This window comes from Myotis myotis, unplaced genomic scaffold, assembly GCF_014108235.1.
Source record: "Myotis myotis isolate mMyoMyo1 unplaced genomic scaffold, mMyoMyo1.p scaffold_m19_p_13, whole genome shotgun sequence".
NCBI lineage: Eukaryota > Metazoa > Chordata > Mammalia > Chiroptera > Vespertilionidae > Myotis > Myotis myotis.
This window is the reverse complement of record NW_023416317.1, coordinates 48,147,449-48,210,690: the sequence shown is the minus strand read 5'-3', so window position 1 is coordinate 48,210,690 and position 63,242 is coordinate 48,147,449. Positions and strand designations below refer to the sequence as shown.

The following is a 63,242-nucleotide window of genomic DNA, read 5'->3' as shown; positions in this document are numbered from 1 at the left end:
CTTTAGAGACTGGCTAGTGGACTAAAGTGTTTCAAGGGGTGTTTTAAGAGCTGCTCTTTCTGTGGTTTATCTCCATGCCAATCTTGGGAAGGATGCAAATCCTCTGGGAATCCAAAGGACCACCCAGGATCTTAAGTGCACACACACAGAGAAACCCCTGTCCCAAAGCTGGCAGGGCTGAGAGGACCTCCTATGGCCCGAGGAGCAGTGAGGGCATGTGTGGCAAATGAGGGAGAGGACCAGCAACCTGACTCTTGGCCAAAGCTCAACAGGCTACGGCCATGAGTGGCCATCCCTTCCTTTCATATTTTTTATTCTTTTAGGTAAGTCCAAAATTATCATTTCCTATTAAGACATGAAGCTTGATCTTAACTAGGGCAATGAACCCTATCCCAGGCTTTCAATGGGGGAAATAGACACCTATGTGACCTTGGGCCTTTACCCCAAGACTGGTATGGCAGACAGCAACCATCACTGGCGGTGTCCTGTCCATAGCATTCGTGTTGGACTGGAGGATGTGGCAGACAGCCCCGTCTATGAACTTTTTCCTTGGGTCCCTTTCCTGGGGGGAGCGCCTGCTTCCCCTGAACTGACTGCCTGAGCGCTCCAGCCTAATGGGCTTCATCCGGCTCATGCAGGGTGAGCAAAGGGAAGGAGCCTTGGGAGTCTCCTTAGCTGCTCCCCGGAATGTTCCTGAGTCATGTTGCATTTTCCATGGCTTAGGTCTCACAGGAGTCCCTGGTGTCTGTTCACAGAGCAGCACCATTTTTATGTCCCTGGAACACATTTTTTCCCATTGACCTGGTTTCTTATGGGCGAGTCCCATGATGCAATGACATCTGTCTCTAACACCCTTAAAGGCGGACTTTTTCATTGAGAACTGGAAATGGTACAGTGAGTTCCCACACTTGCTTTCTCTCAGGATTTCCTGTTTGATCCAGATGGTTTCCTCTAATAATTTCCCAAATGTAAAGAGAAGTCAGATGTCCTCTGATGACATTTGTTCCCTAAGTGAATCAGTGTCCTCTAGTTGTGTCCCTTTTTAAAAAAATATATTTTTATTGCCGAAACCGGTTTGGCTCAGTTGGTAGAGCGTCGGCCTGCGGACTGAAAGGTCCCAGGTTCGATTCCAGTCAAGGGCATGTACCTGGGTTGCGGGCACATCCCCAGTAGGAGATGTGCAGGAGGCAGCTGATCGATGTTTCTCTCTCATCGATGTTTCTAACTCTCTGTCCCTCTCCCTTCCTCTCTGTAAAAAATCAATAAAATATATTTAAAAAAATATATATATATTTTTATTGATTTCAAAGAGGAAGGGAGACCGAGAGAGAGATAGAAACATCAATGATGAGAGAGAATCCTTGGTCAGCTATTTCCTACACATCCCCCATCGGGGATTGAGACCACAACTCGGGCATGTGCCCTGATTGGAATCAAACCGTGACCTCCTGGTTTATAGGTCGATGCTCAACCATTGAATCACATCATCCCCGTCATCAATCTTTTTATTACAGCCTTTAAAATTAATGTCTTGTTGCTGGGTTTATCACTGTGAGGTTTCTTAGAGAGTCGCTTCATCTGATTCATTTTTGACATGGGTACAAAGAGATTATTGTGAGAGTAAATAAGACAATTCACATACAGCCAGTCACACAGAGCTTAGTACATAATAGATGCTCTATAGCTGAGGTTCTAAGAACCAAGGTGATGCCTTCTTAAAGTTCGAGTTGTAGGAGGTGCCATCTTTTGGGACCAAGTCTTCTGTCACTGTGTGTCATTTACTTTCATTTATTTTTCTAGAGAAAACATTCTTTAAACCATATCTAGGCTGTCTTCAATACCAACCATTTCCATTTGCACTCTCCCAGTTCCGTTTCCCTAAGGACTAAGATACATACTGTTGGTTCCTGCATCACGTGTCGGTGAGCACCTTGTTCTGCAGTGGAGAGCCCTAGAGAGCCGGGGCACAAAGTTCCGGGGACAGAAAGAATTCAAGTAAACCTGCTCCTTCTTTTAAACAGAAGTTATCACGCTGCCAAGGGCTGTGGAATTATGGAATGATCAGTTTTGCTTTGTTAAATAAATGCGTTTTTAAGTGCTTTCCCTAAAATAGCTTAAAAAAAAAATCTACAGTTTCTACCTTTTCTGAAGCTTAGGGGCAGTTTGAGGGAGTTTTGTCCAATTTTCTTGTAGCTAAAATGCTGAAATAAATAACATTATTAAAAGTGAACCAGAACAAAGTTAGGATTTTTTTAAAAAAACGTGTTTTTATTGATTTTTAGAGAGAGAGGAAGGGACAGAGATAGAGAGATGTAAACATTTCAATTGGCTGAGAAACCCCAGGCATGTGCCCTGACCGGGAATGGAATTGGGGACTTCTTGGTTCATGGATCAATGCTTAACTACTAGGCCATACCAGCTGGGCCAAAGTTAGGAATTCTTTTTTTTCTCATTCTTATTCTCTTCTCTCACCCAGAAGAGGCTGTTTCATTTCCCTGGATCTCATGCTCTCCACTCACTCGCAGTATAAGTGGGATGGTCTAGAGATTCATGGAGCACTTGCAAAATTCTTGAAATTTCAAACCAGGAAGGTTCCATGCGGGTGCAAAAGACAAAGAGAAGGACTATGTGCAGAAGGCCATGGCTGTGCAGCCCCAGTGAGACTGCCCTGCTTTCCTGTTGCAGCCGTAGCTGTGCCTTGGGGTTCGTTGAACATGCTTATTTGGGAATTAAAAGAACACTGAGACCACTGTGTACCACTGGCACAGATCACACGATGTACCAACTTTAAGTTCAAAATATCATCATGACTTTCAAATATTATAAAGCATGACATGAAAATGTCAACACTAATAGCAATAGTTTCAGATTATGTAGAAGAGGGATTTTTTTTCCCCCCCCCACCAGAGTATCTATCTCTCCATCCTGAACAGTAGGGCAGGCTCACACCCTCTCTCGCTGTTTCCTTGTCTAATTCCCTCTTTCCACTAACTCACAATTGTAGGCTGTGGGGATGCCAGCAGGAGTTTGATGGCTCTGTTAGTTGCTTTGGATGTTGGACTCGGGCCATCACCCAGAAATCATGGAGCAATTTCTCCCTGAAGACTCCGCTCAGAGTCTGTGAGGTCACCAGGTGCATTGTGCTCAGAGCCCGGGAGGACGGCTGTGTGAGTGGGGAGGGAACTTCCTCCACTCCTGGTTTGCACTTTGTGGACCTGGCCTCGGAAAGAACTTCATGGTTTGGTGCACTGTTTGAATGTGGCTGTTAAACAGGCTCAATAAACTGATATTAATTTCTTTCTCTGATGAATAAAGAAAAGAAAATATTGGGGGGAAAATCCTACCCAGTGAGAGAGTCATTTGTACCACAGCCCAAACTCCCAATGAAATGAGAGTATCCTAGCTTTGCTTTCATAATATTTGCCATGGTGACATCTTAGCTTTGTGGTTATAATCTCGACTTTCTACGATACTGGATATGTCAATGACACTTGCCATTTGGAATCATAGAATAGGTCGTTTATTACATTATTTGTGACATGAAAAAAAGTTTACAATCTCATCTTTAAAAATTTTTTTAATCCTCACCTGAGGATACTTTTCCATTGGTTTTTAGAGAGAGTGAAAGGGAGAGAGAGAGAGAGAGAGAGAGAGAGAGAGAGAGAGAGAGAGCCAAAGAGAGAAACATTGATGTGAGAGAGACACACCGATTGATTGCCTTCGCACATGCCCCAACCAGGGCTGGGGATCAAGCCTGCAACCTAGGTACGTGCCCTTGACCGGAATTGAACCTGGGACTCTTCAGTCCCCAGGCCAGCACTCTTTCTGCTGAGCCAAACCAGCAAGGGCTTTATAATTTAATATCAACACATTTCTACTTGAGTGTGGGAAAAGCAGTCATTCTTGTCCATTTCCTCTCCCAGCGTGCGGACAGGGCCGGCACTGTGATCTAATCATGTCTGTGATTTTCACCGGCTCCTCTGACACGGTCCCAGAGGGCCTGCTGCCAACCGCTGACTGTTCTCTATCAAAGCCGCATGTGGGTGAGCCTCTGGGAGCAGGCCCTTAACTGTATAAAAATACTCTTCTTTTGCTTCAGAAGTGGCTGATGCCCCAAAGCCCTGACCTCAACCCTTATTTTCCAGTTCACAACCCAGCTGCCAAAACAATCTCTTCTCCCGGAGCGTGAAAATCATAGAGCACCTCTCCCCTCCATGTGCCATGCAGGTGTCAAGAGCTGAGTTATACAAACTTCCAGTCACAGGATGGAATGCGCAGCATAGGGAATACAGCCAATAACATGTTAACAACTTCATACAGGGCCAGATGGTGTCTATTCTTAGCATGGTGATCACATTGGAAGGTATATAAATGCTGAATCACTATGCTTATACCTGAAACTAATATAATATATGTATATTAGTTATAGTATATTAGTTACACTTGTCACTAACATTGCATGCCAACTACAATTTTAAAAAATGAGTTGGATTATATTTTGCAGTTTAAATCTAAGCTGAGGTAACTTCTACCACACACACACATAATACAGATTTCTCTTTCCTGTTGTGTCCAACTTTTTAAAAACATTATACAAAAAGATTGCCCAAGGATGATATTGAAAAATAATGACACCCAAGTTAGAGACTCTGGCACAGTGACTGTGTATAACTCCTCACAGTCTGGTGGGTTCTATGCCACCGGAATGATGTTTGATATGATGGTTACTAGAAATTCAAAGGTAATCTGGGTAAAAGAAAAAACAAGTTGGTCTGAGAAATGGTTTCAAATCTTATGAGCAAGGCATCTTCTCTGACATTGTATAGATAGTCTATATACATCATACATATATTTCAGGGTTACAGTCTAATTAGTCAACACAGCATCTTTTAGAAAAAATAAAACCATCTAAGTATATTTCATAAGAATATGGTTTCTCTGAATTTATTTTTATTAGATTACGGATTGAGGAAATTCTGGGGTAGAGGGTCACATCTATCTTATTTGAAGTGAATTTTACCTTGGTATCAATTTCTCTTCTTTGTTTTTGATGACATTGTGTCCTTGGTGATTGAACATAGCAAGTACCCCTGAAGTGCTTGATGATTATTAATTGGATAAATATATGAATAAATTGACCAGGCAGCAAGATATGGTGGGAGGAGCATGGGCAATGGAATCAGACAGACCGGTTTCCAATTTTGCTTCTGCAACTTATTAGCCTGTTGGGTGACTTTGGGTGAGTTTCTTAAGCTCTCCAATACTCAGCTTTCTCAAGTGTTTAAAAACAGGAGATAGCCTCAGAAAAATGGCAAGAATGATCCTATCTCAAGTTACGAAGTTTAAGAGAAATGACTCAAGTGGCAGCTTCTGATAGTTCGGAAATGCTCATCTCTCCCCTCATGTCGGTCTTCTCTGCTTGGTAGAGATTTTGAGCATGTTCAGAGAGGCGAGTGAGTGAGACGCTGAAAGTGCTACATTTAAACAGAACGACTGTCTTGAAGTTGAGATTGAAGAACTTTCATTTTTTTCCCCAGAAAAGCTCTCATCCTTATTAATCTATCAATAATAGATTTTGGTGGCTTGCTCTTCTCCATTTCATACAGAGCCTGGAATATGCTGCCACTGTACCAAGGGCTGCAAATTTTTTCCTGTAAAGGACCATATAATAAATATTTTTGGCTTTGTGGAATATACAGTCTCTGTTAGAAGTGTTCAAAAGTAGCATAGACAATCTATATATATAAAAGCATAATATGCAAATTGACCAGATGGCGGAACCACCGGTCGCTATGATGCGCACTGACCAGCAGGGGGCAGCGCTCAGTGCAGGAGCTGCCCCCAACCCACAGGCCCCAATCAGGCTATCAGGGCCTGCCGGCCAACTTCTTGGTCCCTCCCCCAGGCCGGCAGGCTCCGATCGCCCGAAGGGGGATAGGGAAACCGGGGGTGGGTGGCAGCAGATGTGGGTGCGATTGCCCTGCTGGTCACCCCATGCACAGAGGGTGACTGGTGTTGGTGGCAGGGGGCAGGGTCGGCTACTGGCAGCCTGGGAAGATTGGCCCTGATCACAGGCCAGACCTAGGAGTCCTACTTGTGCATGAATTTTGTGCACCGGACCTCTAGTATATAAATGAAAGGTATGGCTGTCTTCTAATAAAACTGTATTTATACAGTCTGGCAGTGGTGAGTTTGTCTGTGAGATCCATGTAGCTTGCAGACCCCTGCTCTAGAGCAGCAACCTTTAGCTAAATATTAAAACCAGGAAATACCTGTCCACTTTCTCTCTGTTTAACCTTGAGGACAGCACCCATTTCCTAGGTGACTTCTATTCTTTGTTTAACATTAAGATGAACAGGGGGAATTTAATGCCAATGGAATCATTGGTATATTTATTTTAAATTATTATATGAGAGAATTAGAGCCCCTAATTTAGGAATTTCTTTATAGTATTCTCAGTGTCAGTGTGTCTCATACATAGGCATGAACCATACATGCATTTTGCGAATGTGCATGTGCATTTGTGTGCCTACAGGTCTTATCCTGGAGTCTTAGGACTGAATAGCATTTGCTTATTACCTCTCTCTTTTTTTTGAAGGAAAGTTTGGTATTTCAATAGAGAACCCACGTATTTTTGTACTACAGCCTAGCTTTTTCAGACTTAGGCCCAGTTCAGTTTCCTAGCTCTTCTATCTAATTATAGGCAGTATTTTATGAAATTCTGAGTACGTTTTAAAAGTAACATGTATCCTCTGATACCTGAAATCTTGCTCCGAATCTACAGTGACACTGCAAAGACTTGAGAATGTCTTGGGCTTCCCTGTTGTTACTGTTCCATACTTGAGAACTCATGAGTAGGCTCGCAAATGAATGCGGTTTTATTGCCATAATACAGAACCAATGCTCTGCATCTTGCCTCTGCAGCACTGAGTGCCATGTTTTTGGGCATCAGGATGGGCCACATGGCAATTTCAGCAGACCCTAGGATTCACTTGAAAGCAGGAGCTTGTATCCAGGAAGGTAACATGTTTTGATGCATCCTGACATCATGTCTGCATCCATCTGACACACAGTTATCGGAACTAGAGTGAGAAGGTAGATTACACGCATTAAGGACACTCACAGGAAATCCTATATTTTATCCTAGGCAGAGGTTTTGACTTCTTCCTTTTGGAGACCTTTCACTAGTGTGGACTCGGGTTGCACGTGGTGGTGAGTCTTTCATGCCAGACTGAGGCATTTGGGCTGACTTCAAGGTAGATAAGAATCACTGGCTGGATGGCATGTGCCAGTGACTGGGTTAGGTGTCAGCACTGGGGAGAGATCAGATTGGCCATGCAGTCATTTCAGACACCCTACTTTCCTATTTTTCTGGGGGTAGGGAGGGCAGAATGGTTGAGATTTGAATCATGGCTTGGCTGTTTCCTCATTGTGAGGAGTGGGTGCTGGAGTCAGGGCTGCGTGGAAAGAGATGGCAGCCAAGAGAAAGCAAGGACATTGCAGTAGCTGGAGCCCTGAGTATCCATGCGAGAATGGCAGAAGGGGAGGGTGAACAGGTAGACAAGACCAGAAGTTGAAGGGCCTTGAAGATCATTCTAGCCTGACCAGTGTGGCTCAGTGGTTAAATGTTGACCCATGAACCAAGAGGGCACATGCTTGGGTTTTGGGCTCAATCCCCAGTGGGGGTGTGCAGGAGGTAGCCGATCGATGTTTCTCTTTTATTGAGGTTTCTATCTCTCTATTCCTTTCCCTTCCTCTTTCTCTAAAATAAATAAAAATTTTAAAAAAGATCATTCTAAGGGGTTTAGATTTTAACTCTCAGGGGACATAGAGCCACTGGCAGGTTTTCTGTGGGAAAATTATGTAATCAGAGAGAGTAATATTGAGCATGATTTCTTTGTCTCCAGTAAGGCTGATGATGTGGGAGTAAGAATGGAAAGGATGTAAGAATGTGGGGGAGGAAATGCTTGGGATGGTCAAGATGGGATGTCATGAGAGTATGAACAAGGCAGTGACGGGGAGATGGGTGGAGGACGGGGAGAGAGCAGTGGACTTGGTGAATGGAAGTGGAATTGACAGTATGTCAAGGTCTCTCTCTCTTTGTTGTTAATCCTCATCTGGAAATTTTCATTGATTTTTAGAGAGAGTGTAAGAGAGAAAGAGACAGAGAAAGAGAAACCTTGATGTGAGAGAGACGCATGGATTGGTTGCCTCCGCACACACCCCGACCAGGGCCAGGGATGGAGCCTGCATCCGAGGTACATGCCCTTACCCGGAATCGAACCCGTGACCCATTGTCTGCAGGCCGACACTCTTCACTGAGCCAAACTGGCTAGGACTCAATGTTTCTCTTAATATGAACAGAGCAGCAGGTTGAAGTTTAGGTCTGCTGCATGTTTCCCCACATCTTTCTGGGAGAGGCAGCTGACCTGGGTTATTGACAGGAGCTCACAAGGGCAAACCAACCCACAGGAGTACATTCCAACCCTCTCTTCACATTATGTCCAATAACATACCACTGGCCAAAGTCAGTGAGTTTAAAATCAAGGTTAGGGAAGTGTGCTTCATGAACTATAAAAGGTGATTGTCTAATTCTACTGAGGGATAGAGTGAAGAGTTTAAAGTAATAATCCAACCTACCACAGACATGATGTATGAAATCCAGGACCAAAGAAGGAGGTGGAGAGGGACAAAGGAATATATCTATTAAGAGCATTTGCATCTTTAAGGAGCCCACTTGAAACTCTGACACTACACTTCCAATTCTATTAGCCAGGGACATTTCATATAGCCGGTCCTGGCTGCAAGGGAGGCTGGGAAATCTATTCTTTATTCTAGGTTGCAGTGTGCTTGGCTGAAAATCAGGGTCTGTTACTAGGTCAGAAAGAGAGAATAGGTATTGAGTAAGCAATTAGCAATTTCTTCCAGTGCTCACCCAGATGCATCGTGTTTATCCCTCACCGTTGTGCGGTAACCTGATGATTTGAGTCAAGGTATTCATTGTAATTGTTTAAAGTATAAATGATGACCTAGCCAATCATTAAACACTGCCGGACTGCTGCCTCTGCACAAAATCAGATTTCTCCTTCACAAAAGTTTAACTATTTCCTAGAGCTCAGTTTCTTTGTTTTCGTTACTCCTAAAATTAAATGACAGGGCCAGGAACAGTGGCTGGAAAGGCTTCTATAAAGAAAGTAAGTACATGAGGGGCACTTACCCCAGAAGAAATTTCCAGACACAGTAGTCCCCTCATCCACAGGGCATATGTTCCAAGACCCCCAGTGGATGCCTGAAACTACAGATAATAAGGAACCCTACATATACTATGTCTTTTCCCAGATATAAACCTGATAAAGTTCAATTTATAAATTAGGCACAGGAAGAGATTAACAACAATAATAATAATAGAAGAATTGTAACAATATTTTGTAGTAAAAGTTATGTGAATGACTTTGGGGCCATTCTTAAGTAAAATAAGGGTTACTTGAACACAAGCACGGTGATACCACAACAGTGGGTCTGATAACCCAGCTAGCCACTAGGTGACTAATGGCTGCCTAGTGTCTGTAGACAGTGTGGCCAACGCTGGACAATGGGGTGATTTACATCCCAGGTGGGATAGAGTGGGACAACGTGCGAGTTCATCACGCTACTCAAAACACCGCACAATTTAAAGCTTACTAATTGTTTATATCTGGAAATTTTCATGTGATATTTTTAGACTGTGGTGGATAGTGGGTGAAACCATGGAAAATGAAACAAACCATGGCCTTGGCCGGTTTGGCTCAGGGGATAGAGGGTTGGCCCTTGGACTGAAGGGTCCTAGGTTTGATTTCAGTCAAGGCCATGTACCTCAGTTGCAGGCTCAATCCCTGTGCAGGAGGCAACCAATCGATGCTTCTCTATCTGTCTCTCCCTCTTCTTCCACTCTCTCTAAAAACCAATGGGAAAAGATCGTCGGGTGAGGATTAACAACAACAATAATAAAACGTGAAACCACGGGTAAAGGGGACTACTGTAGGCTCATTTATTTACTTATTTTAGGTTGGCAAACAAGACTTATTTAATTGTTTGAAGGTAAGCCAAGTTTCGCAGTGCAAAAGGTAAAAGCAATGTGGACTGTGATGTCTTCAAACTGGAGGCTCTTTCTTCAGGCTTTTCCCTCCACCTTCCCTAGTCAGGGAGGCTTTACTTAAAATAATAACACTCCCCATTCCTTGATTATTTCACTATGTCTCCCCCCTAAGCCCTCAATAACAGTTGAGGGACTTGGAGGCCAGTCATTTGTCATTTTGTTCAATGTTGGTGAACCCATCGCTGAAAATGGTCCTTGATGATCAACCTTGGGCCATGGAACAGGCTAGAAGCAGAAGTTCCTTTTCACACAGTAGCTTCATGAGGCCGGTGCAGCCGTTTTGTGTCTGAGGTAAGGAGTCTGAGAAGAGGCAATGTGTAAAAGTGGCCCTCAGGATGAAGCAACAAGGAGTGGCCTCTAGACTCCTGTGAGGTGTGAGAAAGAGAGGAGCCTGCCTCTGGGAGCCGACCTGGCACTATCAGCTCAGTCTCCGTGTCTTGCCGAATCTGAACAATTTCACAGAACACCAACGCTGGGCAAGGCCACTCTGTGAACTGATGGATGGAGGCAAAATCAAGACCAGGCTGAAATTGGAACTCCCATTTGACCCAGTAATCCCACTTCCAGGAATAGATCCCAAGAAATCAGAAACACCCATCAGAAAGGACATATGCACCCCTATGTTCATAGCAGCACAATTTACAATAGCTAGGATTTGGGGACAGCCTAAGTGCCTATCAGCAGATGAGTGGATTAGAAAACTCTGGTACATCTACATCAATCATGTCAAACTCGAGGCCTGAGGGCCACATGCCTCATTTATTTGGCCCATATTAATTAGCCTTTGAATTTGACATGCTTGATCTACACAATAGAATACTACGCTGCTGTAAAAAGAGAAAGAACTCTTACCATTCCCAACAGCATGGATGGATATGGAGAGCATTAAGCTAAGCGAAATAAGCCAGTTAGAGAAAGATAAATACCACATGATCTCACTCATTTGTGGAATATAATAAACAACATAAACTGATGAACAAAAATAGATCCAGAGACAGAGAAGCATCCAACAGACCGTCAAACCTCAGAGGGAAAGCAGGGGAGGGGAAGGGGTAAGAGATCAAACAAAGGACTTGTATGCATGCTTATAAGCATAACCAATGGACATAGACACTGGGGTGTGTGTGTGTGTGTGTGTGTGAGGGCATGTGTGGAGGCTGGGGGTGGCTGGGGAGAGGTCAATGGGGGGAAAAAGAGACATGTAATACCATATGTAATATTTTAAACAATAAATAATAATAATAAAAAGACCAGGCTGTAATCCTGCCTGTGGACTTGTGGAGAAGTGGGCATGGATTTCCCTCGCGTTCATCATCTCTCCCAGCCTGGCAGCCAGTTGAGAATATGGTGTATGGTTACCCCTCACCCCCCAACCCTGTCTGTGTGGCTACAGACCTGGGATCTACAAACATGAGGGTTGGGCACATGGTGCTGGGAAGGGGCACTGAGCAGCCAATGGTACCAGGAAGCAGGAGGCTGGAGGGATGCTTTGCAGCCTGTGTCTCTGAGGCCACGAGTGTGGACCAGGGTGTGCGCAGGTGTCTGAATCCGAGGGGCACCAAGGATGGAGGGCAGCTGCTGGACCTAAAGCCTGTGTGACAGCAGCGGCGGGGACGGGGTAGGAGGAAGGGAGTGGAGCGGGCAGTCTGGACTCTGCCGGGAGGAGCGAGGATTGCCGGGGCGCCCGGGGGCGGCTTTGGTCCGCCCGCCACCGAGAGCGTGGGCGAGGCGCACGTTCAAAGCCCGACCCCGCCTGGCTCCGCGGGGTGCGCGCCGGAAGGAGCGGAAAGGCGGGACCGGCGGGCGGGGAGAGGCGGGGCTTTGTGGGGTCCCCGGGGACGCCTCTAGGCGCTCGCTGCGGTGGGTGCGAGCGCACGTCCAAGCCGGGCCCGCCCGGTCTCCAGGGCCCCCGCGGCGCGCACCCCGGCCCGGCGCAGAGGCAGGGAGCTGGGCGGGCGCGCGGTTGCTAAGCCCGGCGCCCCCGGAGACGTTCCCGTAGTCGCGGGCGCAGCGGCGCGGGGCGGCTGCGGGAGCCCCAGAGGAGAGAGGGCGGGCGGGCTCGTGGCTGCTCCCGTCGCGCCCCGCCTCCCGCGCCCGCCGGGCCGTCGAGCCGCTGCCCCTGCGACGGCCGCCAGCCCGCTCTCCCGGAGCCCAGCGCGCACGATGCCGGCCGCAGCGCCCCCGCCGCGCCCGCCGCCCCCCGCCCGGCCCGCCCCCGGCTGCCCCGCGCGGCCTGCCCCGGGTAAGTGCCTGGCGCTCCGGCGGGGACGGGGACCCGGGCGGGGACGCCGCCTCGGTGGGGGGTGGGAGCGCTACTGTCTCCTGAACTTGAGACTCCGCTCCGTGCGGGGTGGGGAAGCGGTGCCCGACCCGCGGGGGATGCCCGGCCCGCGGGGGATGCCCGACCCGCGGGGGATGCCCGGCCCGCGGGGGTGCCGGAGTGCAATGTGCGTGTGTGCGCGCGGGCGCGTCTACACCAGCCGAAACTGGCTCGCTCGGGGATGCCGCTGTCCGGAGCTGGTTCCCCTCTCTCGCCACCCAGAGGGGCTCCCAGAGAAACGCGTGGGCATCTTGCGAGGTGAGGTGCACTTCAGGGGGAGGGCACCAAGAGGGAGCTGACATTTACCGAGCGAGCGTCTCACCCTGCCCGGTGCTTTCCCCAAGGTTGACCTCATTTCATCCACTGCACAAACCGGAGCGCGGTTTTCTCAGCTGAGAGCGCGGAGGTGCCCGGACTCCCGACTTGCCCAAGGCCGCATGGCCCGGAGCGGTGGAGCTGGGATTTGAACCCAGGGCTCCAGAGCTCGCTGACCCAGCTAAAGGCAAGGAGACTCCTTAGAACTAGGTAAAGAAACACGCAGAGGACCATCAGGAAAAAGGATAGAGGCAAAGCATTTGGGAATTAACAGAAAAAAATGAGTTGGTGAAATGTCCCATTAATTAACCACAAATATAGGAGCGCGTTTACACGGCCTTCCACGCCTGGCTCTGGGGGCGGTGTTGTGAGGTGGGCAGAGGCGGCTGGGGACACCTTTTCAGCGTACCCACCTGTTGGGAGTGGGGGGTGAGAGGTTGTGGAGGGAACTCAGTTGTTATTCATCCCCAAGTTAGTCATCCCTCTGCCTCCCCCCTCCCTGTTGGCCCCATTTCCTTTCCTTGAGGTGTCGTCCGGGATGACAGCTGTCACCTCGGAGCTGGGTCCTGCCTTCATCATTGGCTCGCGGGGAGGATACTGGCCTTCGGTGGTCCTGTGCGTGGGTGACTGTTAGGAGCTGTGAAGCTGGTCCCGTTACTGCCCGCGCAGCCGGGGCTGGTGTTGCCTGAATGATTGTGGTCACAATCAGTGGGGCATCTAGAGCAGTAGCCACGCATGGCGCTTATCCATGGGGCAACATAGCACGAAACGGGCCCCAGGAAGTTAAAAGGAAAGGGGTGTTGGGTTTGCCTGGCAGCACCACCTCAGAAAAGCACTTCAGTTCAGTATTTGGATTGCTTTGGGCGGTGCCCTCAAACGCTCCACTGGGGAAAGACGGAGGCAGGACACGACTTCTGAAAGATGCTCTGTCACCCATCCCGTTGAGGTCTGAAAGGTCGTTGGGTCAGGGTCTTCAATGGTGAGCTCAGGGAAGTGCAAGACTGGTAAGGGGTCCTGCCGAGGCTTCAGAATAACAGAGATGGTCTCAGTGTTATCATGGCCAACACTTTGGCAAAGCTTGGAGAAAGAAATATTGGACAACCTAGCTGGTTTGGCTCAATGGATAGAGCGTCGGCCTGTGGACTGAAGGGTCCCAGGTTTGATTCTGGCCAAGGGCACATGCCTGGTTTGCGGGCTCGATCCCCAGTGGGAGGCATGCAGGAGGCAGCCAGTCAATGATTCTCTCTCATCATTGATGTTTTTGTCTCTCTCTCCCTCTCCCTTCCTCTCTAAAATCAATAAAAAATATTTTTTTAAAAAAATATTGGATAGTGGACTGTGGTAGATGCTCCGTGCTATGCTGCATTTCCTCAGAGACCTTTGCCACCTTTGTGGGCATAGGTACCCTGGTCCCAACTGCCAGCCCCTCCTCTTCATTGGAGGATGACCTTGGGCTGCTGGAGTCAGCTTGTCTGGAGGAAGGAACTGAGAGCAAGGAGTGCCTGGGAATGGACATCTCCCCTGGGGGCAGCCCCTGACCAATGACTGAGAGGTGCTGGAGTATAAATAGTCCGGCTCCCTTGCCCTTGGTTGGGACACTGGAGACGTAACCTCCTTTGTCTCCAGAGACCCATGGTGGAGTTGTGTCAGCTGACCTCCATGGGTCTTTGCTGGGCTTGCTTTTCTTCTTTCTCTCACTTCTTTACTCCCCTACCAGTTTTTCCTAGTGATACTTCCTAATAAAACACTTTCATGGGGATTCTTATTCCAGGATCTGATCCTAGAGAACCAAACCAAACCAAAAAAAAAAAAAAGACCCTCTCACTTTCAACATCATTTTTCTTTCCCATGGGATCCCAGTAAAACTGTAACATTAATCTTGGGTTAGCTGTGCTGGCCCGTAGAGAGCCTTTGTACGCATTCTCACAAGGTGCCTCCTTCCGGGCAGAGGGCGCCCTGTGCCCAGGCATGGGATGAGTAGGGAGGGGTTCAGCGCCCGTGAACCCCCTCATCTTTGTGCCCAACAGAAGGGGTGGCATAGTGCTTGGGCGCTCTGCTCAGAAAAGCAAAACCAGGTTGCTACCCCACTATTCTGAGCCTCAGAGTTGCTTAGTTGTCCTAAGATCTCATTTCTTGGCTTCTCTCATCCCCCTTTTTCCCAGTTCAAGGAATCTCCCCCCTCCCCCCATGTTTTCCTAAATATTTGAATATTTTAGGCCCTTGTTTTGCTTTTTTCTGGTACAGTGTCGAGCTGGTTTAATGTCTCAGCTTCTTTCTAAAGCCACTAAGTGGGAAGAAAAGGCTGTCTTGGCCAGTGGACCCACCACACCACAGACTGCAGGGGGGTGGTACCTGGTCAGAGAGGGTGGGCAGGTCTCCACCCGCCTCGCCTTCCAGGAGGCCTCTGCCGGACATGGGCTCACTGTGTCAGGGTTTGGATGGGCTGCTGTAGGCAGAGGCTCTTGCCTGATGAGGTTTCCTTTCCTTGCATCCATGGGGCCATGATATCTGGTGTCAGTTTCCCCACCTTTTCCTTGGTGGCCTCCAGTTAGTGGCTAAATTTGGCCCATCTGGTGGTAAAGCATGTGGGGGAGTTCTTTGAAAAAGATTTTTTTTTTTTTTAGCTACCTGGTAATGTAGGTCAGAAGAGGGAAATACCAGGAGAGTGGGAGAGTGGGGAAGAAGACGGCTGTCCTGGGAGTCAGGGATGTGAGGGCTCTGGCACCCTTTTGCCCAATGAAGCACACACGTTTTTGTCTTCCACGGGTTTGAAGAAAGCCCCAGAGATCTGAGGCTTCCTGGTTTCCTGGGGCAAGTCGTTGACTTCTCTGGGAACTTCAGTGTCTTCACCTTTATTAACTTAATCATGATTGTCCAGCCAACCTCAGAGGGTTGTTTGATGATAAAAGGGAAAATCTTTCCATGGGCTCATCAACATTATCGAGCAAGCCCATAAAATCCGTACCCAGGAGAACCGGCAGTCTCTCCGGGACAGTGGTGTACGTGGAGGCCTCGTGGTGTGTGTAGTCAGCGATGGAGTAGAGAGAGCACCAGTTCAGTGGCTGTATGAAGGGATAGGGAGGTCTCCAGAGCTGCTTCGGCTGATCTCGAAGGTGGAGTGTTCACAGAACTCTGTAAATGGCAGGGTGCCATGGAATGTGTCATTTCGGGGGTTAGAGCTCTTGAGTCCATCAGAACTGCCTTCACATCTTGGCTCTGAAACTTCAAAGCTGTGTGATTCTGAGCAAGGTACTCAACCACTCTGAGCCTCTGTTTCCTCATTGATAAAATGGGCACGATCATGTTCTGAGAATTTAGTGACGTGAAAGCTCTTAGCAGATATTATTGTAAATGGAAGTATTATTTGCAAGTTACCCTTTAGGCGGAAGAGATCCTGTCTGGGTTCTTATGAATTTGGTATGCTATGTGCTACGCCACCTGAGTTGTCTGATGGCTCAATGCTCTCAGCCATTTCCTCGCTCGATATTTAGTCCGATTTGTTATTTTTCTCATTAGCCTGTGACAGTTAAAAAAATATTTCTTGCTGCCTACTACATCATCAATGCAAGAATACGTACGGTGAAATAATGTGGCAGCACTTGGTCATCACGTGGTCATTCGGATGATCCAGAATATGTTTCATTGATTTTCTATTGATGATCTTAAAAAAGGTGATCATGAAAATGAAAGCACAAAGTTAAGCGGGAAATAATTTTAGAGAACATCTGAGCCCCCTAGAATATGTGCGAGGCTCCCCCAGAATTTGAGGACAGGTGGAAGTCCACCAGACTGTTTCCTGAAGGGGAGATGACCCGCTTTGTGGGTTAGAGACATCACTTTGTCCAGGTGTGTGGGTAGGGGAGGGGAGGAAGGCCAGAGACAGATGGGTCAGGTCACATGTGATGAGGGTGGGCGCTAAGGCAATACGTAGTTAAGGTGCCATATTTGGGAGGCATATTGGAGGTGGAATCCACAGGACTGGGATATTGACCGGATGTGGGAGGTGAGGGAAGAGAAGAGGAGGTAGAGATGATGCTTAGTCACGGGGATCTGGGCAGTTGATGGTGCCGCTGACCAGGATGAAGACCACACGTGTCCACAGGAGGACCGGGAGAGCTCAAGGCCAGAGCTGTGTTCAGCCACATTCATCACCCCATCTTTCCTCACTGACTCGAGCGTTCCTAAACCAATTTCTCAGGAACTGCTGCATTTTGTGGTGTCTACTTTTGGGGGATACTTCATTAGCATTCATTGGGATGATTTGAGGTGCTTTGCTAGCCTTTCTGTTGTGTCTGTGAAGAGGGTTCTAGCGACCTTTTGCCTGATGAAGCACACACTGTTTTGTGTTCCACATGTTTGGAGAAAGTGAAAAACATTGAGAGAAGTGCGGATGGTTCTGCGTTAGAAGCCGTCATAGTATGTCACGTGAGATTGGCTGCCTGCCTTCAGTTTTGAAGAGCACCAACAAGCAACTTTCCACTCTGTGTTTTTGGACTCAGATGCTCAACATTCTCCAAGGAGACAGCAGACCTGGTGCAGGTTAAATAATCTCTGGGGAATTACATAACAGGGAACGTGGAAACTCAGCACTCTGGGGAGGTGGGGGGCAGAGAACACGAGGTCACCCAATCAGACAAACAACAATTTCACAACTGCCCTGGCTGGTGTGGCTCAGCTGGTGAGGTCTTGTCCGTGCACCGAATGATTGCTGGTTTGATTCCTGGTCAGGGCACATGCCCGGGTTGCCGGCTTGATCCCCAGTAGAGGGTGTGCAGGAGGCAGCCAAATCGATATTCCGCTTTCACATAGATGTTTCTTTCTCTCTTTCCCTCTCCCTTCCTCTCTCTACCTCTAAAAATCAATAAATAAATCTTAAAAAACGTTACAAACTGGAAACAAATCCTTGTGGTCGCTAGAGTGAAATCATGTGTTGCAGTTTGCAGCATTAAATAATTTAAACTGTAACTTGGTGTTTCCTCTTTGTGTGAATTATTAACCTAATGCACCAACTGTTGGAAGCCACGGGAGCCGGCAGTGGCTTTGACCCTGATTGCTCTCGCTCATGACAAACTTCTACTTGTCTCTTGGCCTTGGTACAGGCATCACCTTCATGGCAGAGCCCCCGCGGACCTCGAGGGAGACGTGTAGTGCCCTTGCTGCATCTCTTAGGAACTTGTGACAAACGCTTCATAAGCAGGTGCTTACCTGTCACCCCCAGAGACCACATACTACTTGCCTTTTCATCTTGGGATCCCCCCAAAGTAGCAGGGCATTTTCCCCACCAGCCATCTCCACACCCATGAGCTAGTCCAGGGCACCTGTCAAGAAGCATCGCTGGGTCTCAGGGCAGGTTGGAGGAGCAGGTTTCCCAGCAACAATAGCCGTGGTTTTAAGAGTGTCGTTGCAAGAATAGATTGCATGAAGCTGGTTGTTCAGTTTATTCCAGATGCCGAGTTGCTTTCAGATTGGCTGCAACCAGAATAACCCTCTGGAGTTTGTGCCTCTACCGCTGAGGCAGACAGTTGGTGCTCCCCAGATATCATGTGCTCCCCTTCTTTAGCAGATGCTCTCATTCCCTGTCCACAGTCCCTATTCTGACAGTTGGTTGGCCCATTCTTGGGGCAATTACTAGGATGATGAAGTTGATTTGTTACCGCAGCAGAGCTGAGCCTATGTTGACTAATACGTCTTCAGGAACTGAGCTCTGCCTCCTTGACTAAGCCTTCCCCAGCATACTCCATGCTCCAAGCAACTCTTAGTTCAAGGACCTGAACACACCAAACGGGGTGTCATTCTCAGGTAGAGCCAAGGCACTGCCATCACGTCTCTCCCACTGCTTGGCAACCTTGGAGGATCTAAGCTGGAGGGAGGCTGCTCAGTCCACATGGGACTTCATAGGAACAAGAGGCTTTACTATGGAAGCCACTGGGCTTCCTGGCATTAATGGGCTGTGGCACCTTCCTACCTGACCCACGGCCTCAGCACTGTCCCTTTGTGGGTGCCAATATGTCAGTCAGCCCATCTCACACCTGCGTCCTGTAGGACACAGAAGAACTCCTGGGATCGTTTACTTGTGTTCTCCTTTAATGTTTCTAATTTCCAGACTTCTCCTCTCTTCAGTGGTTTGATTTACGTTTGGCTGTGGCTCTTTTTGGCTTATTCTCACCCAAGGACATTTCCCATTGATTTTTAGAGAGAGTAGAAGGGAGGAGAGACAAAGAGAAACATCGATGTGAGAGAGGCACATCAATGGTTGCCTCCTGCACACGCCCTGACCAAGGCCAGGGATTGAGCCTGCAACCAAGGTATGTGCCCTTGATCAGAATCGAACCCGGGACCCTTTGGTCCTTGGGCTGCTGTTCTATCCACTGAGCCAAACCGGCTATGGCTGGCTACGGCTTTTAATTAATATGAAATTGTTTTGACATATACTTGTGAAATAAAAATCCAAATTCATTTTTATCTCTAAATTAATAACCAATTCTTTCAATCTTGAATAAAAATTATTTTTACCTTCCTGATGAGCTTGTAAGGATCTTTTATTATACATTAGATTCTCATGTCGAAAAGTATCTATTTTGGGGTTACAGTTTTCTTTTTACTTAAATTCAGCTATTCTTGTATAAGTACCAACATGCTGTAATTATAGCTCTGTAAGATATTTTACTATGTTCATTACTCATTACTCAATTCTCTTCTGTCTTCCCTCAACAATCCTGTTAGTGCATCACAGTGACAAATTACAATGGGAAAGAATTGATGTGTTCAGCCCACTAGGACTTCACATTCTGGAATGGGCAGTCATTGAATTGGATCTTCTATGTCCTCTCTCAGTTTTGTAGTTTTCCTTATGTTGATCATATACGTTTCTTGCTAACGTCATTCCTAGGAATCCTTTTTACGTTGACATTACACATGTTCTTATTTTTAAGTTGTATTTTTCCAACTGGTTATTGCTATTATGTAGGAAAGCGTAAACTATATGATTAAAAATTTTGGCTTTATAGTTTGTCCACTTGCTAATGATATTTAGAAGTAAAAACATACAAAGCTATTTCATGACGTTCCATGTACTCTGTCTTTGTAGGTGGCGCAGAATAAACAGATAGAGACATTCTAGAACTGAAATAAATCCGGGGAGAGAGAGAAAAGGATACAGGAGTTGGGCTGCGTAGGAATCAGAGGGTCCCACCCACACTGCAGGTGCAGAGCTACAGATGCCTGACAACAAACAGCTTGGGTTCGTCCTGTTTTCTCGCTGAGACATAATCGCTTACGACTTTCAGCGTTGCTTGTAGGTGTCTCTGACTGTCCTAGACATCACTGGCCCCCACATCATAGTCTTCCCTTCGCCAGCTGACACATGTTGGTAAGAACATGTTTATATTTGAGTCTGGATAATAAAAGATAATGTCAGGACGCTGGTTCTTCAGTGATACTGAAGACAGGCCTGGCAGGTCAGACTGGCTAATGGAAAACCAAATAAAAGGCACCCGCAGCCCTGCTCAGTGTCTCACCTTGAGTTCAAGTTACGATAACCCCAATCATGGACATACTGATTTAAAGAGAAAAAAGAAACAGAAAGACACCAAGTGGACTAGATGGAGATGAAGCTTCTTTTCCTTTTCTTTTTTAAAAATATATTTTTTATTGATTTCAGAGAGGAAAAGAGAGGGAGAGAGAGAGAGAGAGAAACATCAATGATGCGAGAGAATCGCTGATTGGCTGCCTCCTGCACACCCTCTGCTGGGGATTGAACCGCAGTCTGGGCATGTGCCCTGACTGAGAATGGAACCGTGACCTCCTGGTTCATGGGTCGATGCTCAACCACAGAGCCATGCGGGCTGGGCTTTTTTTTCTTTCTGGAACGGAGTCAACAGATGCAGACCTCCCAGGGCTGCAGACCCCCCCGCCCCAGCAATCTCATGAGGAGGTCACACATGTGCTGTGTGCTGGCTATTAGGACCGTGTAGTCCTTTCTTTTAATGCCATTCATATTACGTTAGAACTCAAAGGCGCTGATTGTTTTCCGTAAGAACAGCATAACTGAAGATGTCTCGTAGGTCTTAAAGATGATGATCTTTTCCAAGCATGTCCTGTGGTGTAAAAGGAAAACAGGAGTCCCCCCTCACATTAAGGGGAGATGGAGAATAAGCCAGCTCCCCTCCCCAAGAACCAGTGGGGTGACCCCTGTGGTTTCCTTGTTCTCTGCCACATTTATGAGCCCGTTGCTTTTTTCCAGTGGCTTTGTCTACAGTACAAAGCACCACAGCCGACAGCCAGGTGGCTGCCTGGGGCTCTTTATTTTAGTTGCACTTTCCTCATCACAAGTACAAAGCAGGTGTGTTTGAGAAGCTGTTTTCAGAAGGGAAAGGAGTGTTGGTGCGGAGGTGGAGAGGGCCGGGTTAGGAGACAGGCTGGTGTCTCTTTGTCCTGCCCTCAGGGTGTTCTCCCGGCCATAAACACAGTGGGCCCATGCTCAACCACAGAGCCACGCCTGCTCAGCTCCTTTAAGTAGGCTTAAGTGAGGCTGTTAATAAAGAAAAACGTATATATTTGATGGATTTTTACTCTCTTGAGAAGAGGGAATGGGGTTTTAAATGTCAGCCCATCCCAAGGGCAGGGAGAAAAGGAGAGTTTTATAGTTTTCATGCTGCCTTCAATCAGTGTCGAACATTCTCAGCGGTTTCTGGCTATCTGGAGGCTGGCACTGTGTTTTTTTTTAACCTACAATTAACTACCATTCACTAAAAATTCAAGCAGTAATAGGTCTGTTGTTTCATTACCATTCATTCATTCATTCATTCATAGATAGAGAGCAAGGGAGAGAGAGAAACATCGATGTGAGAGAGACACATAGATTGGTTGCCTCCCCCACATACCCCGACCAGGGCTGGGGTAAAACCTGTAACCCAGGTACATGCCTTCGACCAGGAATTGAAGCCTCAACCTGTCAGGACCCAGGTAGATGCTCTAACCACTGAACACACCGACCATGGCTACCGTTTTTGTTTTTTAAAAAAATATATTTCATTGATTTTTTACAGAGAGGAAGGGAGAGGGATAGAGAGTTAGAAACATCGATCAGCTGCCTCCTGCAACCCCCCACTGGGGATGTGCCCGCAACCAAGGTACATGCCCTTGGCCAGAATCGAACCTGGGACCCGTCAGTCCGCAGGCTGACGCTCTATCCACTGAGCCAAACCGGTTAGGGCCGTTTGTTTTTAATGAAACATGAGAGGAAGGATGGCTTCTACTGAAGAATTTGGGGGGGCGGGGGGAAACAAAACTCCTGAACACTGAGTGCTCGTTCTTATTTTAACATGTAAAGGCCTTTCATAATTTCGGGCAGTGGTGTGGGTCTAGGTTCCTTAGAAGCAGAACCTCAGAGTAGCATTTCTGTGCACATGATTGTGCAAGGCGGGGGGGGGGGGGGGGGGGGGAGAGGGGAAGTCTGCTGTCAGGAGAAGGGAGCGAGGGGAGCAGGGCGTGGTTGCAACCACAGGAGCTCTGGGGCATGCATTGCACCCGGGAGCTGGTCCTGCCTTCAGGTGAGGGGCTGGGCTTTTGTACCCTTCCCGGTGCCCGTCAGCCTGTCATGGATCACGGGCTGCCCTCTGAAGGCGCATTGCGTGTGTCAGTCCCTGGGTGGAGCGGCTCCCGGCAGAGGGTAATTCCTGGGATAAGTGAGCAGTGGCGGCCCCTTAACAGCCAGTATTCGTAAGCGGTGGTGGGTGGGCCGCTGCCTGGTGAGGGGCTGAGGGTGGGCACCTACAGCATCCACAGCTGTGCTGGCCTGTAGCGTGTTCCTTACTGAGGCTTTGGGGCAGGAACATGGGAAGTCCTGAGGACAGGGTTGCTTTGATCACCCAGCACGCTCTGATGATTACGCACTCAGCGGGGAGGCTGTTTGCATTAACTGGATTTCCTGGGTTCTTTCACCCAACACCTGTTTGTGGCCAGCCCACCCCAGGCCTGACGCCAGGTCTGTGTATTTGGAATCTTCCCAAGAAAAGCCCATTTATTTAGAAGAGCCCGTCCCTTCCAATTACATATTCTTGGCAAATGCTAAGAGACAGCATCGCAAGGGAGACTGCAGAAGCTTCACCACCACTCCTGGGGAAGCCAGATCTGCCACCGTGTACCCTCTCAGGGCTCCGAAGGCAGCAGTCTTTGTGAAAACTGTTATTTATAGGAGGCCCTCGGAAGGCCTGGGCTGTTTGAGGGACGATGTAAGGTTCTGCCCTCTGGCGTTGGCTTCTCAGCAGAGGGGCTGGCTCGCCTTGGTGCCCCTGTTGGCGATCTGCTTTAACCAGCAAGCATGAGTGCTTCCCACATGCAGGTCCCCTATGTCCATCATTTCGTTACGGTCTTCACAGCCACCTGGGAGCTGGGCAGGTGGGGCCGTGCAGGCCCCCTGCCAGTGAGGACATGAACACCGAGATATAGGCCAGGCCCCTCGTGGCTCTGGCACTCAAGGTGGGGGTATTGGGGCCACTGCTAGAGCTTTGGGGTGCCTGTTAGATGCCTTTTTACAGCCAGGGTCATGGTACATGACTTTCCTACTTTTAAAATATACACATATATTTTAAATTGATTTCAGAGAGGAAGGTAGAAAGATAGAAACATCAATGAGGAGAGAGAATCATTGATTGGCTGCCTCCTGTATGCCCCCTACTGGGGATCAAGTCCGCAACCCAGGCATGTGCCCTGACTGGGAATCGAACTGTGACCTCCTGGTTCATAGGTCGACACTCAACAACTCAACACTCAACCACTGAGCCATGCCGGCTGCGCTCCTACTTTTAAGTAAGAGGAAACCCAAGCCCAGTTTGAATTTCCTAAAAGAAGAAGAGTTTGCACCACAATCTGCTTTACCCCACCATCACTCTTCTTTGTTTAGAATCTTAAAACACTTTGGGGAGTTTGTTTTTTTAGATCAGTGTTTTTTTAGAACACTATGGGGACATCGGGGAAAAGCTCACTTGTTTGTTGCCAGCTGCAGGAACACTGTGTGACTTTATTTTGTCCAGTTGGGGTTCTGGCTGGCTTAGCAATTAGGGCACAGCTCAACGGAGGCTGCTTTGCTGGGGAATCGATGCCCGTGGATGGGCCTGTGTCCTGCTCCATTTCCTCTAGATGATCCTGTGAGCTTTGCTTTATTTCGTGATTCAAATGACACCCCTACACCCGTCTGAGCCATTGTTCAAGAAGATTGAGGATCTATGGAAGGACTCTTTCAGTTCTTACTAGCTAGCTGTGTAGCCTTGGGCTGATTGCTTACCCTCTCTGGTCTGCAGGTGCATTTGAAAATTGAGGGTGGTGGGCTACTGGCCCTTTCATTGCTAACTTGCAGATTTTCACTCACACAGCCTTTGTGTCTAGAACACGGATCCTCCTTAGAATTCTCCTTTGCATCCTGCTTAGATCGGATTGCTGCCCTTAATTTTATTGAAGGATATTTACAAAGGATATATTTTTCAACATAAGCAATTTTCCCCATGAATCCAATCAGTCATATAAATGACCATGTCTTGAATATTTATGGAAAGTTCTTCCTCAGTGTACCTAAGCTTCAGATAAATAGCACAGGGGAAGCTATTAGTTTATTTATTCCTCCTTGAGTCAACTTTGGTAATATGTATCTTTCATGGAATCCGTCCATTTCATTTAAGTTATCTTATTTATGAGCACAAAGTTATTCATAATATTCCCTTATTATTATTTTACATAAACAGGCTCACTGTTTTTCAAATGTGTATTCTCTCCTGAATATGAATGAAAGCTATATATCTTTTGGACACATTTCTTCTCCCATAGTTTTACTTGCTATTTAATTTTATGTTGTACGTTAAGGTTGTGTTTTATTTTAATCCTCACCGGAGGATATGTTTTTATTGATTTTAGAGAGAAAGAGGGGGGGGGGGGAGAGTGGGCGAGAGAGAAAGAGGGAAAGAAATATCGATATGAGAGAGAAAGATTGATGTGACAAACATTGATGGGTTGCCTCCTGTATACTCTGCCCCAACCAGGGGTTGAACCTGAAACGTGTGTATGGGTGCTGACCGGGAATTAAGCCAACCGGTGACCCTATGACTCCAACCAACTGAGCCCCACCCGCCAAGGCCATGAAGGTTGTCTTATCCAGAAGTCAAAATTATGAAAAACCACAGACCCTTTGCCTCCTCTGTTCTGGACAACAATAAATGGTGGAGGTGTCTGCCTGCCCCTCAGATTGGCATATGGTACATGAGGGTGAGAGGTTTCAGGGCCCAGCACGGATACATGGTTCAGAGATTCCCAAGGTCTTCACATCAGTCTAAGATCTGCCCAAACCAAGGCACGAAGATGGAGAAATGAGATAGATGGGCTCAGTCTTTCCACACAGAAGATGGAGAAGTGCTTTTTGAGTGATTTCTGCAGCCTCACCCATAGGGGTGGATGGATCGTGGAAAAAGTCAGCTAGTCCAGTGTTTGCATGTTGTTGTGACACAGGTCGGTGGAGGCAGAAAGGAAAACGTGGTGAAGTCTTGCGGGCATCAGTCAGCTGCAGACTGGCCCCAGGTGGGGGTCCTCACTGCTCTCCTTCCGAAGGGGCGTGTCCAAAGAGCCAACCTGGACAGCGCCGGGAAAAGCAAAACTTGGCCCAAGTCAGGGTTATCGTGAATCTCTGAGCTGCCACAGACAGTGGGGATTCAAAATCCAGGGCATAGGAAACAGCAGCTGGCCTGGGAGCCCTGCCCTCTTGGAATTTTACTGAGTGAGCGGTGACACCCCAGCGATGAGGTCGTGGGTGAGCTGGGAGTGTTGGGAGGAAACAGTAAACCCAGGGGTGAGACAGAAAGATAAGCTGTTCTCCCCGCCCCCGCCCTCCCTCCCCTCCCCCCACACACCCCGGGAAGCTTCGGGCAAAGGGAACCAGCATCAGGTGTCTCGAGGACAACACCAGGGCCAGGGCGGCATCTGGAGAGGCTCCCCGCAGTGGCCCACGGACTGCGGGCAAAAGGGAGCATAGAGGCTTCGTGTGCCGGAATGATCGGAAGTGGGAAGAGGGTCCGTCTGGAGGAAAGCCGGCAGGGAGAACTGTGATTGTGATTGTGTGGCCACCGGATGTCCGAGGCCTTGGCAGCCCTGGGAGCAAACGAGGCCGCGTTAATATTAATGTCCAACGTGGAGTCCCAGTGGCTGCACCTGCTCCCACGGGACCTCAGCCAGTGTCCTCGGAATCCCCAGGGCAGGATGTCACCTGTGCTCAGGTACACCACGGCTCCTGTTCTTCCTTGGTCATTCTATCACTCCTCACGGCCCCTCCCCTTGCTGTTCCCTGGCTGTCAGTGTGTCCTCAGGGCCCCACATGGCCGCACCCCCACCCCCACCCCCGGGGCCCTGGGGCCTGTGCGGCTTACTCTGTTGTACCTCATCACCTGGGTCCCAGCGCCTCTTACAGGCTTTTGAAACACTGCTCCCTCTCCTCCATCCTGAACCCTGGGCATGTGCCCTGACCGGGACCTTCTGAACCATGACCTTCTGAATCCTAGGTCGATGCTCAACCACTGAGCACATGGCCGGGCTGTATTGAGGGTTTTACTCTGAGAAGCACCATAGGAATAACAAATGAGAACACAGGTTCCTTTGTGCACATACATTGGAAGGTCACCTTCCTTGGCACCCTTCAATCTTTCCATTGAGGAAACACAAACTAGTATTGCTCCTGGAGCCCTCTCTCTCAGCACCAACTCTCTCCGACAAATACGGAGGCAGACTACGGAGCACGAGAAGAAAAGGAATAACAGATGCCCATAAATAGTGCCACTGTCAGCGGGATGGTTAAGCTCACAAATCTATGGCACGTGGGAAGATCAGTACCAGCCACCACTCGTCATCTACTCTGACACCTGTGTCTAGATGGAAATCATCGCAGAACAGATTGTATGTTATAATTAAAAAACGAAAAAAAAAAATGTTCTGGGTAAATACGCTCGGTCAAGTTGCCCATCCTGGCACAACAGGAGCCTTTGCCACAATTCAAATATTCTTCAAAAGTCACTTGTAGCTTCTTTTTCGAGGAGGCACAGGCGGCAGGTTCCTACACGTGGGACGTGGCATATGGATCCTGTGGGGTCACTTGAATAACTCCCCGCCCACCCTCATGGTCGAGCTGCTCTACACATTTGGTCCTTTTCCTGTTTCCTTTCCTGACCTGGAGGGGAATGGAAATCAAACTGCTTTTTGTCTCCTCTAGTTTATGCTGGCTGGGTACAGTTGATCAGGAAACACAGAGTCTTGGTTTATTCATTTATTCAGTTTATCTGGAAATACAAGGAGAATGAACAAAATGCTCTGAACATTAAATAATGGTTTCTTTCCTTCCTTTTTTTTTTTTTAATAATGAGAGAAAAAACCTTTTGGAGGAGAACTTTCTACATGTAGACTGAAATTGTCAACTCTTTTTTTTTTAACCCCCACAGGGCAAGAAAATCCCAATCAGAGCTTTAAATACCCACCCCGCTGTTTGTCCAGGAGCTCTGTGAGGCCAGGTGAAGCTGTGCACAGTGAGGTTCTACCTTCTCAATAGATTACTACCGATGAAGTGATCATACAATTAGATGGTGTAGACAGGATGAGTAGTTGCCAATTACTATGCCTGTGTGTTAAGTCCTCTAAGTAAATTGTATTCATTTTGTTATTTATTCTTCACAAAAGTCCTGGGAGGAGAGTGTTAGCATCCCAACTTCATAGATGAAAAGACTGAAATGTTAGTACTTTGCCCAAGTTCACACACACAGTCGGTGGCCATGCCAGGATTCAAAGCCAGATCTGTCTCAAACTGTGACATAACCTCTTCACAGACTGCCTTGCCGTGAGTGGGTTGAAAGTCAAGCTGAGAAAAGTTGAGGTGGGTGAGATTAAGGTTCTGTAAAGTTCCAGAATGTTCTCACCTCTTGGTGGTATTTCTTGGGTAGCAAACCTTGGACCTTTTTTCTCAGTTGTGGATCCTTGAAGGTCACCTCACTTTAGGGAAGCAGGAGTTGTGTTCTCAGAGTCAGGCCTTGCCTAGAATGGGCTCCTGAGGGGTGGTCCAACCTAGGGGGTCCATGGAAGGCCTACAGGAGCCACCTCAGGCCCAAAGTAGATTCTATTCCACACTCCTGGTCTCTCATAGAGGAGACAGCGATTAGACCTAAAGTATGAAGGCCCCATCATTTCAAACAGATCCTCAAAGGTCACCCTTATAAACTGTAATAGAACCAGTAACCTTTAGGAGAGTCTTGCTGAAGGTCAAAGGCTCCTTGAACCCAATCTTGACTAATACTCTGTTGTCCTTTTCCTCTGGCAGGACATCGAGGCCTATGTGACCATTCGCTAAAATATCTAAGCTCTAGATTCATGGAGCGGAAGCTGCAAGGCACGTGGCTGCCTGCTGGCCGGGGGCACGTGGAGAGACCGTGCCTGGGCCCCTGCGGCTCCCTGGTGCCCGTGCTCAGCTCTCAGCACGGCCTTCACTGCATCCACGCCGAGAACAGCGCCCTGAAGCCCAGGGTCGTGACCGTGGTGAAGCCGGGCGGGCACCCCCTGCGCAAGGTCACCCTGCTCCTCAATCGGCGCTCGGTGCAGACCTTCGAGCAGCTCTTGGCGGACGTCTCGGAGGCCTTGGGCTTCCCACGGTGGAAGAGTGATCGCGTGAGGAAACTGTTCAACCTCAAGGGCAGGGAGATCCGGAGTGTCTCTGATTTCTTCCGGGAAGGGGATGCCTTCATCGCCATGGGCAAGGAACCCTTGACGTTGAAGAACATTCAGGCGGCCATGGAAGAGCTGTACCCCAGCAAAGCCCGGGCCCTGACGCTGAGCCAGCAGAGCAGGGTCCCTTCTCCGAGGCTGAGAAGCAGGCTCTATAGCAAGGCTCTGAAAGGGGGACACCACTGTGGGGAGGCTGAGCCGGCCAAGAGCTGCGGTGAGGCTGCCGGGTCCAAGGCAGCCATCAGACGGCAGGGGAAGACCCCCATGGAGCCGGGGCTGGAGGACGGGGCGAGGGCCCAGAAGACGTGGGTGAGGGGCGCACGGGAGCCTGAGCCCGGCGGCAAGCCGCCCCGGGAAGGCCCTGTCGAGAGGCATGGCAGTGGGGAGAAGCACCTGGGCGTGGAGATCGAGAAGACCTCGGGGGAAATCATCCGGTGTGAGAAGTGCAAGAGAGAGAGGGAGCTTCGGCAGAGCCTGCAAAGGGAGAGGCTGTCCCTGGGCACCAGCGAGCTGGACCTGGGCAAGGGCCCGCGCTATGACGTGGACAAGCTGGTGAGGACCAGGAGCTGCAGGAGGTCCCCCGAGGCCCACTCTCCAGGCGGGGAGGACGGGTGGAAGGGTGACGGCCCCAGGAGCAGGCCCAGGAACCCCACTCAGGAGCTGAGACCCAGCAAGAACACGGACAAGAAAGAGGACGCAGACCCCAAAGGTAAGGAAGGTCAGCCGCAAGGAGCAGCCAAGGCTAAGGAGGATGTCACGGAAGCCCAGCCCGTCAGAGAGGAGGGGCCGCAGGATGGGAAGAAAGATGCCAGGAATAAGCATGGTGGCTGGTTCCTCAGGGAGCACCCAGCCGACCCCGAGAAGCCGCCCAGGACCCGAGGGGAGGAGCAGGAGGCAGAGAAGGAGAAAAAGCCACCTGTGTCCGGCGGGAGAAGGATGCTTCCCAGAGATGACCAACCCGCAAGGGTAGAAAAGGAGCCCAAGATGAGGGCAGAGGAAAGCAAGCCGGAGAGGCCCGGTGGCCGGAAGCGGCGGCCCGCGGGCATCATCTCGGCCAACGTGGAGAAGCAGTACGAGACCGGCCGGGTCATCGGGGACGGCAACTTCGCCATCGTGAAGGAGTGCCGGCACCGGGAGACCAGGCAGGCCTACGCCATGAAGATCATCGACAAGGCCAAACTCAAGGGTAAGGAGGACATGGTCGACAGCGAGATCTTAATTATCCAGAGCCTCTCTCACCCCAACATAGTGAAGTTGCACGAAGTGTACGAAACGGACACGGAGATCTACCTGATCATGGAGTACGTGCAGGGCGGGGACCTTTTCGATGCCATCATAGAACACGTGAAGTTCCCAGAGCGCGACGCCGCCCTCATGCTCATGGACTTGTGTAAGGCTCTCGTGCACATGCATGACAAGAACATCGTGCACCGGGACCTCAAGCCGGAAAACCTCCTGGTAAGCCTGACTCTGCTGCCTCATGGCTGTTACCCTTACGGCCAGAACAGTACCTTTATGCTCATAACCTACTTGTTCCAGTGTTCAAGACCTAGGTTGTAGTTCATAAGTTGCTGACCTAGATTGGTTTTGATGAGATTATTGAAAAAGAAACCTTCCAGTTTAAATAGAATGGAATATGTTTCCTCATCCCTGTCAGGTGGACTGATCAGGTGGACTTGTTTCTTGGGCATTTGCACGAACTCTGGCCTAGGTATCGGGGTGTCCACTGGTAGCCGTTTGCCCTGCAGGCTTCATGTCCTCTCTCCCACTGAAACCACCCCTGACTCTTTTGGAGGTAACTTCCTGCCGCGAGAGTTCAAAAGGCTCACACTGCTGGAATCTGTGTGTGGAGTGGATAAGAGGCTGGTTGGTCCTGAAGTCAGATAACTGACTTTTTAAAAAAATTCTTTACTTTTTTAAAAAAATTGAATTTATTGGGGTGACATAGGTTAGTAAAATTCTATAGGTTTCATCAGATAACCTACTTAGAATCCTGGCTTTCTTAGTTGTTTGCTCTAGGGTTAGTCCTTCCCCTCTCTGGGCCTTAGTTTCTCGTTTATAAAAGAAAAATGACACAGTAGCACCTGACTTGGAAGGTGGAAGGAGGACTGAGTGCAGGAGAGAGAGAAGCAGCCCTGACAGCTGGCCGCCGGCCTGGCTCCCCCGCTCAGCAATGTCTCTCCTACTGAAATAAACAATTCCACGGAACATCAGCATCAGCTAAGGCCACTCTGACCATGATGGGTCAAGACAGATGCAAGATCCCTTGTTAGTCATTTCCAGATGCAGATAGAAACATGATTGTCCAGACCTCAAACATGGCCACATCTCCCCCTTCTGGCAACTGGGAGTGATTGCCTCACTGCCTTGTAGTTAAGAGTCACTACAGTGCCCAGTCATAGAATCACTCCCTCTTCCTGACAGTATATGATTTAGAGCAAAATCCTGCTTTATTTTCGAACCCTTCCCCTAATCACCTAACACAGCCCAGGTGTTGCAATAAGTGTCTTGAACATCCTCTTCTTAGGTGCCTGGATCCCAGGGCTGTGTGTGCTCCCTGTTGCAGTGAGTCAGTAGGCCCAACGTGTTCCTGAACCAGAAGTGTGCTTCTGGAGGTCTTGTTAGGACAGCATACTTATCCCACTCTCTTCTTCATTGCCCTGACCACTGTCTGGTACAGCTGTATTTAATTTCCTGTTTTCTTTCTCTTACTGGGAAGAAAGTTCTAGGACAGTAGGAACTTGGTTCTACTCAGATTGTACCCTGAAACCTAGAGCAGCTCTGTCACATGGTGGATGCTCATTAAATGTTAGCGGGATGAATGAATGAACGCAGACATATCCTGCTGCCTGGGAAGTAGTGAGGATTCCATCAGTGGCAGCTGCCATCATTGTTATGACATCAGCATAACTGATGTTAAGGTGGGTATTGTGAGTCAGCACTCAAAGCCGGATTGCTGCAGGTACAGCAATCATGGATGGAGACGAGGATCTTGATGAGTCATATTATTATGATTTATTTTTTGGTCAGAGAGTTAGCCTGTTTCCTTTCATTGCCATGGCTGTAGACCCAGCCTGGAAACACCATCCCGATGCATTCACCTATCCGTAAACTGTTCCCCCCCAGGAGAATGAAGCAGTGAGTGAGTCAAGCTAATTATCTGGTGAAATGAGATCTACCTTTTTTTTCTTTTAAAATATATTTTATTGATTTTTTACAGAGAGGAAGGGAGAGAGATAGAGAGTTAGAAACATCGATGCGAGAGAAACATCGATCAGCTGCCTCCAGCACATCTCCTACTGGGGATGTGCCCGCAACCCAGGTACATGCCCTTGACCGGAATCGAACCTGGGACCCTTCAGTCCGCAGGCCGACGCTCCATCCACTGAGCCAAACCGGTTTTGGCATGAGATCTACCTTGACCAGTAAGTCAAGTAACCTTGTGTTTTCCCACATTCACAGAACTGTGGTCTGAATTACCATCAAATAACTCTTCTGTGAAAAATTTCATTTTTGTGCGAGCTGAGTGCCCTCATCCTTTCTTCACTTGCTTTTTGTCTGTCTTCTGGGTCTGAGCCCAAGTAATCTCCACGTGTGATGTGCTACCCACTGTTCATTATGGCCACTTGGAACGGCAACAAAATAGTGCTCTTTACTGCCCCTCTGATGTTTCCCCCAATTGTCTCAGCAGGAGAGGGTCTGCCTAGAGGCCTGGGCTGGTCTCATGAGCCAAACATGGTGGGCGTGTGCCTCCTAAAGCAGTAGCCCAGCTGTACAAGTTCTCCGGGATGCGGGATGAGTCATTGACCTTCCAGGGTCATTTTCTGTCGGGGACAGCCACCTGAGCTTGCATTTTCTCCACAAGGTCCTGGAACCAGGCTGTCGAGCTGGCCCGTCTCTTGGGCAATAGAGACTCTCACTTGTGTGCAGGGACTTACTTGTCAGCAGTTTTTAAAATGGAAAGTCAGCACTGGTGTAGATGGCGTGGAGAAGTTCACTTCAGGAAGTAGAAAACTGCAAGGTACACATTTAGTGTGGATAAGCTAACAGCCTCAGAGAAGTCACCTAGCAACTCTTCACGGATTTAACGGTCAGTCAGATGTGTTTTTAGTGCCCTTAAGGGCAGTGAAGTGTGTTTACGTGTTGTGTGTGTGTTGTATGTGTGTGTGTGTTCTGAGAGAGACAGAGGCAAAATTGGAGAGTAGCTATACTTTTTCATTCTAAATACAAGAGTTGTTTATGTGGAATAGATAAGTAACTCTTCTCCTCTGTGGATAATTTTGTCAGCTTGCATTTATAAAAATGAATAGACCTGTCATATTTATTCACCATTTGTCCTTTTTCTGGGTGAGTAAAGTTCAACGTATTGCTGTGTCAGGAGTCTAAATGCCATCTAATGTCAGCACTGTCTGGTTTTCAGAAACATCTGGATTGTGTTGGATTTGACTATGGGCTCATTGTCTGGGCTTAGAAAGCTGTCATCTCTCAACTTGCTGATATGATAATGATATTGAAAACTTACTGGGTCTTCTAAGGTTTAATATGAGTAAATGTTTCCAGGGTGACAGCTGTCCATCAGTTAATATTCTCTAATTTAGTCTTCTGCACTAGTGTTGAGCTTTGTATTATCAAAGCAATTGTTTCTTCCTTGAATGGATGGTTACTGTCTGTCTTAAGACCTGTATTTGCTAAGCTTAGAAAAATGATTATGTGAGAACTAACTTTTGATTACATGGCTGATCGCAATTATTGCTGCTTTTAGAGACTTTCTGAAGACACTGAGAGCTCTTAATGACGACAGCAAGCTTATTTTTGTTGTCTTAATCAACAGAAATATTTACATCTGATAACTGGGCTCTGGAATAAAAAATGTTAGGCCTGTATTACCGAGTTTATTTCTGCAGATCGCATCTCCTGACAGGATGCTAGGCCTCTTTCCCGCTTCGGGTTATTTAGACTCCTGAGATCTTGCGAAGTAAGTTTTAATTATGAGAATTTCCTGCTTGCAGAAATGTCAGCGTTAATTGCTTCCCCTGCCAGTGTGCGCTGGGCAGGGCTGGGATGTGCTGTGGGGTGTTGACCGGGCCCTGGGAGGAGGGAGGAAGCAAACAGGAGCTGGAGAGGCGATGATGGCCAGATCACCCACGCAGCGTGGGAAGTGGACAGGCCAGGTTGTTTATGGCCAACAGCCAAGATACCACATACGGCAAAGAAAGCTGAGCGAGTTGTGTGTGTGGGGGGAGCCTGAGGAGATGTCAGGCAGGAGCAAGGTCCTTGGAGAATATCTGTCCCGGAGTAAGGGCCGACAGGGGCATGTTCCTGCCTGGAAACAGGGCTGAAACAGGGCCCGTTGGCCTCCTCATCCCATCGGACGAGGCATCTCTCAGATGCTTTCCCTTCCTCCTGTCCATCATCACATACTGTAATAAACATACTGTAACATCCCCAACTTACAACAAAAACAAACCTTTGCTTTCTCCACATGCCCCTTCGGCTGCCGCCTCATTTTTATGATCCACACACGCGCACCCTTGACAGAGGTGTCTCTACTCACCGTTTGCTCTTTTCCACGTTTCATTCTCTCCTGAACTCCAGCCAGGCTCTCCTCCCCACACTGCACTGAAACCACCCTTGTCCGTCAGAAAGATGGGGCCACCGCTGACCCGCTGCTCGGGGGTCAGGAACCTCAGAGGCGCCCCTGCGTCTCTCCCCCCTCATCCTCACAGTCAGTCCATTCTCTAGTCTTATTTTTACCCTCAGTATGACCTTCTCCACACCTCACTGCACTACCCAAGCCCAAGCCCTAGCCCAAGCCACTGTCACCTCTTGCTGAGACTGGCAGTCACCTCCTCACTGGTCCTTCCTCTTCCTCCGAAGCTTCTTCCTCACGGAAGCCCGACTGGCTTTCTCCAAATGAAAATCAGAACCTGTAACTCCTCTGGTCAGAGCTGTTGTTGGCTTCCCATGGCACTCAGAATAGATGCTGAAGTTCATTTCCATGGCCTAGAGGCCCTGCATGATGTGGTCTCTGTCGTCCTCTCAAAGCCTCACTCCAACCGCTCACCCCTCACTCACTCCAGCCCTGCCCTCAGTGGCTGTTCCTCATCGGGCCAAACATGCCCCAGGACCTTTGCACTTGCTATTTCCTTCACCTGAAAAGCTCACTCCTCAGATTTTAAGATGATATTTTTTTCAAATGTTATTTTCTCAGTGAATCCTTCCTTGACTACCCTATAAAATACCACCCCCCTGCCACTGTCCAATAGAATATTCTGTGATGATGGAGTTGTCCTATATCTACGGTGCCTAGTACGGTAGCCACTAGCTCTACAAGCACTTGTTGAAATGTACCTTGAGCGTCTGACTTGAACTTTACATCTTATTTAAAAATAAATAGCAAATGCGGTTTGTGGTTAATGAATACCATACTAGACAACATAGCCTTTATCTCACTTTTTCTTTTTTATAACACTTATCACTATCTGAAATTACATGTTTTTTGAATATTATTTTTTAATAGAAAGAGGGCTTCACAAAATCAAGAAGTTTTCCTGTTTCATTTACTATGCTATTTCTAGGGCCTCGGCCAGAAATTAATGCTTGTGGAATGGATATGAGATGTTAAAAAAGACTCGCATGATATGGAGGCTCCAAAGGCATTTCATGGGCCTGATATGTGTCAGATCCCAGGGGAGACTTGGTCCTTACTTATTTTTTTCAGCCATTTTTTTATATTACAGTATTGTTTGCTGTCGAAATGTAAATTGATTTTTAGGAATATTGATATGAATTGCTTTCTATGATCAGTTTGGTCCTCATAGCCAGTTGAACAGGGAACCATGGAGGAAGAGGTCGGAGGAACCATGCACGGTCAATTAAGATTTTGGCAAAGATACCTAAGCCTTACCCACATCAAATACTTTTTTTCTTAGGGAGATGCTTGCTGTTTGGTCTGTATTCTGCTGCCCCCTTCTGTTCAGAGATGATAACGACAGGATCACCCTTAACATTGACCTACCATTGAAGGAGAGAAGGGGGGCTAATTGTTAGAAAAGTAATGACTCCTTTTGAAGCTGTGAGACCATCCAGATGTTACCTGGTGCTTATGTAAATAAAGACCACCTTGATTCAAGGCAGGGTGCCTTGGTGTGGCTGGAAAAGGGAGGGAGGCCCTAGCTGGTTTGGCTCATTGGATAGAGCATTGGCCTGTGGACTGAAGGGTCCTGGGTTCGATTCCAGTCAAGGACACATGCCTGGGTTGCAGGCTCGATTCCCAGTAGGGGGCGTGCAGGAGGCAGCCAATCAGTTCTCTCTCATCATTGATATTTCTCTCTCTCTTCCTCTCTGATATCAATAAAAAATATATTTAAAAAAGAAAAGAAAAGAAAAGAAAAGAAAAGAAAAGGGAGTGAAGAATGCAGATGGGTCAATAGTCATTACAGTTCTGTGCAAATTAATCTCGAACACCCTTAGGTGAGAGGTAACTGAAAACAGAGCCCCTGAAGGCCCTCGACCCAGAGCAGTGAGTTTAGATAGATCGGAGATTATGAGAGAGATGGAGATGTGGGGTGAGGGCAAGGTCTGGGGCTGTGGGCAGGCCCTCAACCAAACCTGGCCCAGGAGGGTGAAGGGGAGGGAGAAAGAGCACCTTTTCCCACTACCCTCCTAGGTTCTGTGACTGGGGCCCTGGAAAGTAGGCTCACAGTGGATAGATTAACAAGACGAAAACAACAGTTTATTTACCTGGGCACCATGCACGAGGGAGAATCTCGGGGGTGAGTAACTCAGAGGGGTGGTGAGAACTTGGGGCTTATCTAGCATTTTAGCAAAGAACAGTCCACATTCTCAGAAGTGACAAGACCAAGGAAAAGGGGTTTTGGCTTCTAGGGGTGGCAAACTGGGAGGTAAATGCTTGGAAACGAGTGGAAGATGAGCTGTTTTAGTGAAGTTAGTTATGTAGCTTTCTCTCCCTGCATCTCAGGGCTAATAGAACCCTTTGGTGATTTTGTTATTTCACATGTTTATTTCAGTGTATGAAGTCAGCCAAATGCTTTCAATGCTGATCGTTTGTTTGGAAATATTTGCAAATATTTGCGAGGGACATATTTTTTCAACAATCACCCGGCAAATGTGATTAATGTAGATGATCCATCTGGAAACTCGAGGCAGCGGGCTATTTTTTGTCCTTCCCTTGCAAACTCAATTTTCTAATCTAAATTATTCTAATAATTACCTCTCTGGTCTGCTTTCGGGCCATGTCTGTCTTGTACGCGCACCAAGGCGGACTCGCATTCTCGTTCTACGTCTACGCCTTCCCATTTGGCTGGGTTAATTATGGAGACATTGATGAGATTGGCCGGTGGTGACTCAGACTCAGTAATTAAGACATATCTGCTCACGGAGCTGTGAGCTCACTGGCCGGAGGCAGGGCGAGTGCAAAGAACTTACTCCTGTGTGGGGAGTGGATGCCCCACTCCCCCTGCATTTTGGGGTGTCGCTGTGCCCTGATGGGACACAGGGAGAGCCAGAGTGCTCCCTCTTGTCCTCCTGTCCCCCTTCCTGAGTGCTGGTGGGAGCTTTGCAAACCTCTGCTCAGTTTTATTAGAGATGTGAGAACATGTGCCTGCAGACAAGTGGGCAATTTCTCCTGTAGCTCCGGGGGCCCCATCGAGTCTCTCCCTTGGGTGACATCATCACCAGGCTCATCCCAGTATGTTTTCCATTGTGTGGTCGTTACCTCCTCAGGGCACGGCTGGCCTGAGCATGCAGGTTCTGTGATGAGCAGGGCGTTACCCATGCCAGCTTCTCTGAACTTCTCATTTTGCCCGAGTCAGTCCTGGCCTTCAGAGGGGAACTGTTTCGGTGGCTAAAATAATATGGTTTTACTTGACAAACACTTATATTGTGCTTCTTAGGTGCCAGGCACTGTTGATGTTACAGATGTTAGTTCACTTCATCCTCATCACCGTCCCATAAGGCCATGCGGATCCGCATTGTACAGATGAGGAAATGGAGGCACACAGAGTGCAAGTTACTTGACCAGGAAATGGCGAGCTGGAGCTTGGACCCCGACAATTGGGCTTTTGAGGCTGTGCTTGTCACTGCGCATGACACTGGATACTCCGGCAAAGAGAGTTTCCTTTGCAGGAGGTGAGGAGGCCGATCCAGAGGCCCCCAAGAGAACCAGAGGGAGGTGGATCTGAGGCAGGCCTGCAGCCGCAGGAGGCAGAGCCGGTACATTTTACCATGTGTTACAGAAAGAGCTTTCGCGGCCTGGTTGGCCTGGCTCAGTGGTTGAGCATCAACCTATGAAACCAGGAGGTCACAGTTCGATTCCCGGTCAGGGCACATGCCCAGGTTGTTTGATTCCCAGTGTGGGGCGGGCAGGAGGCAGCAGATCAATGATTCTCTCGCGTCATTGACGTTTCTATCTCTCTCTCCCTCTCCCTTCCTCTCTGAAATCAAGAAAAATATATTTAAAAAAAATTTTTTTTAAAGAGCTTTTGCTACAAATTCCTCAGGCTGTGCAGGGTCCGGGAGGGGCACCGATGGGCCTTTTACTGGCTGTAAGAGATGCTAGGTTTGCTCCTTCATTGGTTATTCCTCTTTTATTTGAAATATACTAGTATCTTTAGCTTTATTATTTTTTGCATGGCCATCTAAACACTTGCTAAGCTCACCTCCTGAGATTGATTTCTTTGATGAAATCAAAGAGCCACCTTTTCCTATCAACTAGCACGCAGATACCTCGAGGTGAAGAAGGATAGGACAGATGAACCTGGCAGTAGGAACGGGCTGACCAGAGGTCAGACAGCCAGCCAGCTGGACTCGGAAGGGAGGAGACTCGTCGGGTGGGACGTATTTTAATGAGAACATGGGAGAGCAGCCAGTTCTCTGTATTCATTTCAGAGTGAGGGTCGCTGTCTTTTCTGTTTTTTTTTTTGTTTGTTTTTTTTTTAATCACTATTTCTACCCTTTCTAAAATTTGGTGGAAGTGGCATCTAAAGGAAGAACCAGACATAATTTCTTTCACCTTCATGCAAAAATATTAACAATTAGAACCCAGATGGTCAGTTCCAATATGTAAGCATAAATCTCAGTCCCATAGCATTACTTTTTAAAAGATTTATTATGTGCAAACTAAGACAGCCATCAGACTGTTTTAGAAATAAAAGTCTTTTAATGAAAGTTTAAAAATGAAAGCCCCACATCCGGGAACCCCCCTGAGTCCCCAGCACTCTGGGACTGCTGGTCACTCTAGGGCAGGGGTGGGGAACCTTTTTTCTGCCACAGGCCATCTGGATATTTATAACATCATTCTGCTTAATATGATTCACTTCATATACATTTACGTTGCTATGAGAAAAGCTCTGAGATTTACTGAATTTCGAGTCCTGCCTGCGGTTGCCTTGGCAGGGCCAGACCTAATGATTTCTCGGGCCTCATACGACCCGCAGGCCTGGCGTTCCCCACCCTTGCTCTAGGGCTAACACTGAGCAGGGCAGATTACAGACACTGAATGGAACTCCTACTTGCTGAGAATTTTCACCCCCTCCTTTTTTTTAAACAAATGAGAAAATGGAAACTCAGATCAGTAAAGAAATTGTCCAAGACCATCCAGCTGCAAGTCTTGGAACTGGAATTCAAGCCTCCTGGTCTGTTTGATTCTTAAATCACCCCTTTCCCTTGCTCCCCCCAATTAGGGCTGGTATTTAACATCCCTCCACTCTTAGTTGGTCTACTTCTTCATTCTAATTCCTATATTTTTTCTTTTTTCCCCCCTCTGCCCGGACTTTGCATTGCCCACAGGTATTTCCTAGTCCTCACCAAAACTGTCTGTACTCCCAATATCATTGGTTCTTGTTCGAGGTCGTGCTGCCCAATAGGACTTTCTGTGGTGATGGGAATGCTTTGCACTCGAACTGTCCAATCTTGTAGCCATTAGTCACCGATGGCCGATGGCCGTTGAACACTTTCAATGCTGTTAGTGCATCTGAGAAACCAAATTTCAGTTTTTTAATTTAAACAGCCACGTGTGGCAATATGGTATAAAATCCAGCTCATTAATTTGTTACTTGAAAATGTGAGCACCCGTCACTGAGATCAAATTGGGTTCATCCGTGTTGGGCTAAACTGTAAGGGTGTGTAGGTTCATTGTTTGTTATCTTGACCTCTTCTGCTTGTTGTTGCAGGAGTTTTCCGTCTTTATTCTCATCACAATTTTGGTGGTTTGGGGATTTGGGTTTCTTACAGGTTCAGAGGAATGAGGACAAATCGACGACCTTGAAGCTGGCCGACTTCGGCCTTGCCAAGCACGTGGTGAGACCAGTGTTCACCGTGTGCGGGACCCCGACTTACGTAGCACCTGAAATTCTTTCTGAGAAAGGTAAGTGTGGGACTCTTGCTCACTTACTGATTAATGTTTCATTTTTTAATATTTCATATTTTATATTCGTTTAATATGGAACAAAGATCTTAGAGATAGTGCTAAGCTGGCATTTACGTTTTAATGGGAATATTGGAAGTTATTCTCCTTGACCAAAGCATGAGAACTCTTTCTAAATCAGGGATCACCCCTCACACCACGTGGGACTGACCACGTGTGTTACACAACCCTGAACTGATGATCTATACCCTGTCCACTGTGTGTCCCTTGGGCGTGCAACTGGACGTCATAGCCATTCAAATGAGAGTTTCCAGATGTTTCCTTCCCATGTCTTGTGCTTATTTTATGACAGACCAGTAATAAGGGGTCACCCAGGGGCCGTGGTCTGAGTCGCCCTGGAGTGTACCCCTTGTTGGTAGGAGTTGGCAGCCATGTTTGGAAGTGGCTCTCGCGTGCAGAGAGCTGAGGCCCTCTGGGGCCTGAGCCAGGATTCTCCACTGCTTATCTCATCACGTCCGATCCAGCCCGGCCTCAGCTGCGCTTGTGTCTCTGCCTCCGCTGCACAGGTTACGGGCTGGAGGTGGACATGTGGGCCGCGGGCGTGATCCTCTACATCCTGCTGTGCGGCTTCCCCCCGTTCCGCAGCCTGGAGAGGGACCAGGACGAGCTCTTCGACATCATCCAGCTGGGCCACTTCGAGTTCCTGGCCCCTTACTGGGACAACATCTCTGAGGGTGAGACTCGGGGCCTCCACGCTCGGGAAGAGGGGAGGCAGGACGGGAGCCCCTCTGGGTTCTGACTGTGAGCAGGGTCTCGGTCGGGTGTGCGAGGAGAGCGCAGCGCCCCCCGCAGCGCCTGCACAGGGCGGGCTGTCCACACGTTGCGCTTCATCCTTTAGCTCCTGCTGCATCAGTCTGCGTCCTTTGAGGACCTGAAGGCGTGATGCTGGTATTCTCGAGTGATTGGAGGAGGAGGCGCAGAGAGCCAGCCTGGGAGAACCAGAAATCTTTCCTCCTCCCTGCCTGCCCCCTGGCCCCCTAGGTGTCACCACCTCTCTCCAGAATCACTCATGATTTGGGGCAGTAAATGAAATTAGTTGTGAATTTGCACTGTTTACTACTTAGGCTTCTTCGCACATGTTCTTTAATGTTGTCAGTAGGAAGGCCTACTTATCCACATTGGAAGGAAGAATGCTCATCTTTCATTTAACACCGTGATAGTTTGGTTAACAGATGGAAAACATTGTAGACAGATGTGGCCTCTATTTGTCCCCTTGGGCTGGGCGCCATGGCTGTCAGTGGTCCTGGCCCGCGACCCTGGGGAGAAATGAACAAACACCCTGTAGAGCTGCTCCGTCCAGCAGGGTGGCCCCCAGCTGCACGGGGCTACCTCAGTGTAAATGTAAATGTGAGTGAGTTAAAAGTGAATGCGACACAAATTCAGCTCCTTAGTCGCACTAGCCACGTTTCAAACGCCCAGTGGTCCCAGCGTGGAGCACAGAGGTGGAGGGTTTCCGTGGTCGCAGAAGGTTCCGTCGGACAAAGCTGCTCCAGGGTAGCACGTGGTGCTAAGGGGGATGTTTGGGTTCAGTTCATGGATGGGGAAGAGAAATTCAGAACCACCTGCATTCGTCTCATTTTCCTCCTCCTTCTCTCCCTCCGACAGCTGCCAAAGACCTGGTGAGCCGGTTGCTGGTGGTGGACCCCAAAAAGCGCTACACGGCCCACCAAGTTCTTAAGCACCCCTGGATCGAAACTGCTGGAAAGACCAGCACAGCCAACCTGGAGAAGGAGCGCAAGGAGGCGTCCCCAGGCAGCGAGGGCCACCTCCGGAGCCAGCAGGCCCCGTGGTCTCCGCCTCCAGCCCCTGTTCAGCCCTCGGTTCTGCTCAAGGACAGAGGATAGAAGTTTAGGAGAAACACAATGCAAAGGGCGTCTTCTCTTCTTGTGATTGGAGAATCAGAGGAGGGAGAGATGCTCAGTCTATTTTAAAAGAGAAACTTGAGTCTTAACGTTAAATGTTGGAACATATTTTAGATTTGCATATTTGAAGCCTTTAATACTTGGCTTTTTTTGGGGGGAGGGGGGTGAGGAGGGGAAGACTTGTTACCAGTATGGAGTTTTTGGTAATAATGATGTGTTTTGTTTCCTCCTTGTAATCAAGTTCATGGTGTATGACATGAGTGGTGCTTTCCGGGGTCGCAGTGCCCCCTGTGAAATTAATAAGGTGAATCGTAGTCTTTCTGTGTTAATAAAACGTGCTCTGAATACTGAAGTGGGTCCTATTCTGATTCCTTCTCAGCGCTGGTGGTGGGAGCCAGGGAAGCCCGGTTTAGACACGCCTCCCAGTGCCAGTATGGCTGCATAGACACGTTGTGATGGACACTTGATGAACCGCGAGGTCTGTTTGTTTATTTCAGTCAGGAGCATGTCAGTCTTAGCTGAAAATCAGACTTGGCGCAGTCTGAAGAATGGAAAGACGAAATCGTGGATTCCTTCTTGCCCTTTTGATACCCATCTAGACAGCTTTTAAGCCAGTTATCCCCGAGCCGGAGTCACTTCTGCGTGAAGTTAGGCACTCAGGCTGCGACTGTGTTAACATTGCAGATCTCGAGGGAGCCACTTAGTGCATTAATGTGTCAGACATGCGGCCAATGGATTACGCTCCGGCTCGGAGGAGCTCAAGAGGGTTCAGGCCTGTTCCCACCTGCAGGGCAGACACAGAGGGCGCAGAGGGCCTGTTCCCGGATTATTTCAATCCAGATTTCTGTGCCAAAACGTTGGTCTTTTCAGATGACGCTGGGAGTGTGCATGAGCTGAGAGCAAAACATGATGCTATTATTTACCAAACTGACCTTCTGGGTTATATGTAACCTGGTCAGTAGGGCACAGAATCAGTCACAAAGTGCGGGTTTCTCAGCCCTCTCCTCCCTTCCCTACCAGTGTTGGAGTCCCCCTTGCAGGGGTGGGGGGGGGGTAGGTAGATCAGTCAGGAGTAAAGGTGTAGCACTAGAGAGTTTAGTAGAAGGAATTGCTCAGACAGGTGCTGGAGAATGCAGAAGCACGAAGGAGGCTCTGAAATAATTAAGAGAGATGAACTGCAGGGAACGACTTCCACTCCTAGGTGGGGAGCCGAGGGCAAAGGTTGGGGTGAGTAGACCCTAGAAACTTGGAGGAGAAACCCCTTGTCCTGGACACTCAGTGTGTTGCCAGATCCCGCCTCAAGACTGAAGGGATAAGCTGCTGGTGCTGTTGGCCGACAGCTCAGCGGTCACTGTCTACGGGGTGACCCCCCTCCCGGGGCAAGATGCATCCAGTGACTGGTCCATGTAGGGTGTGACCAGTGGGGACAATGCTGATGGGCCATTCTCCTAGTAAGCATTGGCTGAGCCCTGGGTTGAGGCAGCATCCCAGCCAACTTCTCCCTCGCCCTGTCCTGCTTCTTTCCCTTCTCTTCCAGAGGTGATGACCCTGGGACCACTCCCTAAAACACTGCCTGCTCATCTCAACCTCAGAGTTGGCTTCCCAGAAAACCGGGCCCGTGACCTTCCTTGAAACCTGGAACTGCTGGAAGGGGGTACCAGCTGGTGCTTTAACCTCAGGGGCTCGGAAGAGGGGGCCCACAGAGTGGGACTCAGACACCCGAAGAGCTGCCACCCAGCAGGCATTGCAGTGGTGCTCATTCTGAAAATGGAGGAGGAGCCTGGGAGCTGGATTTGCTACTGGAACATTTTTTTTTTTTTTTTTTTTTATTGCTTAAAGTATTACAATGGAACATCTTTTGATAAAGTCAGCAGAGGCTGAAATCCAAACGAGAACCTTCAGTCTCCACATTAGCATCATTTGATTCTATTGACCACTCTCTTTTTGAGTCGCTTCTCCGGTTGACGTCTGTGATGCCCCATTTTCCTGGTTTTCTTCTTGCATCGCTGTCTGCTCCTTTGGGCCTCCTGCACAGGTTCAGTCTTCTTCCACTTGCTAAAAGTTGTAGTTCCATCGTTAGTCACTAGGGGAAGGCAAATCAAAACCACAACGAAACAGCGCTATACACCTGTTACAATGGCTAACTTTAATGGCTATGATGAGAAGACGGACCATATCAAGTATTGGCAAGGATTGGGAGCAACTAGAACTCTTGTACATGCTGTTGGGGGGTGTAACATGGTCTTCCCCGCTTTGGAGAACAATTGGGCAGCTCCTTTAAAAGTTAAACATGTACCTACCCTATGACCTAGCCATTCTACTAGATGTTTACAAGAGAAATGAAAGCATATGTCCTCACAAATACTTGTACAGATGTTCACAGGTGCTTTACTTGTAGTTCAAAAGGGAAACAACTGGAATGTCCATAACCTGGTGAGTGTATAGACAATGAATACTATTTGGCAATAAAACGACACGAACTCTTGATACATGCAACAACGTGGACAAAACTCAAAGTTTTGGCTGAATACACGGAACCAGACCAAAAAAAAGTCTATGTTTTGTGTAATTCTATTTATATACAATTCTAGAAAATGAGAACCAGTCTACAGTGACAGAGCATAGATCAGGATTGCCGGGAGCGAGGCAGGTGGGAGGGGTTATAAAGGAACACCAGGTAACTGTGGAGGTGATGGGTATGTTCACTACCTTGAAGGTAACAATGGATCCATGGGTGTATATATGTCAAACCTTATCAAAGGGGACCCTTTCAATATGTGCAGCTTATTGTGTGTCCATTATACCTCAATATAGCTGTTAAAAATGCTATTCTTGCCCGGTTGGTTGGACATCAGTGGTAGGGCATCAACTATGAACCAGGAGGTCATGGTTTGATTCCCAGTCAGGGCACATGCCTGGGTTGCGGGCTCAGTACCCGGTGTGGCAGAGGCAGCCAGTCATTGATGTTTCTCTCTCGCTCATCATTGATATTTCTATCTCTTCCTCCCTCTCTGAAGTCAATTAAAAATATTAAAAAATATTATTCCTGCAGTACCTTCAGGACTAGCTCTAGACTTCAAGACAGTGCTCTTCTGTTACTTCATATTCCCAAGTTGTATGGCCTTGCCCTTGGTCCCAGATGGGATCACCATGGCCATCCCTCCATGGGAAATACTCAAAACTGAGTTCCTGTAAAATTGAATCTCCATGGTTGTTTTTCATTCATTCTAAGATGGATGCTCTTCCATATTTCAGCATTTCTTCCGTTGGAGTGCAGTTTAAATTGACAAGTACTTAATAGAGTTTCCTTTTCCCTTTGAAAGCTCTTATTAAATCTAGGGTGTATCTTACAGTAATGGTGTCCTAGAATCTGGAAATCAGTCACAGTGGAAACTCTGTAATTATTTTCCAGGAAGCGATAGGACTTGGAATAAATGGTGGACCTGTCTCTTTCCCTTGGGTTGTACTCTTTCTGTTTTACACAGACACTGTACAGAGAAGCCTCAGATATGTATTTTGTTGTTGGTGTATTGTTTTTCTCCATGTTTATCTGGGAATTGAGTAATACGAGAATATAAAGGTATACCGAGATTTGTTCTGACAGGTCTCATATCACTGATGATACCTGGCGAAGAAAATTTGACCTTAAGAAAAATTACATTGAGAAACCAGCTGCTATTATGAAAACCGTGCCGCAGAGAGAAAAGGATGCTTTATCTATTGAGATAGCCTGTGTAATTTATGTCAACAGAAAGCCAATAACTTCATCATGACCTGAGAGGAAATTTCACTTGAGAGATCTTGGTCTCTCTCCTGATCCGACAGAAGGAAGCATACTGTATAAATCCTCAGCTCCAACTTCCCAAAAGAACTCTGGTGGGAGGTGGGGGTGGGGGGCGACCTATGGCTTGCGATTGCTCTCATTTTACGTCAGCCATTACCAAAGGCCCCCAGGCATTTGACAGAGAGATTTATTCAGGAACATCATGGAAGTAACTCTGGAAACAGAAAAATATGATTTTAATGAGCACTCTTCCCCAGACCAAGGATGTCATTTGAAATTGACATGTTTCTCCATCACATTTAGATTCATCCAGTTCTTTTTTTTTTTTAAGTTGAATCTAAATGCAAGTTGCCTCATTAATCTTTTGATTTAATGCAAGTTGCCTAATTAATCCGTTTCTCTACGTGGATATGGCAGACATTTATATTAGTCTGAAACCACAGGTGTGCAACCGTCATTGCATAATTTTATTTTCTGTCAAATGAATTATTTTTTGACTGTATGCTCCCAGCTCTACTGCCCTGTGAAATGCCAAGTCACAGGGTGGTCCTGTGACTACCATCCTTTACTGGTCAGTTCCCATGGGGTTACTACTGACACCCCCACAGTCCCAGCCCACTGCTCTGCTGTTTCCTTACCACCCCAGGGCCTGGAGTCGATTGTACAACTGTCCATGGTCTTATCTCCATTGGTCACACTGATTCTTCTTCTTTGAGGTTCTGACCCCTCACTGAGTCCCCACTTGGACCTCAGGGGCTCCCAGAGCCTATAGAATTCTTTCTATTCACTCAAGCCCATGGTTCGGGGAGAACCCTTTCTTCCTCCTTTTCTCTCTGCAAACTCCCCCCCCCCCCCCATCCTCCATTGGTCTCCAAATTCCCCCCTGGGCTGGGCTGGGATTAGGGTGAAGTGAATGAGGAATCCCCCTCAGCCACCTTAAAAATCATGGATTTTTATTTTTAATTTTAAAACTGTTGCATTAAACTATTACTTGATCTTGGTTGCTATGGCTTACTTGTCTTTTCTGTCTTGCTATGTGCCCCGAAACCAGCTTGAACTGAAGGGAAAAGAGGGGAAATGCAGGAAGGATGAACCGCCAATTACTATTTCCTGACAGATCTCGCCACACAGAAGCAGAGTGTCGGGCTCTCATGTCTGCGGCTGACGGACAGATGTACACAAAGAAGATCCCAGCTCCCTCACCCACCTCAGTCATCAGCAGCAATTAAAATTGCTCTGCGGCTCAGATCCTGGCTGTGGAGACGTGGCCAGTGGACAAAGCCTCAGAAGCTAGAAAATCACAGCAGAAATGATGGTGGCCCTTGACCTGCGAGGCGGCTCTCAGTTTCCTTTTCCTCATTTCTTTGAGGCCCAGCTGCTCTCTTGCTGGCTGTGGCCCTGGGCGGCTCTTCACTTTTGCACTCATTAAAAAACAAAAAACAAAAACATTTTTTTTCAAGAAGAGTCTCCATTCCCCAAAGTGCATCAGCAAAGCTGGACTCTATTTTTATAAAAGGCCTGGCTTTTGCCCAAGGGCACCAACAAGGAGCTCTTGTTAGAAGGGGCAGCTGAGCCTCCCCATTGGAGGGCGATGCCTTGTATTGCTTTTCTTTCTTCAAACTTGACCTCGGGGGGTAAAAATCCCCGCCAGGGAAGCAACAGAAGGTGGTGAAAAGCCGGCAGAGCTGGTCCCCTGCCTGGAGTTGGGAGGGGCCCGGCCTTTGTAACCGGGAGGCAGCTGCTTTCAAGCTGCCTGGCTTGGCGTTTGCAACCTCATAAAAACCATTCAAGGGCTGAACATCACTGTTTTCCCTGCTCTGCCTGCTGACTCCCTTGAAAATGACAGAAGGGAGTAAGCCAGTCAGAGGAAGACAAAGGCCATATGATTTCACTCATCTGTGGAAGCTAATGAACAAAACAAACTAATGAACAAAATAGAAACAGACTCACAGATAGAAAACAGACGGACAGCTGTCAGAGGGGAGGGAGGCTGGGGGGCTGAGTGAAAAAGGTGAAGAGATTAAAAACAAATTTCATAAACACAGACAACACTATGGTGATTCCCAGAGGGGAGGGGGCTGGGGGGAGGTAGGAGAGGGTATGCAGGGGTGGGCAAACTTTTTGACTCGAGGGCCACAATGGGTTCTTAAACTGGACCGGAGGGCCGGAACAAAAGCATGGATGGAGTGTTTGTGTGAACTAATATAAATTCAAAGTAAACATCATTACATAAAAGGGTACGGTCTTTTTTTTTTTTTTAGTTTTATTCATTTCAAACGGGCCGTTTCCGGCCAGCGGGCCGTAGTTTGCCCAAGGCTGGTATAGGGGGACAAAAGGTGACGGAAGGAGACTTGATTTGAGTGGGAACACAATACAGTAGGTAGATGATGCATTATAGAGTTGTACACCCGAAACCTACATTTTATTAACCAATTGCACCCCAATAAATTCAATAAAAATTTAAAAAGAAAGAAAATGACAGAGGCACCATGGGACATGTAGTCCCACATTTGCTGCTTCTAAGAGTGTGTGTGTGTGTGTGTGTGTGTGTGTGTGTGTGTTTTCCAAGCTTTCTGCACAGGCCTTCCTTCTGAAGGCTCTGAGGGACTGAAGAGTCACTTTCTCTCACCTTGTTTTCCCAGGTTGCACCTTCACATGTTGGGGTGAGGCCACAACATTAGTAACAGACAGAATTTCTGGAGGATGAGGCCCAGAAATCAGGATTTTAAAAAGATTCCCAGGTGATTCTAATGTGCAGCCAAGGTTGAGAACCACTGGGTTAGAAGAAGTTAGAAGTAAATCATTTTATATAATTTAAGTATTTCAAACAATACTGGTAGATATTTCTTATCCTTATAATTCATATTCAGCCACAAAAGAAAACAAAATGACAAACGGACGTCAAAGAAAGAGACATTAATAATCTACACCAACACAACGAGATGGACCTTGTTTTGCTTCTACAACGTGGTCTTTGCATTGGACATATGCTCCCTCCTGTTCTCAGATCCTGATGGGTAAGGTGTGCTCATACCATCGTGAGCCCGGCAATGACTCAGTTTTCTGCACGTTTTTACAGTCACGATGAAACTCACAGCTGCATCCTTTGGCTTCTATGTAGAAATGCTTTCTTGAGAAGATAGTTCACCTCTGCTCTGTTTCGCTAACAATGAAAACAGCAGCACCTGACACAACCTCCAAGTCCAGTCCTCACAAATGCAAAATAAAGGAAGGCCTGGAATCCGGTGGGATGACTTCCCTTCCATCATCATTCCGACGATCTGGCATCTGCTTGTATTACGTATTTCATGTTATCATGAAAACGGAAACAAGTACAAACAGCTCACCAACCTTGCGGAGCACTTCAGATCCTCATCAGCGTGCTCGTGCACCTGAGACCCACCAGGTTAAATCCCTTGTGTTAATGGCTTTAAAGAGAGAAGCAAGCCAGACTTTTCGCGGTCTGGGCAGCAGGTGGTGCTGTTGACGCTCGGAACCGCAGTGGCGCCGGCAGGAAGGACCAGGTACGTGGTCAGCTTTGGATGTCATTTGCTGGTATTGCACTGCAATGTGTTTACTGGTTTTTAATCTTTTGAAAACACCCCCTCTGCAATGACCCCATCTGGGCCGAGTCGGCCAAGTTTAACCCCGTGTAGCCCAGGCAGGGGACTGGGCTGCGGTTTGGTCCCTGGTTCTGTTTTGCGGCGGTGAAAGCCGTGCAGGCCCCACCCAGTCTAGCAGCTGCTGGTTTGCGGGGAGACTTTTGGACCCTCCCTCCCCTGGATGCAGGCAGTCAGTCGGCTTCTCCACGCTGGTTGACTCCCGGCCTCACACCTGCAGGCTGGCGGGCTCATTCCAGTACTAAGGTGGGGGCGTGAGACCTTCCTGCTCTGGCTATTTAACTATGGGTCTAAACCAGTGGTTCTCAACCTTGGCTGCACATTAGAATCACCTGGGAATCTTTTTAAAATCCTGATTTCTGGGCCTCATCCTCCGGAAATTCTGTTTCTTTGTTATGGGGTGGGGCCACAACATTAGTAACAAAGAAACAGAATTTCCGGAGGATGAGGCCCAGAAATCAGGATTTTTAAAAAGATTCCCAGGTGATTCTAATGTGTAACCAAGGTTGAGAACCACTGGTCTAAGGCAGTGGTCAGCAAACTCATGAGTCAACAGAGCCAAATAACAACAGTACAACGATTGAAATTTCTTTTGAGAGCCACATTTTTTAAACTTAAACTATATAGGTAGGTACATTGTTATTAACTTAATTAGGGTACTCCTAAGGCTTAGGAAGAGCCACACTCAAGGGGCCAAAGAGCCGCAGTTTGCCAACCATGGGTCCAAGGCAAGCATGTCAAACTCAAAGGCTAACATGGGGCAAATAAAGTTTAAGTTGATGTGGGCCGCAAAAAAACAAAAGCTTCATTTTTCATAGAAACGTAGGATTATTTCAAAAAGTATATATATATATATATATATATACACATATATATATATTCAAGAGCAATGATAAAATTAATATTTTCTTCCTGACACTTGGCATCTCTTCTCTGTTACTATTTTTCCTATTTCGAGGGAAATCTTGTTGCAGAGATTTCTTTCAAAACTGACCCAGGGTGAATGTTAGTAATTCTGGATCTGACAGGAGACTTATTTCTTTTCATAATTGTAAATAACTGCCGACACTGCTATATTGGCTGGGCTGCAAAAATATTCACTGTGGGCCACCTGTGGCCCTCTGGCCATGAGTTTGACATGCTTGGTCTAAGGCATCTCCAAAAAGGGCAGTTGTGGTGATTGTACCCTTAGCAACCTGGAAACTCAGCATGCATTCTCTTCAGTGGCGTGGAGGTCTTCAGGCACCTCGTGTTCAGTTTGCTGCGTGGTCTCCACTGCTCTAAGCCTTGGTTTTCTAAGTAGCAACTCGGAACAGCGGCATCGTCTGAGGGATGGTCGCGTATAGGAGGCCTCACTTATCTGACTTACAGTGAATGTCGCCTGAGTGCTTCCGGTAGCTAAAATACAGAATTAACCACAAACTTTAAGATGCGAGATCACCTTGTTCATCTTACTCCTTTTACAGTTGAACACCTAGTGCCCAGGGAGGGAGCATAAACTTGCTCGAGGAAGCACAGTGGATTTTTTTCTTCCCCAATCCAGTGGAGGAAAAAAGACCCTGCTGAATATTTCCCCATACAGCCGGTTCTGCACGCTGCCATGCCAGCACTGTGTCGCTGGCTGCTCACCTGGGTCTGTCTCGCCCAGGTGATTCCTGGCGTTGAGAATGTTTGAGTTCATCCTTTGATATAGTGGTTCTCAACCTTCCTAATGCCGTGACCCTTTAATACAGTTCCTCATGTTGTGGTGACCCCCGACCATCAAATTATTTTCGTTGCTACTTCATAACTGTAATTTTGCTACTGTTATGAATCGTCATGTAAATATCTGATATGCAGGATGTATTTTCATTGTTACAAATTGAACATAATTAAAGCATAGTGATTAATCACAAAAACAATAGGTAATTATATATGTGTTTTCCGATGGTCTTAGGCGACCCCTGTGAAAGGGTCGTTCGACCCCCCAAAGGGGCCGCGACCCACAGGTTGAGAACCACTGCTCTAGAATGAGAATCTGATACTATATATTCAGTCTTCATGAACCTAACCCAAATCTGGGGTGTCCCAAAGTGTGGAAGTATCCCTTTTTACAGATTGAAGATGTCTTTGATGACATATCTAGTAGTCTGGGTTGCCAGGTTGAAAACCCATAGCAATTGCTTTTTTTTTTTTTTTAAGTTGAGGGCTATTTAACATACAATAAAATGCACTGATCTTAAGTGTTCAGCTTGATGAGTTTTGACAATCAAGTAATTGCTTTTTGAGAACAAAACTGACTATAGATCTAAGTCTTAAGGGGTTGGAGTAATGTAATTTGTATCTGAGGAAAAGAAAATCTCTCTGTGAAGGCCTGTCTGGAGAGGGAGGAAGACGGGCATCTCAGAGACCCTGTCCGTTCTCCTGGGTGGGGTTGCTACCCTGTCTGGTTTCCTGGTGTGTTCTCCCGCAGAGGGAGAAACCCTGATTGTGGCCTCCCGGGGAAGTCACTGGACTTCCCGCACCCATGGGGGAGGATGCTCAGGCCATTTCTACTGAGATTTCAAAAGACAGGAGCTAGCCCTAGCCAGTTTTGCTCACTGGTTAGAGCAGGGGTGGGCAAACTTTTTGACTCGAGGGCCACAATGGGTTCTTAAACTGGACCGGAGGGCCGGAACAAAAGCATGGATGGAGTGTTTGTGTGAACTAATATAAATTCAAAGTAAACATCATTACATAAAAGGGTACGGTCTTTTTTTTTTTTTTTTTAAGTTTTATTCATTTCAAACGGGCCGGATCCCGCCCGCGGGCCATAGTTTGCCCACGGCTGGGATAGAGTGTTGTCCTGCAGACCAAAGGGTCCTGGGTTTGATTCCGATCAAGGGCACATACTTTGATTGCAGGCTCCTCCCCAGCCCAGGCCCTGGTCAGGGCTCCTGTAGGAGGCAACCAATCGATGTGTTTCTCTTACATCGATGTTTCTCTCTGTCTTTCCATCTCTCCCACTCTCCCTAAAAATCAGAGGCAAAATATCCTCGGGTGAGGATTAGCAGAAGCCAGGAGCTGTAGTTGTGAATCACTGGCTCTGATTGGTGCTTCCAGGGGGTCCTCACTAGTGATCTGGGAGCCACAATTCACCAATGTGGTCAAATACCAGGCCTGTGCATGCCCACCGTAGGGCCTGGGTGTGGCTCTGGGCTTTAAATGGCTGGCTTTTAATTCCTTCCTTCTGGGTCTTTGTCTTCAGTCTCCACGTCATAGTTCCAGAACCCTGGGACCCTCTAATTCGAGTGGCAGGTGTGTGCAAAGTCTGCTCCTGCCCATTCGGTTGGGGTGCTGTGAATCTGAGACTCACCTAGGGTGTGTAGGCCGGATCCTCCTCCTCTGATTTCTCATGCGGGAGCCCCATTCTGTGGTGTTGACAGGAAACTTCACCTCAGGTATTACTGTGGGCCTCTTTCTACCCTGGGGCTGTGCCAAGGTCCTGAGGTCATTCCAGGGATTAAGCAAAGGGGAGGCCTCTCTAGTCACCAGTCATGTGCTCACACTGGTTAATGCCGGGACACACCTCTCGCCCCAGCTCATTGGGCCAGCCCGGAGCCAGGCTTTCTCATGAGGCTGGGAGCTCTAGGCCATTCGGTCCAGCCTCCTGACCCTCGCATCTCCTTGAGGTCTTGTGACCACCCTGGAGTGCTGTCCCCATGACTCATGGACTCACAGTCATTCCCAACACCACAGACATGGGACTCACAGCTACTCCTGGCCCTGTACCCTCTCCCTTCTCCTCTGGGACACTTCCTATTTCCTCATCGGGGGGCCGTGACAGGGCAGAAGAAAGGCAAGCTTCAAACTTTGAGTCGCTTCTGCATCCTGGTCTGCAACATATACCCCAAGGCAAAGAATTACACAGGCGACTTGTATGAAACCCGAGGGGATAAAAATAGCACCCACCAACCATACATCTAAAAAAAAAGTATTCTGCCAAAAGTTTACAATCTCCCATTGGCCGGCTTTGCTCAGGATGCTTCACAGCTCTCTCTCTTGCTCACTTTCCCAGAATGTTCTGTGTCCCCTTGGTCTGCTGTGACTTCTCTGGCACCATCAGGATGAACATGGCAGGGGCTCCAGTGACTGTTTTTACCTGGAAATAGTCACTTCCTGTATTGGTTTGAGCTGAAAGGACGCAATCCTGGCAGCAACGTGAGTCGTAGCTGAAGCATCTACGTTCAGGGGCATCATTGTTCAGCGACCCCAGCCTCATTCTTGTTTGCAGTAAGGTTTTGGGGGTGAGCTGGATATTGTCTTTAAACACTGAGATGAAGCATTCATTTAAAAGAGGATTGGAAAAGGTCAAAAGAGGCTCTTGGTTGTGTCACTGTCTCCAGACGAATGTGGCTGTCGTAGATCCTCATGCTGGGCTGAGGACAGCAAGGGAAGGTGACCGCCTGTCCCAGGGGCAGCCAGGCAAGGCATTCCCCGTCCTCATTTCCTGCCTTTTCCAAGCCATGGAGGGGGCGGACGTGTGGGGACAACCACAGACAGTGCTGCATTCCACCGTGGGCTGGCACACCCCAACACTGCTTCTGGCGGATTCCATGTCCGATGCACCCCAGCAAAGGAGAACATTGCTTTATTCCAAACTGAATTTTCCTCATCATGCTCATTGTTGGGACCAGACACATCTTGACAGTGAAACAAGAGTGAGCAGGTGGAAGAAAGAATGAAAGGCAAAGCAAAACTTTTGACTTTTCTGACCCTTATTTTGCGGGTGCTTTTAAGAGGTTCCTCAGGCTGGCACAGCCTCAAGGAACCACCAGGTGGCGCTCTGAGCAACATAACGTAAGGCCTCTCCCAGGCCAGGCCCAGGTTATCAGGAAATCCGTCCTTGCCTCCAGGGCACTGTGGTCCGGCCTGGGGAAGCTGAGCTTTCTGATCAGGGAGTGACATGAGTTTCACGAGGCCTGGCTCCTGCGTCCTGATCTTGTACCCGAGGGATCTGAGATGTATTGGCTTCTGATAAATGCTTTCCCGGACAATCTGGGTTTGGTATCTTTCTCATTTTCTGCCCTGCTAGGTTCCGTCTCTCAGAATGGGATATTGCTGCCTGACAAGATAAGGGTTGTGTCACTGTATCGAGATGTTCTTGCTCATGGCAAAGAAAAAGCTTCACGGATAAGTTCTAAAGTGTGCAGTCCTGCCCCTGGCGCTCACCTAGTCTGCCCGTCTTCGTTTCACCCCACCCCAGAGGTCAGGGGAGAAACCTGTCTGTCCCAGCGATGGGCTGGATCTTGGACAAAGGATGGGGACAGGGATGAGCTGAGGCTGTTAGGCGGTCCGAGGATGAGTCCTTAATGGGAAAAGGCTCAGATGCCAAGTGATGCTGAAGGGTAGGAAAAGGCTGTGGTTTACCCGTTACGTGTTTACAACGGGTAAAAGAAGTACTTTCACACTTTGCTACTGATGCTATAAAAGGCTGGAAACAGTATCCTAAAGGTTAGAAAAGCCTTATCATGTTGCTGCCTGAAATGCCCTGATTCATCAGATGGGTGGCTCCAGCCATGGGGAGCCTGTCTGCCAGGATACACCGGGACACAAGCTGAGCAGCACTGGCTGGGTCCAAATCTCTGAAGATGGGGGGGCAGGGTGTGTGTGTGTGTGTGTGTGTGTGTGTGTGTGTGCGCTGGGATATAGGGTCCACTGGGGGCTGCAGACACAGTCGAGGGTGAGAAACAAGTCTGGGTTCATTTCTGCCCCAATTTTGTCTGTGAGAAAGATTGTTCGAATTTGAATGTCAGTTCTGGTTCTCTCTCTACAGCCAACAGCTCTAATTCCTGGCTTCGGGAAGCAATACACGGGTAGAGCTGCTTAGCCCAAGCTTGCCTGGCTGGGACCAGCTGTCATGAAGAGGAGATAAGATCTCAGACTGAAATGTTCAAATTGTACAAACTTTTTGCCCCTTAATAACAGAGTTGCTGACAGTTGTGAGGCCTATACCACTCTAACCTTTTAAAGTTATTAAGGGTCAGCCAACATGGTAAGGCTAGAGACTTGAACTGTGCTATTTATGCCCACGACACACCATTGGCTATGGCTTTAGAAATGTAAGTTTTCATATGTTGAGGAAGATCAGTTTGTTCTAAAAAGAAATTCTCTTTTTATGATGGAAATGTGTTTTGATCTCTGCACACTGCAAAAGCTTGGAAATATTTAGCTTTGGAGGGTGTGTGTGTGTGTGTGTGTGTTAGTGAGCGTGAGCCTGAAGTATTGGGACATTTAATGTTTACTTTTCTAGAGAAGTTTGCTTGCCAACTCTCAGGATTAGCTAAAAGTTTCCCAGAACAATGTAGAATGCTCCTAACTTCTAGGAAAAACTATTGTTTCTTATAGGAGGTTAGGGCGACGTACATTGGAGGAATGAGTGCTTATTATCTTACCCAGAGCCATGCCTTTTCCATTGTTGTTTCCAGCACTGTCCTGCCCTTTCTTCCATGAGGAGAAGAGAGAAATACTCCCTAACTTTAGCTTCACAGATGACTTTGTCCATGAATTGATTAGCTTCCTTGTCAAAATTCCCTGAATTCTTTTGGGGAGAGACATATGGCAAGTCTATCAGTTAGCTATTGCTATGTAACAAGCAAGCACAAAAAAAATCTCAGTGGCATACAAAAGAAGCATTTATGTAGTGCAGACATCTCTAGGTCAGATATATGCCTCTGTTGATCTCAGGTGGACTGTTCTGTTCATGCATCAGGAGTTGGCCGGAGGTGGACTGATCTAAGTGGGGCCTGACTGAATGGTTCTGCTTTGAGGGCAACCCCTGGGACATTCCATTTCTCACTGCAAGTGTGTCTCATTTTTCCTGGACCAGCAAACTACCCAGGGCGTGTCAATGTCATGACAATAGAAGAGGTCCAAGAGGGAAGGCTCCCCTGCAAAAGCCAGATTTATGTCACATCTACTAAGATCCCTTTGGCTAAAGCAAGTTTACAGCTGATCCTGAAGTGAAGGGATGGGAGTTACGTGGAGGGATTGAAAAGTCACATGGGAAAGGGTAGAGTAAAGAACTGTCCCCCAACATGTAAGCTACCGCAGTGTATAGGAGACACACCTCTGCCTTGTCCAGAAAGCATTAGTGGCCTGTGTTACCTTTAGGCTTTCACTCAGTTTCTCTGTAACTTCTTATAGCCCTCCCTTACCTACTCCTCCCCCCCCCCCCCCCCCCCGCCAAACACATATTAAAACATGCCCACCTTTGCCTGGGTAGCCCTCTAGATTTTCTGTCACCTGTTCAGAGTATTATCAGGAAGAAGTCCTCCCGCCACTGTGACCTTCATCCTTAATCCACAGATGATGAACCAGGAGGTTTCCTCCCCTTTTTCCACGCTGAGCTCTTAGTATCTAGTGACCCCTTGGCACAGCTGACACTTTAGCATTGGGCCATCCCCCATGTCCAGCGGGTATAGACCAGCCTAGTAGTCCCAGTCACAAAACTGCCTATGCAGCCACCTCTTGGGACCTGCAAGGTTAGTTCCAGGAACCCCTGTGGATTCCCAAATCCGAGGATGCTCAAGTTTCTGAGCCAGCCCTCCACGTCCTCAGGTCCCTTATTCCTGGTTTCAACCACCTGTGGATGGATTGGTTAGTTGAATCTGAGGATAAGGGACAGGTGGATATGAAGGGCCAACTGTACTCCCAGTGAAAAAGGCCAAGGCACTCCAAAGCAGTAGAAAGGGGAGAAGTTCAGTGAGCGGGATTATTATTAATATAATTTTTAATAATTAATAGATTTTACTTTTTTAGTACAGACTAGATTTACTGAATCATTGAGGAGCTAGAACAGAGAGTTCCATATCCCCATTCTTCGGCACCCCCCATCCCACGCACACCATTTCCCTACTATCATCATCTTGCATTAATGTGGTACATTTGTTACAATGGATGAGTCAATATTGATCCATTACTATGAATGATAATTCATAATTTGCATTAGGGTTTACTCTTTGTGTTGCACTATGGGTTTTGACAAAGGCATAGAGGCATACACCCACCATTACGGTTTCATACAGAATAGTGTCACCACAACTAAACATCTGTGCTTCACCCACTTATGCCTCCCCCACACCCCACCCTCTCCCCTTGTTCTGTTTTGATAAGTGGATTAGGAAAAGCAGGGCAATATTCTATGACCCTGGACTATGAACTAGAGTGGCTTTGTCTCCTGACTTGTTTCCTCAGGAAGGTCCCCTCTACCGCAGCGTCCTGCTGGGTTACGTGGCAAGTCATCCCAAAGGAGACAGAGTGCTCCGTACAGGTTAACCATCTTCCCCTCCTCCCACCAGGCGTGGCTGTTGGAGAAAAGGCAGAGGCAGTCCTGGACACCCAGGTGATTGCATTTTCTCGAGATAACTCTTTTCCCTGCCTGCATCCCAAGGGGATAAGCAACAGGCTTCTCTGGCTCCAGTCGGAGGAGAGATCTGGTAGAAAATTTAATTTCCTTTGTGAGTTTAAGGGAATCAGAGGCCAAGGCTTTCATGAATCACCATGAGAATCCTCTGCAGCCCCTTTGCTGTGGGCATCACCCGTCCTGAACCAAATCTTCTTGGGGCCGGCCATTCAGAGCCACCCACACTAACCCCCTGCAATGGGTTCTGACCCTCCCTCACCACCTGCTGAAGGCTGGCTCCCTCCCCTGGCCCCCTGTCCTCCTCTGACGTTGGAATACTTCTTCCTCGAGGCAGACTCAGTCCTCTGGGCAGGATTTCACAACAGACATTTCTCCTTAGCACAAGCTTTCGTAGTGCTGATTGGAAGTGATGGGATGGATTAATTAGGAAGCTTAATCTAGCATGGCGCTTGCTCACAGCTCAGATTCTTTGTCGGAGTGGCTCTGTGCTCGCCTTATCCTAACAGGGGTGGGTCGGTCAGGGTCTTGCGGAAAACATGGCCTGTGCCAATATGCAATTTAGGAGAGCTGAATGAGGAGGTGTTTGCCGAGGTGTAGATAGGATGAAAGGCACCAACAAGGAGTGGTGAGGCACTATCGTAGCCAAATGGGTGGGCAAGGGGTGGGAATAGTAATGGGAACTTGGCAAGAGCAGCTGTCAGGGAGGGTCTGTCTGAATGGAGCTGTGGCCTTGGGTGGAAAAACACAGACACTGCCCGACTGGCATGGCTCAGTGGTTGAGCATCGACCTATGTACCAAGAGGTCGCTGGTTCGATTCCAGGCCAGGGCACAAGCCCAGGTTGCTGGCTCGATCCCCACTGGGGGGCAGCCAATTTCTCATCATTGATGTTTCTATCTCTCTCTCCCTCTCCCTTCCTCTCTGAAATCAATAAAAATATTAAAAAAAAAAACCCTGACACCATCTACGTGTTGTGTAGCAGGGAGGGATCCAGAAAATAAACACATAGCTTTCTGCCCTTTCCCTTCAGTTGTTTAACGGCACCTCCATTTGCCAAATCCAACCAGAAGCCAGAGGGCCAATGAGGCTGGGTGATGCATTCCAGCAAGATGAGCTTTCTGGGCTCCAGGGCAGGGCAGGGCAGGGCAGGGCAGGGAAGGGAAGTGTGGACAGAGCTGGGAAGAGGACCCAGTGCATGTGGATTATAAACGGGAAAGAGGTGATAAGAATGTGTGAAGCAACCAAGACCAATACATGTGCTAGTGGTGAAAGGAAGACCTGGTATTAGTGCTGTGCAACAGCCACGTGAAATAAAATCCTACATGTGCTCCATGATATTTGACTTTGCAAATACTGGATGAACTCTATAGAAAACCTCTTGGTACAATATCTACAGGAAAAATAACTCATAAATCTGTAATTGTTGAAGCCCTGCCTACCTCTTTAGCACCTGTACTCCCATGACCACCGACATCGTCATTTTATTTTCTGATTGTGCTAAAAACACACAAAGTTACCCTATTAACAACTTAACCGTCCACGACAGCAATGCTAACTATGTCCAAGTTGTTGTACCACAGATCTTTAGAACTTCTCCATCTTGCACGATTAAAACTCATTGAACAACGGCTCCCTATTTTCCCCTCCTCCTAACCCTTGGCAATGACCCATCTGTGAGTTTATGAATGTAACTATTCTAGGTGCCTCATATAAGTGGAATTTGTCTTTTTGTGATTGGCTTATATCACTTAGCATAGTCCTCAAGGTTCATCCCTGTTATAGCATATAATTTTACCTCTTCCATTCCAATTTGGCCTTCTATTTATTTCTCTTACTAAATTGCTCTAGCTAGGATTTCTGATATTAATGTTGAGTAAAAGGGGCAAGAGTAGGCAGGTGAGTCCTAGACTTATGGGGTGATCACTTCGTAAGTTATATAAATGTCAAACCACTATGTTGTACACTTGAAACTAATATAATATTATATGTCAACTGTCATCGAAAAAATAAATTTAAAAAAGGAATGTGTTGTTTAATTTCCACATCGTTGTGAAATTAACAGTTGTCCTACTGCTATGGATTTCTGATTTCATTCCATTGTGGTTGGAAAGATACTTGGTATGATTTCAACCTCCTTAAACTTGTAAAGACTTGTTTTGCGGTCTAACGCTATCTATCTGGAGAATGTTCTATGTGCGCTTGAGAAAGAATGTGTATTCTGTTAACCAGTGAGAAGACCCAGGGGATCTGAGCAAATGTCCCCTTAGGATCACATAATTGAGAGTGCATGGTGGTTAGCGGTGGCCACAGCCACATTTAACATTGCCATAGCTTTTTCCACTTACATTTCTCTGTCCTGATCTGAGCTTGGGCACGTAGACCCTCTCCTCACCATACTTGATGTAGAAAAGGCATATTTGCTTTATGATGCTTTGCATGTTTCCTCTGGCAAGAGACCATAAGTCTACTCCTTCCTTTTATTTACAAAGTCATAGGGCTGCTCACGTCACCTCTCATTGTGTCAGAGCCCACGGTTGGAGCAGATGAGCATATTTCTTATTCCAACAAATATATATTTACCGGAAGTATATACAAAACCTATTTATGAAGAATGTATTTTACCAGGAGGTTTAATTTTGTGTTTTGATCATCCATGCAGTTTGAGACCATTTTCCTTTTAATGTCACATCCATCAAGGGACTGGGAGGTAAAAAGAGAGAAGCTAAAACGCAAATAGACCTAAAATTCAAATGAGCTTGGTTGTGAAGGGACTCCTTATTATTCTATGTTGACCCCTTCTACATAGTGTTTGCATTATGTGACTCATTTAAATGGGACACATTTCCCTAAAAGTAGCCATAATTTGCAGTGATGTCATTGGTGAGTTTCTGATTGATTTTGGATGATGAGAGCACAGGCATAGTATCAATCAGTTCTGGAAGCTAAAATTAGTAGCTGAAGGTAGTGGACACCCGACCTCTTCTGCCGGGAGTGAGGGTAAGGAGGTGGAAGGACCTCAGGTGTCTTCATTCTTACCTCCATCTGCTGTCCCTGCATGTGGACAGGACATTGTCAGAGGGAGCTGGGCTGATCCATCCATCCCACGGTCTCCTCCTGCCCAACATGGTTCATATACGGGGTGCATTGGTAGCCGCTGCCTTGTGGGGTTATAGCTCACAGGTCCCCACCATTCTGGCTGTTTCAGGTGTCCTGCAGCAGCCAAAGCAAAAGCAGATTAACATTTGTGGATGTTATCCTAGCATAATTATAGTGCAAAGAGGGATTGCTTTTCTTAAGGATGTGTCCTGGACAGTATGGGTCAGTTTAAGAGGTTTTTTTTGGCTACTTTAAGAAATCAGACCTCATGCCAAAACTCTGCCAGTAAGCAATTCTCAAAGGGCAGTTTAAGTGAATGTCTGTTGAGAACCACTACACTTCTATGCTCCCTTGAAGATAAGGTCTGCAATGCTATGATATTGTAATCTGTGTTAAATGGCGATCAAATCCAATTAAAATTCTCTATTTTACATTTACTACTATACTTATAATGAAGTAGAGGCCGGTGCACAAAATTCTTGCACTGGGGAAGGGGGGGTGCCTGTCCCTCAGCCTGGCCTGTGCCCTCTCACAGTCTGGGAGATCTTGGGGGATGTCCGACTGATGGCTTAGCGGGCCTAAGCCATCAGTCAGACATCCTTAGTGCTGCTGTGGAGGCAGGAGAGGCTCCTGCCACCACCTCTGTGCTCACCAGCTGTGAGCCTGGCTTCTGGTTGAGCGGTGCTCCCCCTGTGGGAGCACACTCACCACCAGGGGGCAGCTCCTGCGTTGAGCATCTGCCTCTTGGTGGTCAGTGCGCATCATAGTGACTAGTCATTCCACCATTTGGTCGATTTGCATATTAGCCTTTTATTATATAGGATTATTATATAGGATGATTGCAAACAGATATATATATAGAGACAGCCTTCATGCTGTGAAATGTTTGTGTGGGAGGGTTCCAAGTTCACTCATACCACGTTCAGATGTGGAAACAGATGCCAACTTCTTTATTTCTCTTACTACGGTTTCAGCTTGGCTCCAGGGTCTCCTCACATGCTAAGTCTGCGTCTTCCAGAACTGCCAGGGCTGCTTCCTTCTCTCTTGTTGGGGGCACGGATGCCCCTCCATCATGCCCCCCTCTCGGCGGAAACAGCATTTCCCCTGCACTCTTTCCAGGCCCAAAAGATTTGGTGCAGGCCGAGGAACTGGCTTCCTGATAAGGGGCTATAAGCTAGGAATACTTAGAAAGGCTTAACTCATTATATTCTTTCAACGGACCGTGATACTTGTTTGCTCTTTACTTGCTGCAGATTCAAATAGGACAATGTGGTCTAAAGACATCGATTGCTTGTATTTTATAACTGGGTAGCTCTTGTAGAAGGAAGTTAAGACCAAGGAAGATTAGAATGAAGGATTAGGAAGATTCCTTAATCTCACAGCGGCAGCCGTCTGCCTGGCGAGCTAGCAAACAACCTATTGTTCCTGTTCCCAGATCTGGGAAGCTGGCCCAGGGCCCCTTCTTTGAGCTGCTGTTGGAAAAGCATCTTGATTTTAGCAGCGTACCTGTTCTTATTGACACAGAACCCTCACCTCTCATGACCTGTGAACTGGACATGTATGAGTGTGTTTAAATTCTCCTTTGATGGGATGGATGCATAAAGTTTCACATTTTCCAGAGGATAATTTCATAGAGCCATTTCTGAAGAGGTACATTTTTACAGTTAGTTGAACTTATTATCCCAGTAGTGACAGTTCAACATCGTTTTCGGGAGATATTCACTGCCCCACTGGTAAAGCTGCACATTTACAACTGGCATCTTCTTTTTCTGGTTTTTACATATTTAGCTTTCTCTTTTCAGCAAGCACCTTTCAGAGGAGACGGTGTGTGAGGTTTGGAGGTAGGCAGGACAAGATCAATACTCCCAAGACTCCTGTTTTTCAAATGCAAATTGATATACCGAAAAAAGCCTTTCTTTTGTCCTCTTTGACGCTTGAAGCACTTAAAGCTTTTATTCCTCTCTCAAAAGTTCAACATTTTAACTGTAAGAATCAGAGAGGGGTGATCATTAACTACAAACACTGTTTGAAAGCAACTGTGTTTTCTCAACAGATAACCCCTTCCCCAAGCCAATTGTAGGATGTCCAGGGTGCTTATGTCCATGTCCAGTCATTTAATTACTAGGAGAAACAAGATCTTTTAGAAAATTTATTCCTGGGTCTTGTTCTTTTTGTATGAATATCCTTATTTTAAACCCAAGACTGGTGTATTGGGTTACTATTACTGCATAACCAATTGCCACGTAGAAGTTTAAAAACAATACCTGCTGCCCTAACTGGTTTGGCTCAGTGGCTAGAGCGTTGGCCTGCAGACTGAAAGGTCCCAGGTTTGATTCCTGGCAAGGGCATGTACCTTGGTTATGGGCACATCCCCAGTAAGAGGTGTGTAAGAGGCGGCTGATCCATGTTTCTAACTCTCTTTCCCTCTCCCTTCCTCTCTGTAAAAAAAAAATCAATAAAATATATTAAAAAAACCCCAACCAATACCTGCTTATTAGCTCACAATTCTGTAGGTCAGTAGTTCAGTAAGACATGACTGGATTC

General features: G+C 47.6%; 1 protein-coding gene across 2 annotated transcripts; it reads left to right on the top strand.

Moving 5' to 3' along the window:
• The first annotated feature begins 12,343 nt into the window (after positions 1 to 12,343).
• Positions 12,344 to 42,168, top strand: DCLK3 (doublecortin like kinase 3). Of its 2 annotated transcripts, none has more exons than XM_036332964.1 (5): positions 12,344 to 12,377; positions 28,108 to 29,966; positions 39,762 to 39,894; positions 40,461 to 40,628; positions 41,560 to 42,168. In XM_036332964.1, the coding sequence occupies exons 2-5, from the start codon at positions 28,158 to 28,160 to the stop codon at positions 41,796 to 41,798; spliced, it is 2,349 nt and encodes a 782-aa protein (XP_036188857.1). In that variant the 5' UTR covers positions 12,344 to 12,377; positions 28,108 to 28,157; the 3' UTR covers positions 41,799 to 42,168. The 2 variants fall into 2 exon arrangements, with proteins under 2 accessions (XP_036188857.1, XP_036188858.1); XM_036332965.1 differs by lacking the exon at positions 12,344 to 12,377 and adding an exon at positions 19,899 to 20,139.
• Positions 42,169 to 63,242: the final 21,074 nt, after the last annotated feature.

What these genes read in the sequence shown, in the direction of transcription:
- DCLK3 (XM_036332964.1), top strand. Translation starts at nt 28,158, where the DNA reads ATGGAGCGGAAGCTGCAAGGCACGTGGCTGCCTGCTGGCCGGGGGCAC. An exon ending in TCAAGCCGGAAAACCTCCTG is followed by an intron (nt 29,967 to 39,761) that starts GTAAGCCTGACT and finishes GGTTTCTTACAG; the next exon opens with GTTCAGAGGAATGAGGACAA. An exon ending in CTGGGACAACATCTCTGAGG is followed by an intron (nt 40,629 to 41,559) that starts GTGAGACTCGGG and finishes TCCCTCCGACAG; the next exon opens with CTGCCAAAGACCTGGTGAGC.